The 72,089-nt window shown below is 37.9% G+C and overlaps 1 protein-coding gene across 1 annotated transcript; it reads left to right on the top strand.

Moving 5' to 3' along the window:
• Positions 62,571–64,198, top strand: LOC106508549 (olfactory receptor 2Y1). The gene has a single exon (XM_021083418.1). It carries the CDS (start codon positions 63,016–63,018, stop codon positions 63,949–63,951), a length of 936 nt encoding a protein of 311 aa, XP_020939077.1. The 5' UTR covers positions 62,571–63,015; the 3' UTR covers positions 63,952–64,198.

The raw sequence follows: 72,089 nt of genomic DNA, 5'->3' as shown, positions 1-72,089 counted from the left end.
CATTTATTTCTTTTGTTTGTCTGATTGCTGTGGCTAGGACTTTCAGTACTATGTTGAATAAGAGTGGTGAGAGTGGACATCCTTGTCTGGTTCCAGATTTTAGTGGGAAGGCTTTCAGCTTTTCTCCATTGGGTAGTATATTTGCTGTAGGTTTGTCATAAATGGCTTTGATTATGTTCAGGAATGTCCCCTCTATACCCACTTTGGTGAGGGTCTTGATCATGAATGAATGTCTGACTTTTTCAAATCTGTTGAGATGATCATGTGGTTTTTGAGCTTTTGTTAACGTGGTGTATGACGTTGATATGCATATATGTTGAACCATCCTAGTGAGCCTGGGATGAATCCCACCTGGTCATGGTGTATATTTTTAATATGTTGTTGGATTCGGATGGCTAAAATTTTGTTGAGAATTTTTGCATCTATATTCATCACAGATATTGGCCTATAGTTTTCTTTTTTGGTGGTATGTTTGTCTGGTTTTGGAATTAGGGTGATGGTGGCATCATAGAATGTCTTTGGGAGTGTCCCTTCTTCTTCAACCTGTTGAAAAAGTTTAAGGAGGATGGGTATAAGTTCCGCTTTTTATGTTTGGTAGAATTCACCTGTGAAGCCATCTGGTCCTGGACTTTTGTTTGTCTGTAGTGTTTTTATGACATATTCAATTTCCTTTCTAGTGATCAGTCTGTTCAGTTGGTCTATTTCCTTTTAATTCAGTTTTTGCAGGCTGTAAGATTCTAAAAAGTTGTCCATTTCTTCCAGGTTATCAAATTTTTTGGCATAAAATTGATCATAGTATTCTCTCATGGTTTTTTTGTATTTCTGTAGTATCCACTGTGACTTCTTCTTTTTCATTTCTTATTTTGTTTATTTGGGTTTTTCTGTCCTCTTCTTAGTGAGTCTAGCCAGAAGTTTGTCAATTTTGTTTACCTTTTCAAAGAACCAGCTCTTGGTTTCATTGATTTTTTTCTATTGTTTTTTGAAACTCTATTTTATTGATTTCCTCTTTGATCTTTATGATTTCCTTCTTTCTGCTGATTTTAGGGTTTGTTTGTTCTTCTTTTTCTAATTCATTTAGGTGGTAGGTTAAGTTGTCAATTTGCAAGTTTTTTTTCTTTTTGAGGAAGGCCTGTATTGCTTTGAATTTCCCTCTGAGTACTGCTTTTCCTGCATCCTATAGATTTTGAGAGGGTGTGTCTTCATTATCATTTGTTTCCAGGTATTTTTAAATTTCCTTCTTCATTTCCTCATTGACCCATTGGTTTTTTTTAGTAGCATGTTGTTTAGTCTCCATATAGTAGGTTTTTTCTCATTTCTTTTCCTGTGGTTTATTTCTAGTTTCATGCCATTGTGGTCAGAGAAGATACTTGAAATAATTTCTATAATTTAAATTGATTGAGATTAGTTTTTTTCCCCAGTATGTGATCAATTCTTGAGAATGTTCCATGTGCACTTGAGAAGAATGTATATTCTGATTTTTTTTGGATGGAATGTCCTGAAGATGTCAATTAAGTCTAACTTTTCTATTGTGCTATTTAGGATCTCTGTTGGCTTATTTATTTTTTGTCTATATGATCTTCCCATTGCTGTGAGTGGGGTGTTAAAGTCTCCTACTATGATTGTATTCCCATCAATTTCTCCCTTTATGTCTGTTAGTATTTGTTGGTGGTATCTGGATGCTTCTGTATTAGGGACATGTATATTGATGACTGTAATTTCCTCTTCTTGAATGGATCCTTTAACCATTAAATAGCATCCTTCTTTGTCTTTCTTAATGGCCTTATTTTAAAGCCTATTTTGTCTGATATGAGTATTGCAACTCCTGCTTTCCTGTCTTGTCCATTGGCCTGAAATATCTTTTCCCATTCCCTCACTTTCAATCTATATGTCTTTTTCCCTATGGTGAGTCTCTTGTAGACAGCAGATTGAAGGTTTTTGTTTTATGATCCAATCAGCCACTCTGTGTCTTTTGATTGGAGCTTTCACTCCATTGAGATTTAAGGTGATTATTAATAGATATGCATTTATTGCCATTTTAAACCTTGTTTTCCAGTTCATTCTATATTTCTCTTTTCTTCTTTTTTGGGTTGGATGTTTTCCATTTATTTCATACTTTAATACTTTTCTTTTTATTTTTTGTGAATGTAATGTTCAGTTTTCATTTGTGGTTTCCCTGTTTTTTAAGCACATTAAGCCCTTCCTATATCTGCTTGCTTTTGCATGATAGTCATATAGGCTCAAACACACCATTAATTCAAAAAAAGAATCTATATTTTCTCACTTTCCTTCCACACATTGTATGATTTTAATGTTTTTTTTAAACATCTTCATTTTAGATCTGTGTGCTGGTTTATTTAAGTGACTGCTTTCCTGTTGTGGTTTCTTCCATCCTAATTCTTCTTTTTCTCTTTTCTCTCTCTCTTTTTATTTTTTTTTAATTTAGAGAAGCCCTTTCAGCATTTCTTTTAGAAATGGGTTTCATATTGCTGTACTCATTTAGCTTTTGTTTGTTGGAGAAATTATTCATTTCCCCTTCTATTTTAAATGATATTCTTGCTGGATAGAGTGGTCTGTGTTGCAATTTTTTTCCTTTCAGAGCTTTAAATATATCTTTGCACTCCCTCCTGGCCTGTAGTGTTTCTGTAGAGAAATCAGCTGATAGCCTTATTGGAGTTCCCTTGTAATTAACACTTTTATTTTATCTTGCTGCCTTCAGAATCCTTTCTTTATCATTAACTTTTGCCATTTTTATTATAATATGTCTTGTTGTGGGCCTGTTTGGGTTCAACTTGTTTGGGGCCCTCTGTGTTTCCTGTATCTTGATATCAGTATCCTTTAGATTTGGAAAGTTTTCAGACATAATTTCTTCAAATATATTTTCAATCCCCTTTTATTTTTCTTCTCCTTATGGAATTCCTATTATGCATAGATTGGCCCATTTCCTGTTATCCCATAGGTCTCTGATATTGTTTTCATGGTTTTTCATTTGGTTTTCTGTCTGCTGTCCTTATTGGGTCTTTTCCATTATTTTATCTTCCACATCTCTCATTCCTCTGCATTTTAATTCTGCTGTTTATTGCCTTAAGCTTAGTTTATATCTCTGCAGATGAATTTTCTAGTTTTTCTTGGCTCCTCCTTATATTTTCTAGTTCCTTTCTAAAGAAATCTGCATTACTGTTCATATCTTCTCTTAATTCCTTCACCATATTCAATACCTCCCTTTTGAACTCAAGGTCTGTCAGACTGCAGAGGTCTGTTTCATTGTTGACTGCTTTAGGTGAATTCTCCTGTTGCTTTAACTGGGAATGGTTTCTGAGCTTCTTCATCTTGCTTGTGTTTTTCTTTTTCTGTAAGATTGGGGAAGCCAAACTGCAGTGTTGTAAGGCTACTTCTATGCAAGAATACCCCTTTGTATTTTTTGAGGGGTTACTATTTATTTTTGGTGTGGGAATTTGAATATTTGCTGTCTCTTTCTTTGAAGTGAGCAGGCTGTTATTCCCAGGATGCTCAGTGTGTTTTCAGGGAGAAGGAGGCAATGGATAGGGCCAGCAGTTAGTGCCTGGTCATTGGGCTTTCTACAGCAGCAGTACCTGCAGGAAGGTGGCACAGGCTACTCCTAGTTGCAGGGCCCTCGGAAGTGGTAATGAGCTTTGGGCAGATCTATAAGGTGACCAGAGCATTTGGCAGTAGCAACACCAGGATGGATGAGTTCCCAGGGGAATGAGAGGAGCAACAACCTGTGTTCTATTGCAGTGCCCTCCTCTGAGGTGATTGGAACCGTAGGTGGTTTCTGTTCAGGGACCCCTATTGGGAGCAAGCTATGACCATCTCTAGAGTCAGTGATAACTCTGGTGGTTTGCCCTCACCACCTGTAGACCATGCATGACCAGTCTCACTTAGCCCACATATGAGGTGTTGTAAAGTGTGCTCCTAGTTGCAGGATCCTGGGAAGTGACAGAGACCAGGCATGTGGGTGCTTCCTGGAATGTTTGGCAGCGGCAGCAGCAGGGTGGGTGTGTTTCCAGGGGTGTGAGAGCACCAACAGCTGGTGTTCTGTCACAATGCCCTCCTCTGTGGTGCCCTGTAGGTGAAAGGGATTGCAAGTGATTTTTGTTCAGGTATCACCAATGGCAGTGGGCCATGCTTACGTCTGGAATCAGGGATAACTGTGGTGGTTTGCCCCACCGTCTGCAGACCATGCAAGAAGCACCCTGTCCCACTTAGCCCACGCAGAAGGTGCTGCATCAGTTGCTCCCAGTTGTAGGGTCTTGGGAAGGGACAGTGACCAAGTGTCTGGGCATCACCCAGAGTGTTTGGCAGTGGCAGCTGCAGGGTGGGTGTGTTCTCAGGGCATTGAGAGCAACAGTGTATGGTGCTTGTTTGCAGTGCCCGCTTTTTCCTTTTTTGCCAACCCCCGAGGTGACTGGGATCACCAGTGGAGCCCACTCTCAGGACCCCCAGTGGTGAGCCATGCCTCCCTCTGGCCTCTGAGACCACAGCCATAGTCTGTCCCTGACACCTGTAGATTGTGCAAGAGGCACCACAGCGCACTTATCCCCCTTATGCCCTTAACCCACACAATAGGTTCCTGGCCACTGGTTGCCTGCATAAGAGGCATCTAATTGCCCCTAAATGAGCAAGAGGCTTCTTGCTGCCTATAGCCTCCCCAGAGTTGCCCTGCCCTCTAAGTCTGCTGGCATGCTCATGCTCCAGAGCAGGGAGTTTCCTATGGCGGCCCACCTCTCCACCTCTCCCCTCCCAACAGTGGAGCCTTGCCTCTCCTGAGAGTCCAGACCTTCTCCTGGGCTCCCTCTGCCTTGGTGTTCCCCTCCTTAGCCCATGGTGAACTGATCCTTAGCCCCTCATGCCATCCACAGTCCTCTCCCTGGGACTGACCTCCAGAGCCTGAGTCTCAGCACCCAGCCCCTGCCCGAGTGTCTCAGGCTGTGGTGTCCTGGTCGGTGGTTCAGATGGTCTGTGTGGCTCTCACTCTGCCTTGCTGTTCTCAGGCCAGCTGCTTTGTTTTTCTTGGGGACTTTGAAGTCCTGCCAACTCAGCTGATCTTTCGTTAGTTAGGTGGCTTCCCCGGAGATGGATTCCTTTTCTCCTTTGCAGATCCCTCTTGGGAATGCTATTCCCATCCTGATTCCTTTTCTCTGTCTTTTTTTCTTTTGTCCTAGCCAGTTATGTCAAGAGTTTCTTGCCCTTCTTGGAGGTTTAAGTTCTTCTGCCAGCATTCAGTTGATGTTCTGTGTGAGTAGTTGTACATGTAGTTGTTTTTTTTTTTTTTTTTTGATGTGTTTGTGGGAGAAGGTGTGTATGACCTCTTACTCCTCCACCATCTTACTCTGCCTCCCTATACAATGTTTTAATATATCGAATTTTTTTTTCCTTTTCTAGGGCTGCTCCCTTGGCATGTGGATATTCCCAGGCTAGGGGTCTAATCAGAACTGTAGCTGCTGGCCTATGCCAGAGCCACAGCAATGTGGGATCCAAGCTGTGTCTACAACCTACACCACAGCTCACAGCAGTGCCAGATCCTTAACCCACTGAGCAAGGCCAGGGATCGAACCTGCAACCTCATGATTCCTAGTCAGATTTGTTAACCACTGAGCCATGATGGGAACTCCTAATATATCAAATTTAAAAAGAAGTTGCATTCATTTATTAATTCATTCCAGAAAATTTGAGAAATTATCTCTGTCCTAAATATTGTGGGAAATAAGAAATTTAACAATAAAAATAATTTGTATCTAGTTAAACATCATAACATAATTTTGAGAACATTGCTCTGGTATGACTAGTTTTGGGGTCCTGAAAAATCTTTGTTACTGAGAGTAGAATGGTTGTTGCCAGGTAGAATGGGTGGAAATGGGTGAATGTGGTCAAAGAGTACAAACTTCTAGTTGTACTATGAGTAAGTTCTGGGAATCTAATGTATAGTATGGTGAATATAGTTAAAAATATTAAATTATGTACTTGAAAGTTGCTAAGAGAGTGACATTAAAAGTTCTTGCTACACACAAAAATGGTAACAGCGTAAGGTGATAGGTATATTAATTAACATCACTGTGGTAATCATTTCACAATATGTATGTATATAAAATTATCACACTGTACATTTTAAACTTACACAATGTTATATGCCAAATATAGCTTGATAAAGCTTGGGGAAATAAAGGTTTTCTTGACATTTAAGCCTCAGTTACACCATCAGTAAGTTGTTGATATGACTTATCATGCAGCATTATTTGTGGATTAAAGATACAATGTATGTTAAGTGTCTGGACTAAGGTAGACATTAGGCATTAATTCAATAGTGGTTATATTGTTACACAAATGCTTTTTCTCTGCCTTATCTTCTCCTGAAACAAATGCAAAAATCACAGTCTAACACAATCCAGACATCACTTAGAATAATTGCAATCTGAGAGATAGGTGCAATAGTCTCTCACCTCATTCAGAGATCTTAAAACCATTAAGGGGAGCATTAAAAATATTTAAATGTGCTGAGTCTTACTTGACCATTTATTAATTTTTATTAATGCCAAAAATATTATGTATAATATGAGAAATATTACTTTCAAAGAAAATGGGAAAAATCTTCTTAGATGAAATTCTTAGATGTCTTTGTCTTAGAAGAAAAAAATATGGCTAAACCTTATACAACATTTACTATGTGGCAAACACTATTCTAAGCACTCCACTCAGATTTACTTTCACAATAACTTTGTGTGGTAGTTACCACTATCATTACTATTCTATAGAAGGGAGCACTATGGCACAGAGGGTTTAAGTTGCAAAGCTATCCAGTGGCAGTGCCACACACAAAACCTAAGTCTAAATGAGCAAAGCAGGTGTGCAGTGATGTATATATTGTTATCCTATGTCTGCTAGAAGAGCTAGAGAGAGAATCTACATAGGTCCCTATGTGTGGTTATGCAAACATACAGAAAGCTGTGGAAAGATTCACCCTCAAACTGATCATGATTATACTGCTTATTAGAGGAGTGTTGCATATGGGAAATGTGGTCAGGGAAATGTGATGGATTTTCCTTTATAAGACAAGAGAGTTTTATTTGGTTGAATTATCATCTATTACTTTTAACATCTTTATTGAGATAAAATGCACATTTAAAGTATATAATTCAATGCCTTTTGGTACCTTCATGAGTGTGTATCCATCATATTTAGAGCACCTTCATTATTCCAAAAAGAAAATTCATGACCACTTGTAATCAATTCTTTTTTCTCACCTTCTGACTCAAACAATTACTAATATACCTTCTTTATATGTGGATTTGCCTCTTTTGAACATTTCATGTAGATGGACATTTTTTTGGCCCTGCTCACTGAACCACTTCCCACTGCTTAGTGGAAGTTACCATAATCAAACCACACCACAGCAGTGACCTGAGCCACTGCAGAGAAAATGCTGGGCCCTTAATCTGCTGTGCCACAGGGAACTCCTTTGACTCAAAATATATGATCTCTTTTGTATCTAGCATCTTTTCCTTACTGAAATTCTTTAAAGGTTCATCCACATAGTAGCATGTATCAACACTCCTTTTCTTTTTATGTATTTATGTATATGTATACAACATATAATATTGTATACATGTACTGCATATTGTCTACCCATTCATCTGTTGATGGGCAGTTGGATTGTTTCCACCTTTTTGTTATTATGAAAGATAATGTGGGAGTTTTCCATGAACATTTTGCTCTTTGTAATTATTAATGAAAATCAAATAAAAATTTTTAATGAAAGATGGTAACCATAAACTTCAAAAATCTGGAAATACGTTATCATTTGGTCACTGTATGGTTACATTTTCTACAGTTTATGTCAGTTCTGTGTAGAAGTAAAACCAAAAGAGAGGTCTGACTGCATACAGAGATAACAAGCTGGCAGCCACCTGAAAGGTATTTAGCCAAGGTAGCCGTCAGATTTTTACTGGAATTATTTCCAGCATGTAAAAATCAGTGGAATACATATGAAACCTGGATTATCATAAATTTATGAAGGTCCAAAATATCTGAAAATGAGGTGTCCAAATACCCTCATATAGTTAGTGGGAGCTGAGAAAAGCATTAAAGAAAATGTATTTTCTCTATCCCTCTACTCAATTGAAATAATCATTTCCCTTGGAGTTCCCTTTGTAGCTCAGTGATTATTGAGCCCAAGTAGTATCCATGAGGTTGCAGGTTCAATCGCTGGCCTTGCTCAGTGGGTTTAGGATCCAGCGTTGCCATGAGCTGTGGTGTAGTCACAGGCACAGCTCATATCTTGCATTGCTGTGGCTGTGGCATAGGCCAGCAGCTACAGCTCCAATTTGACCCCTAGCCTGGGAACATCCATATGTGGCAGATGTGGCCCTAAAAATTAAAAAAAAGAAATAATCCTTTCCCTTGTTCAAGATGAATCTTGAGCAAATGTCACAAAATATTTTCATCACTTGTAGAAAACAGAAGGTCCTGCTTAAGGCCACAACTTGGAATAATTTAATGAAGTTTCAGAGGCCAAAAATCATATCAGGAACCATAATTAAAATAAAATTTATTTTATTCTGACTTCTAGAAATTTCCCCACATGGTCTACTATAAATACATAGGAATGAAGATAAATATAAAATATAAATAGTGAGCATGAGGGAACTTGCTTTCACTGGTCTCTGGAGATAATTCTCCAATGAGGGTAAAGGTTTGAGGAGTTTGTTCATTTTAATTGCTACAGAGCATTTCAGGGTATAAATATACCATTGTTTAATCACTATTCTTGAAGAATGAGCTACTATATTGTTTCAAATATTTTGTTACCTCAAAAAGTGAGGCAGAAAACATATGCATACATAGCTCTTGTGCCTGCCTGTAGGAGTTTCTCTAGATAGTTTATCAGAGAATAAAATTCCTATACTATAGAGAGATGATGATCATCAACATTAAAAGATATTGCCTGAAGTCTGTGAGAGTTATGCCTCCTGAGGAACAAAAACCAAGCAGGAGGCATAACTATTCCAGATTCAGGCAATATTAAAAAGCAACACCAATCAAGACAGTGTGGTACTGGTACCAAAACAGACAGACAGACCAATGGAACAGAATAGAGAACACAGAGACAAACCCAGACGCCTATGGTCAATTAATCTTTGACAAAAGAGGCAAGAGCATAAAATGGGAAAAAGACAGTCTATTCAGCAACAATTGCTGGGAAACCTGGACAGCTGCATGCAAATCAATGAAACTAGAACACACCCTCACACCATGCACAAAAATAAACTCCAAATGGCTGAAAGACTTAAATATACGACAGGACACCATCAAACTCCTAGAAGAAAACATAGGCAAAACACTCTCTGACATCAACCTCATGAATATTTTCTCAGGGCAGTCTCCCAAAGCAATAGAAATTAGAGCAAAAATAAACCCATGGGACCTAATCAAACTGAAAAGCTTTTGCACAGCAAAGGAAACCAAAAAGAAAACAAAAAGACAACTTACAGAATGGGAGAAAATAGTTTCAAACGATGCAATGGACAAGGGCTTGATCTCTAAAATATAAAATCAACTTACACAACTCAACAGTAAAACAGCCAATAACCCAATGGAAAAATGGGCAAAAGACCTGAATAGATATTTCTCCAAGGAAAACATACAGATGGTCAACAAGCACATGAAAAAATGGTCCACATCCATGATTATTAGAGAAATGCAAATCAAAACTACCATGAGATACCACCTCACACCAGTCAAAATGGCTATCATTAATAAGTCCACAGATAAATGCTGGAGGGGTGTGGAGAAAAGGAAACCCTCCTGCACTGTTGGTGGGAATGTAAACTGGTACAACCGCTATGGAGAACAGTATGGAGATACCTTAGAAATCTATACATAGAACTACCATATGACCCAGCAACCCCACTCTTGGGCATATATCCAGACAAAACTTTTCTTGAAAAACACACATGCACCCACATGTCCACTGCAGCCCTATTCACAAGAGCCAAGACATGGAAACAACCCAAATGTCCATCGACAGATGATTAGAGTAGGAATATGTGGTATATATACATAATGGAATACTATTCATCTATCAAAAGGAACAAAATAATGCCATTTGCAGCAACATGGATGGAACTAGAGACTCTCATCCTGAGTGAAGTAAGTCAGAAAGAGAAAGACAAATACCATATGATATCACTCATATCTGGAATCTAATATATGGCACAGATGAACCTTTCCACAGAAAAGAAACTCATGGACTTGGTTGTGGTTTCCCAGGGGGAGGAGTTGTGGTTGCCCAGGGGGAGGAGAAGGGAGCTGGAGGTATTGGGAGGTTGGGGTTAACAGGTGCAAACTATTGCTCTTGGAATGGACTGACAATGAGATCCTGTTGTGTAGCACTGAGAACTATGTCTAGATATTTACTTTGCAGCATGACAATGGGAGAAAAAATTATGTGTACATGTATGTGTAACTTGGTCCCTATGCTGTATAGTGGAAGAAAAAACAGTAAAAGAAATAAAAGTAAGAATGAAAGTAAGAATGAAATATTTTCCATTTCCTAAAAATCAAAATTATTTATTACTAAATATTCATTTCACAGGTAAACTTTGGCCTGATTTCTTCATTGCTGGTCTTCTGGGGAACACTCAGATTTTTTCACATATCCAGTGACTTTTTGCAAGAGGTGTAGGGATTCACTGCTTGTGTTGACTTGGAATTGAAACAGTTTCTGTCAGAGATTGCATGAGTCACATTGGGACACCTTTTTTGGACCCAATTAAGAAGAGTAGCAAATTCTTAGACACTAATTTCCCAAAAGGTAAAACTTCATATTTGCCAGAATAAGAGCAGAATCTGCAGCTAAAGATAATACACAGTAACAATCTTCACTGCTTTGCTAAAAGGTTATATTGTTTCACTTTTGTTGCTACCTAAATTTAGCCAGATACTGCCCCATTATTAATTGCTGTGACAATTCTGGTTAGAAAATAGATACATATTTGCTCTAACTGCAAGCACTATTGCACCATTGTACTGCCATGATGACAAAGATAGGGTAGAGGCTTTCTTCTTCTCAACTCACTTTTCCCCCTGGTCCACATGGCTGTATGTTTGAGTATATGTGGGGTATACATATCCACCCATTTACGTCAAGGCATATGATGACTTATGGGTTAATAAACACTCTTTTCATGGTGGGAAAATTCTACAATGTTGGCACATTAATGGCACCTTTCCTTGCTTTCCAGTGCTGGCATGTAAATCCCTATTTTTATGCTATTGTGTTCACCTCCAAGAGAAAATGAAATAGGAAAATGTTAAATATATATGCTATAGTTTAAAATTGGAAATATATTATTTAAAATAGTGATAACAAAATCTTAGCCAACCGAATCCAACAACATACCAAAAAAATTATACACCATGACCAGGTTGGGTTCATCCCAGGTTCACAAGGATGGTTCAACATATGCAAATCAATCAGCATCATACACCACATCAACAAAAAAAAAGTCAAAAATCATATGATCATCTCAATAGATGCAGAAAAAGCATTTGACAAAGTTCAACATCCATTCATGATCAAGACCCTCGCCAAAGTGGGTATAGAGGGAACATTCCTGAATATAATCAAAGCCATTTATGATAAACCCACAGCAAATATAATCCTCAATGGGGAAAAACTGAAAGCCTTCTCACTCAAATCTGGAACAAGACAGGGATGCCCACTCTCACCACTGCTCTTCAACATAGTTTTGGAAGTCCTAGCCACAGCAATTAGACAAACAAAAGAAATAAAAGGCATCCATATAGGAAGAGAAGAGATCAAACTGTCACTGTATGCAGATGACATGATTCTATACCTAGAAAACCCTAAGGACTCAACCCCAAAACTCCTTGAACTGATTAATAAATTCAGCAAAGTGGCAGGATATAAGATTAACATTCAGAAGTCAGTTGCATTTCTGTATACCAGCAATGAAACATTAGAAAAGGAATACAAAAATACAATACCTTTTAAAGTTGTACCTCACAAAATCAAATACCTCGGAATACACCTGACCAAGGAGGTAAAGGACCTATATGCCGAGAACTATAAAACCTTAATCAAAGAAATCAAAGAAGATGTCAAGAAATGGAAAGATATTCCATGTTCCTGGATTGGGAAAATCAATATTGTGAAAATGGCCATCCTACCCAAAGCAATCTACAGATTCAATGCAATCCCTATCAAATTACCCATGACATTTTTCACAGAACTAGAACAAACAATCCAAACATTTATATGGAACCACAAAAGACCCAGAAATGCCAAAGCAATCCTGAGAAACAAAAACCAAGCAGGAGGCATAACTCTCCCAGACTTCAAGAAATACTACAAAGCCACAGTCATCAAAACAGTGTGGTACTGGTACCAAAATAGACAGACAGACCAATGGAACAGAATAGAGAATCTGGAAATAAACCCTGACACCTATAGTCAATTAATCTTTGACAAGGGAGGCAAGAACATAAAATGGGAAAAGGAAAGTCTATTCAGCAACCATTGCTGGGAAACCTGGACAGCTGCAGGCAAAGCAATGAAACTAGAACACACCCTCACACCATGCACAAAAATAAACTCAAAATGGCTGAAAGACTTCAATATACGACAGGACACCATCAAACTCCTAGAAGAAAACATAGGCAAAACATTCTCTGACATCAACATCATGAATATTTTCTCAGGTCAGTCTCCCAAAGCAATAGAAACGAGAGCAGAAATAAACCCATGGGACCTCATCAAACTGAAAAGCTCTTGCACAGCAAAGGAAACCCAAAAGAAAACAAAAAGACAACTTACAGAATGGGAGAAAATAGTTTCAAATGATGCAACTGACAAGGGCTTAATCTCTAGACTATATAAGCAACTTATACAACTCAACAGCAAAAAAACCAATCAATCAATGGAAAAATGGGCAAAAGACCTGAATAGACATTTCTCCAAAGAAGATAGACAGATGGCCAACAAACACATAAAAAAATGCTCAACATCGCTGATTATAAGAGAAATGCAAATCAAAACTACCATGAGATACCACCTCACACCAGTCAGAATGGCCATCATTCATAAATCCACAAATAACAAGTGCTGGAGGGGGTGTGGAGAAAAGGGAACCCTCCTGCACTGCTGGTGGGAATGTAAACTGGTACAGCCACTATGGAGAACAGTTTGGAGATACCTTAGAAATCTATACATAGAACTTCCATATGACCCAGCAATCCCACTCTTGGGCATCTATCCGGACAAAGCTCTACTTAAAAGAGTCACATGCACCCGCATGTTCATTGCAGCACTATTCACAATAGCCAGGACGTGGAAACAATCCAAATGTCCATCGACAGATGATTGGATTCGGAAGAAGTGGTATATATACACAATGGAATACTACTCAGCCATAAAAAAGAATGACATAATGCCATTTACAGCAACATGGATGGAACTAGAGAATCTCATCCTGAGTGAAATGAGCCAGAAAGACAAAGACAAAATACCATATGATATCACTTATAACTGGAATCTAATATCCAGCACAAATGAACATCTCCTCAGAAAAGAAAATCATGGACTTGGAGAAGAGACTTGTGGTTGCCTGATGGGAGGGGGAGGGAGTGGGAGGGATCGGGAGCTTGGGCTTATCAGACACAACCTAGAATAGATTTATAAGGAGATCCTGCTGAATAGCATTGAGAACTATGTCTAGATACTCATGTTGCAACAGAACAAAGGGTGGGGGAAAAATTGTAATTGCAATGTATACATGTAAGGATAACCTGACCCCCTTGCTCTACAGTGGGAAAAATAAAATAAAATAAAATAAAATGCTTTAAAGGAAAAAAAAATAGTGATAAGTCATGAAATTTCCCACAGAGATCCATTCTGATCCAACTCCCTCAATACAAACTTAAGGGAACTCAAAAGAGAAAGAAAAGAAAAGAAAAGAAAAGAAAAAAGAAAAGAAAGAAAGAAAGAAAATTTAAGCAGCACTGTGCCCTCAGGGGCAGGAGGCAGTAGACAGCAGAGAAATAAGATACAAGTGTGAGCAGTCTCCATATCCCTCCACACTGTGTGACCCTGGATAAACAGTGATGCTATATCAATCTCAGGTTCTCACCCATAGAGTGGAAATAGTAATAAAAGGGCCAATATGAGAGTTAAATGAGATACCAAATATACTAGAACATCTTCTAATACTTTAAAGTTGTATGAATATTCATTATTATCATTTCATTGAGCTACTAAGAGGCAGAAAGTCTGAAGATCCAAACACATTGTACATTGCTTGAAGTCTAATTGGCATCATCTCAAATAATGGTTGATGAAAGGTTGAGCATTATAAGCACCCATTATTGATTCAGCATAGTCCCAAGCACATTCATGAGAAGCCTTGTTGATTTTATGTCTGGATGGTCTATCCATTGATGTAAGGGGGATGTTAAAGTCTCCCACTATTATAATGTTATTGTCTCCTTCTATAGCTGTTAAATTTTGCCATGCATACTTGGATCTATTTGTAATGGAAGCTATCCAACCCTCATCATTACAAAAAGTTAAAGTACAAGGAAGAATGATAATGACAACTAGAAATCAATAAGAAAAAGACAAGTGATTCATCAGAAACAACAAGCAGAAAATATGATCATGTATTTCACAGAAAAGGAACTAATTTTCATAATCATATTAAATAATACCCAATTCATTAGCAATCATCAAATATAAATTAAAGTAGTACAGTAAGACTATTTCATTTCAACAATATTGGCCAAAATTTTGAAAGATAACTATTACAGGTGTAGCCAGAAAACACCCCATAAATTTCCATATATTTTGAGGTAGAGGCAGGAGTTGGTGGGCTAATACATCCACTCCGGAAACCTACCATAACAGAGAAATATGTATCTGTATTTCCATGGTGGCCATTGTAACATCTACTTTTTCATTTCTAATTTTATTGTTTTGAGCCCTCTCTCTGTTTTTGATGACCTTGGCTAAAGATTTATCAATTTTATCTTTTCAAATACCTAGATTTTAGTTTAATTGATATTTTTCTATTATTTCATTTGTCTCTATATCATTTATTTCTGCTCTGATCCTTATGACTTCTTTCCTTCCACTAACTTTGAATTTTGTTTGTTCTTTCTCCAGTTACTTTGGGTGTTTTTTACTTGAAATGTTACTGTTCCCTGAGGTGAGATTGTATTGCTATAAACTTCCCTTAAGGACTATTTTGCAGTGTCACATGGGTATTGGATCATCATAACTTCTGTATCATTTGCCTCTAGGTATTTTTAAAATTTTCTCTTTAATTTCTTCAGTGATCCATTTGTGTAGCAGCATATTGTTAAGCCTCCATCTTTTTGTGTTTTTCAAGTTTTTTTCTTGTAGTGGATTTCTAACCTAACAGCATTGTGGTCAGAAAAGGTGTTTGATATTTCAATTTTCTTAAATTTACTTCAGCTTGATTTGCAAACCAGCATATCCTGAAGAATGTTTCATATGCACTTGAGAAGAATGTGTATTCTGCTGCTTTCTGACAGAATAGTCTATAAATATCAATTAACTTCCATCTGTTCTGATGTGTCATTTAAGGCTCATGTTTCCTTGTTGATTTTGTCTTGATGTCTGCTCATTGCTATAAGTATGGTGTTAACTCCACCACTATTATTGTGTTACTGTTGATTTCTCCTTTTATGGCTGTTAACATTTGCTTATATATTGGGCTTGTTCTATGTTGGGTGCATATATATTTACAATTGTTACATCTTCTTGGATTGATCCTTTGATCATTAGGTCTTGTAATTCTTTGTCTTTTAAAATAATTCTTTGTCTTTTGTAACAGTCTTTACCTTAAAGTCCATTTTATCTGATATTAGCATCGCTACTCCAACTTTTTTTTTAAATTTCTGTTTGCATGGGATACATTTTCCATCCCATTACCTTCAGTCTGTATGTGTCTCTAGATCTGAAGTGGGTCTCTTGTAGACATAATATGTATTGGTCTTATTTTTTTTCTATCTGTTCAGCCAGTGTATGTTTTTTAGCTGGAACATTTACTCTGTTTGCATTTAAGGTAATTATCATGTGTATGTTCTTATTGCCATTTTGTTCATTGTTTTGATTTATTTTTGTAGGTCTTTGTTTTCCCTTCCATCTTTTGTTCTTTTCTCTTGTGATTTGATGAGTATATTTAGTGCTGTTTGGATTCCTTTTTCTTTTTTTGTATAACTTTTTTTTTTGGTTTGTAGTTATTATGAAGTTTTCATATAGCAGTCTCTCTCTCTCTATGTGTATATATATATATATATATACACACACACATACATAAATATATGTAGACATATGTGTATACATATACACATATATGATTATTTTAAGGTGCTGATCTTTTAATTTCAAATGCATATCAAATATCCTTCATTTGTCATATCCTCTTCTCTTGATTACTGGTTTTGATATATACGTGTGTGGGTGATTTCCTAATTTTAATGTTTTTTTTTTTCCTTTACCAGTGACTTTTCCCATTTGGTAATTTTCTTATTTCTAGTTGTGGTCCTTCTTTAACATCTAGAGAATTTACTTTAGTACATGTCGTAAAACTGGTTTGGTGGTTCTGATATATTTTAGCTTTTCTTTCTCTGCAAATCTTTGATTTCTCAGTCAAATCTGAATGACAGCCTTGCTGATAGAGTATTTATGTTGTAGGGCTTTTGTTTTCATTGCTTTCAATATATCTTGCTATTCCTTTCTGGCCTGCAGACTTTTTTTTTTTTTCATTACTCAAATGAATTTATCACATCTGTAGTTGTATAATGATCATAACAATCTGATTTCACAGGATTTCCATCCCACAGCCCAAGCACATCCCCTCACCCCCCAAACTATATCCTCTGGAGACCATAAGTTTTTCAAGGTCTGTGAGTCAGTATCTGTTCTGCAAAGAAGTTCAGTCTGTCCTTTTTTCAGATTCCACATGTCAGTGAAAGCATTTGATGTTGGTGTCTCATTGTAAGGCTGACTTCACTTAGCATGATAATTTCTAGGTCCATCCATGTTGCTAAAAATGCCGGTATTTCATTCTTTTTAATGGCTGAGTAATATTCCATTGTGTATATGTACCACATCTTCTTGATCCACTCCTCTGTCGATGGACATTTAGGTTGTTTCCATGTCTTGGCTATTGTAAATAGTGCTGCAATGAACATCGGAGTACATGCGTCTTTGTGAGTCATGGTTTTCTCTGGATAGATGCCCAGGAGTGGGATTGCTGGATCAAATGGTAATTCTATGTTTAGTTTTCTGAGGTACCTGCATACTGCTTTCCACAGTGGTTGCACCAATTTACAATCCCACCAACAGTGTACTAGTGTTCCTTTTTCTCCACCCCCTCTCCAGCACTTATTGTTTGTAGACTTCTGGATGATGGCCATTCTGGCTGGTGTAAGGTGGTACCTTATAGTGGTTTTGATTTGCATTTGATGTTGACCATATTTTCATGTGTTTCTTGGCCATCTGTATGTCTTCTTTGGAGAATTGTCTATTTAGATCTTCTGCCCATTTTTTGATAGGCTTGTTTGTTTTTTTGGTATGGAGCTACAGAAGGTATTTATAAATTTTGGAGATTAATCCCTTGTCAGTCGATTCATTTTCAAAGATTTTCTCCCATTCTGTGGGTTGTCTTTTTGTTTTGTTTAGGGTTTCCTTTTCTGTGCAGAAACTTTTAAGTTTGATTAGGTCCCATTTGTTTATTTTTGTTTTTGTTGTCAATAGTTTAAGAGGTGGATCTGAGAAGATGTTGCTGTTGTTTATGTCAGAGAGTGTTTTGGCCTGCAGACTTTCTGCTGAAAAATCAATTGATTACTTAAGGGGATACCCTTGTATATTTGTTGTTTTCCCCTGTTGATTTTAATGTTTTCTCTTTATGTTTAATTTTTGTCAGTTTGATTACCCTGTGTCTTGGAGTGTTCCTCCTTATGTTAATCCAGTATGGGACTCTGCACTTCCTGGACTTGGGTGCCTGTTTCCTTTTGCATGTTAGTGAACTTTTTACACATATTTCTTCAAATATTTTCTCTGGCCCATTCTCTCCTCTTCTTCTGGCACCCTTATAATGCAAATGCTGGTGTGTTTGAAGTTGCCCCAGAGGTCTCTTACACTGTTCTCATTTTCTTTCATTATTTTTCTATTATTCTATAATGGCAGTGATTTCCACCACTCTGTCTTCCAGATCACTTATCCATTCTTCTGCCTCATTTATTCTGCTATTGATTCACTCTAATGTATTTTTCATTTCAGTTACTGTATTCTTCAACTTTGATTATTCTTTACAGTTTCTGACTCTTCATTAAAAAAGTCTTGTAACCTCTTGCTCTGTGCATCCATTCTTTTCCCTAGTCTTTTGTTTGTTTGGTTTTGATTTTTTTGTTTGTTTGTTTGCTTTTGCTTTTTAGGGCCACACCTGCCACATATAGAAATTCCCAGGCTAGGGGCCAAATCGGAGCTGCAACTGCCAGCCTACACCACAGCCACAGCAATGCAAGATCCAAGCTGTGTCTGTGACCTACACCACAGCTCATGGAAATGCCAAATGCTTAACCCACTGAGTGAGGCCAGGGGTCAAACCTACCTCCTCATGGATACTAGTTGGTTTTGTTACTGCTGAGCCACAATGGGAACTCCCTTTTTCCTGAGCTTTTAAATCATCCTTAGCATCCTTATTCTGAACTCTTTCATGGAGTCATGGATAGGAAGATTGCTTATCTTCCACATTACTCATTACTTCATTTTTCTTCTGGGTTTTTATCTTGTTTCTTCATCTGGAATATATTCCTCTGCTGCCTCATTTTGTCTAATTTCTATTTGTATTTTTAATATATGTGGAAGGTTAGTTATGTTTCTAAATCTTGGAGAAGTGACCCTCTGTAGGGAATGTAATATGTACCTGTCAGTTTTGCTAAGGGATGAACACACAAGGCCCAGTTGGTAAAGAAAGAGATTCATTAAGGCATCAGATGGGGATGGGCAGAGCTCAAGATGGTAGCACCCCTGACTGTGAGGAGGTGCTAAACTTATAAGGATCTCTAGTGGGAGTCTGTGGCTGGAGTTCATTGTGGGAACTTGTGACAGGAACAATGAAGAAGGAGGAGGGGAAGGTCAAGGGAGGGGTAGGGGGTTGAGTCCCATGACAGGGCATGTAATCCTTGTAGGTGGTTTATCTATGCAGGCAGCTTTTCCCCCAGGCCATTGTTTTTTCCTGCCCAACTTGAACATCCACATTCTGCTTAAGGGTGTCCACAGCAGGTCTCCAAGATGAAAAGTCACATCTGGGGGGTGGGGGGTCTGACTCCTGGGAACCTATCATTCTAATAGCTACTTTCTGCTGGCTCGGGGCTATGAGTCCTGGATGGCTGGACATGGTAAGTTTATACTCTAGAGGATGGGAAGAAAAGAAAAATAAGATTTAAACAGAGGTTGGTATATAGGTTGATACTGGTACTATCAAAGGAGGTGTGTGGTTTTACCTAAGTAGGTTTTAATGTTTGATGTGGTATTAACAGATAATTAACATAATCAACAGGTCATTATACATGTTGTTTCCTTTCTGTTGTTATAAGAGGAGATCTTGAAAATTTAAGGTAGCAGTTGACAACTAATGCTGCTTTGAGAATGGTCGGTATCAACAAGTCTGACATGGCACATAAACCTTAAGTTCTTAGCAATACGAGGTCTTGTCTAAAATTACTTCCATATTACCTAGTCTTTCCTTCAATGTCTGATCCACAGATCCTTCATTTGCCTTTCTGTCTACTGGCCAATGCAGATGGCACTATTAATGATTTTAGTGTTTTTCTAGATATGAGAAAATGCAAGAATTTGGGCCCATAAAAATTCTTACCTGAAATCTAACTATCTGAAAGCCTATTCTATCAGTTTTTCCAAAGTGTAGAGTGACATATTTCTGATTTCCACTTATAACTCTTTTCAGGGAGTTTTGAGGTTCAGCAGTTCCAGCAGCTAAAGATTTAATCCTTACAGAGGCAGATGGCAAGTGCCAACATCCAGTTCACAGGGCTTCCCTGGTCACAAATTTGACCTAAGTTTTTGGGAGGCATTTCATGACAATTTAGTCCCATGGTGCTAGGAATGAACATTCCTAGGTCTGGTAAAAGATTTTGTTCATAGGTCACTCAATGTGCTATTACTGGACTGTCTTATTAACGTTAGCCTAAAGTCTCTGGACCACTTGTCTTCCTAGTCTCTTATGGTCCAGAAGAATATTCCTCCTTGTTGCATTTTCCCATATCTAGAGATAAATTACCTCATGGAACCACCTATCATTGTATCAGAGACTCAGTAACACATTTGGCAATGCAAGAAATAGAAATTTTGTAAAAACAAGAGTTCACATTACGGCTCAGCAGTAACAAACCCAACTTGTATCCATGAGGATGCGAGTTCAATCCCTGGCCTCACTCAGTGGGTTAAGCATCTGGTATTGCCATGGGCTGTGGTGTAGGACACAGACACAGCTTGGATCTTGCATTGTTGTGGCTGTAGTGTAGGCTCGCTGCTACAGCTCAGATTTTACCCTTAGCCTGTGAACCTAAATGGGTGAGGCTGCAGGTGAGGCCCTAAGAAGACAAAAAGAAAAAAAAGAATTAGTTAAGAGTTTTCACCAAGTACAGCCTAGTGTATGCCTGTTCAGCTGGCTTAATCTTTTCCTTATCTTTAAAGGAAACTGTATACTGGTTTTGTCCATTCAGCCTAATTTCATAGTGCTAAGGCTGATTATCTATAGATGTTTTAATGTTTCCAACATAAAGTAGGCTTTAAATTAATATAGCTTGGGAAATTTACATCACTTGGCTGAAGTATTTCTTGCTACCGATTGAGCTCGAGTAGCTTTAGAAGAAAACATATTTATGTCCCCAGTCAGAGTAAGTATTAATTGGCCAGGGGAGGGGATCCTATTTAGTATCAATAATAAGAGCCTAAGAGGGTAGAAACCCACAAAGGTAAATCAGAAGTAAAACAAATAACTGTATAAGTCAGGTGTAGCAATCTTGGGATAGTGGTCTCTCTCTGATATTGTCTTTTTTCCCAGGCATTGGTGTTTTTCTTTCTTATCAGAACCTTGTTTTAGGTTGACTTTGAAGTCAATAGTTCTCTGTATAGGCCAGTCCAGTGTAGAAGCCCTTCTTAAGTGAGAAATATGAATTTAAGAGTAAATTTCCTTAACTTTCAGTGAGCATACGGCACTTAGGAATTCCTAATAAGAAACCTTTTATCTAGGCTGGAGACAGCCCTTTAAATTATATTTTTTCCACAATATATAGTCCCTTGGTTATTAGGGGACATTTGCCCAGAGACAGAGTACAGTGATCAACTTAAGAAACAAGCTTAGAATATTTTCTTAATAATTCAGTTAAACTTTACAATAATGTAACATAGCAGCAAAGAACTATTTGGGAGGTGAGTTTTAGCCAGTAAACACTAACCTCAATATACAAAACTAGGATATGAATAAAAAAAAACACTCTCATTTTTATTTTTGGCTATACCAAATATAGCCAAATTATGATTGTAGAAAGTATACTCCAAATGAAAAACACATTTTCTAACCATTTCTTTTTCATTATTGGGTTTGCCAGGGAGTTGGGAAGAACCAAGCAGCCATCTTGGATTTTCCATGGCCCTGTCTGTTTAATGCAGAGCTATTGTTTACCTACACTAAATTCTCTGATTTAGGAGCAGACTGTTATCATGCTACAAGGGCATCTATGTTATCATGCTACAAGGGCAGATGTATGACAATGGGGAGTTAATTCTTTGTGCCATAATCTTTACAGATTTTGTTTTTACTTTTCATTTGACAATGTTTCCCTGTAATTTAATCTACCAAATAATCCTAGTTCAGTACTTTTTCTGAGATGCCTTAGGGCCCTCTGAAGCATCCTGAAATTAGCTGGAGGTCAGAAGAACTTTAATTAGAATTTGACACTCAGGAACTTTGCCAAAAAAAATAAGAAAAGCTTAAAAATACCTGGTCAAATAGAATCATAAATTATTGTTTAACATTACTTATTCATTCAAGCAAAGTAACAAAGGATTTCAAAAGCAAATACAAAGTAAAGGCAATCAATTCACATACTCTGTTATCCAAATCAGCATTTTAAGAAAACATTTTTTAACAGGCAGACAGAATCCAAATTCAAGTTTTGCATCTGCTTACTTTTAAAATTAGTTTACTCAATTAAATTTAATTCTAAACTTAGTAAGTCTTGACCACACACAAAATTTGTTTCTCAGTGTCCACTTCCCACAAAACTTCCATCACTTTCTATATCCATATTATTCTGTCCCCCATTTTCTATTCAAAGTAACAAGTTATGACAAAATGTCTTTTCCCTTAATAAAATGCAATTCTATTCCTCTTTTCTTCTTTACTGAAAACACACATCCCACTTTTCTAAAGCAACCACGGACTATCTTTTATAATTTTTAAATACATTGTACTTTCTTTTAGAGACCATCTCAGGGTGGCACCGAACATATTGATTAATAGTCTTAAATGACTTCAGTTTCTCTGTTTAGCAACTGAAGTCTCAATATTTCATTTGACTTCTAATACACCTATGTATAATAAGTATTATATTTAATCTTGATGACTCTAAAGACATGTCTATATTAGTTAAATCAACAAACTTTAATTTTATATGTTAATTAATTAATTTTTTTTTTGTCTTTTCTAAGGCTGAACCCATGGCATATGGAGGTTCACAGACCAGTGGTCTAATCAGAGCTGTAGCTGCTGGCCTACACCAAAGCCACAGCAATGCAGGATCCGAGCCATGTCTGTGACCTACACCACAGTTCACGGCAATGCCAGATCCTTTAACCCACTGAGCAAGGCCAGGGATCGAACCTGCGTCCTCACGGATGCTAGTCAGATTCATTTCTGCTGTGCTATGATGGGAACTCCAGATGTTAATTTAATATTGAATATTTTACAGTTCACATGAACCTAAAATTAATTTACCTTGTGTATTTTGAGAATTTATATAAGCACTTAATTTCCTTTAAGCCAATTAAGTCGAGTTCTTTTATGAATTAATTTTGGCAATGCCATACATGCACAACACACGCAAAGATACATACAAACAAGGAAAAAAAGAGATCTCATATTTCAGTCATGAATAAGGTACAACTGTGTCAAACCAGTCCATTACAAGAGAGACTGGATTCAAATTGTGTTTCTGGCAGATGGAACAAATCAAAGTCACCTGTCCAAATGGCTAAACCCCTTTTTACTAACGTTTATGAAAAAGACATAGGATTTCTATTTGTCCCTGAGAATTCAACTTCCAACTTGTACCGTTTTTCCTGAAATTTGTATTTCAAAAAAGATGGTGGTGATAAGGATTCCAAAAGACCAGGTAGAACATCTGCATCTCAAATGCACAAACAAATTCCTCCTGGGATGTCTTTGTTCCTTTAAGAAAACAATTTCCCTCAATACCTAAAAAGACTCTTCCCTGAGACCTTAAAGGCCTTGTCAAGTAAGGACAGGAATAGGTTTGTGGGCCCCATTCTAATTTTTGTAGTTTTGGTCTGTAAGGTGAAACCTGACTTATAAAATGGACTGCAAGAATGCTTTGCACTTTGTTAGTCTCAGGGTCTGGATAAGTGTATAGATTAAACATGAGAAGGGCAGAAGGACTCTGATTGTGCCTAAGACTCCATTAGCAACTTCCCACAGGGGGTGCATATTGGGGTTGACAGGGGTATGTAGACAAGTCTATTAACTTAATTTGAATGGGAGTGTGGTATTGAGTTATGAAAGGGGTGGAGGTATCCCCTATCCTGAGTGAAACTATGGAGGCTGGAAGAGGTAGCTTATCAGGTTCTGAATGAGCAAAAAGGAGGAGGAGGGAGGGGTCAGTGACAGAGATAGGAGTGAGAAGGTAAGGGAGACTCTGAATTTAGATAAGATGTCTCTGCTGAGAATTGAGATTGGGCACCTGGGTAGTATCAGGAATAAGTGGCTGAAGGGTATTCCTGATAAGATACAGTTTAGAGGGGGTGTTGTTAAGGGTTTGGAATTAGGCTGTCAACCCCCACCATAGAGACTTGAGAGGTGTGTTTGGCCTGCAAATTCAGGCAATCCCAAGTAAGTGGTCCCCTTGTCCATGAGAAAAGAGTTCGGCTTACCTGCAACGAGCAGTATTACCCAGGGCTCCAATGGAGTGATAGGCTTTGAGGTTAGAGGGCCCAGGCACCCTCAGTCTTCTGTGGCCAGGCCAAGGAGTGTCAGCAGGTTGAGGTCCAATGATTTTAGTCTCTCTTCAGGGAGGGATATATCCCTCCCCTGTGGGGGCTGGTTACAGTTTCTCTTACAGTGGCCTTTCTTGCCTCACTGTGGACAAGACCTGGAGGAAAGTAAGGGTCAGAGCAGGCCTTTGCTCAGAGACCTTCCTTGCTGTACCAGTAACATGGGCCTGCTGAGGCCTTAGAGCCATTGTCCTTGTGAGGGATTCTATATCTTTGGGAGCTGTGAATGACTGTTGCCAGTTTTTGATATTTAGCCTGATTTCTTTTTAATTTTCGGCTTTTGCCTCTTCATCCTGATTATTAAAGACATTGAGGACAAGGCTTAAGAGATCCCATTGTGGGGTTTGAGGGCCATCCTCCAATTTTTGAACTTTATGTCTGCTGCAGATTGAGAGATGAAGTCAGTGTTTAAGAAAAGACTTCCTTCTACTGAGGAATGGTCTAAATTTGTATGTTTTTGGAGAGCTTCTGTTAAGCAAGAAAGAAATAGAGCAGGGTTTTCATCTGGGCTTTGGCTAATTTCTTTTAGTTTTTCATAGTAAACAGCTCTGTATGCCACCTTCTGGAGTCTTTCTATGAGACAAGTTACCATGTGACCCTGGTGTCTGTGGCAGGGAGAATCTACCTGATAGTCCTTGTTTGGATCCTGTCTGAGGACTGCTGCTGCCCAGACTGGCTGGTAATTTTCAGTGTGGAGGTCATCAGTGTGGGCCTGAATGGCTAACCAGACCCTCTCCAGGGGATAGGGTGGAGGATAAGATGATATATATGTCATCCAGGTAAATTCATAGGACTGAGTGAGATATCCAAACTCCTTAATGTAGGTGGAAGTGTCAGAAGAGAAGGAGCTAAATCTTTTGTCAATTTGAGAGAGGTCAGACATAGAAAAGGGGACATGGATCTGGACAATCCCTTTAGTTCCTGCAACTTCCCCTAAAGGGACTAAAGGAGATGTTTGGGATTGTCATTGGGGGGAAGGAGGTAAGATCCAGGATGGCCTAGAAGGAGGGAAGAAAGGGGAATCTGGATCTGGACTAGGACTGGGAGAAACAGAGGAAGCCAAGGGTGGAGGAGAGGATGATTATAAGGTTCTGGGAGAGCTGGTAGCATGGAGAGGGTTATCTGGGGGAGGAGGACGATCTGCTGGATAAAAGGAGGAGACATCAGAAACAGAGGGAGGTGTTCGTGAATCTTTTGAATGAAGGAGAAGAATTTTAAAGGTGGAGCAAGAAGAGCAGAGGGAGGGTCAGGAGCAGAGGTTAAAGAAACCCTCAATATAGGGAATTTTGGACAAATTGCCATTATGGCGACAAAAGTTATCAATGTCATGCAAGATTTTAAAATTGAAAGTGCCAATTTGAGCCATTGAGACCTGTTGTCCACTGTATATTGTGTCCAGGCAGTGTTACAAAAGAATTTAGATGCTTGGACCTAATGTCTCCTCTTAGTCCAAGAGTATCTAAATTTTGTAAGAGGCAGCCAAGAGACATGTTCCTGGAGGAGTGGAGGAAGTGTTCCCCATTATGAGAAGGAAAGAGAGGACTAAGAGGGTTTGGAGGGTAAGTAAGGGACCACCTTTGGGAGTGCCACTACTAAGGCTTGGCATCTCCAAAATCTGGGTAGTGGACCAGAGAGAGGTTGTGCTCTGATGTGGGCATTCCCAAATCAGAGGAACTGGGGCCCAGTGGCCATGTGTCAGAGGACCCAGAAATATTGCAGTTACTCACCAGAGAATTAGGAGGCCAGTATTGGATGCAGAGTGGGTAATGGAAAGGTGAAGTTCCAGGTTCAGCATTCCTCCATGGCTGGGTTCCAGAGGGTTAGCGGGGAGGTGCCTAGATCAGGGACCCAAACCTGGGGAGGATCTGGAGGTTGTCCTAGGATGTACTGCTGCCTGCAGCTCTCTAGGTTGCAAACCCAGGAGTTTTGGACACCACTGACCAGCTTCCTATTTCCTCACCATTCCCTCCCAGGATTTGACACCAAATATTATGTTTGATGGGGGAGGAATGCACAAGGCCAAGTTGGTAAAGCAAGAGAGATTCATTAAAGCATCAGAGGGGGATGGGCTGAGTTCAAGATGATGCCAGCCCTGACTGTGAGGAAGTTCTAGGCTTACAAAGGATCTGTGGTGGGAGTCTGTGGCTGGAGATCATAGGGGGAACTTGTGGCAGGAACAATGAATAAGGAGAAGGGGAATGTCAAGGGAACGGTAGGCAGTGAGTCCCATGACAGAGGGCAGTTAATCCTTGTAGGTAGTTAATCTATGCAGGCAGTTTTTTTCTGTAAGCCATTGCTTCTTGCTGCCCAACTTGAGCATCCACATTCCAGGAAAGGGTGTCCACAGTAGGTCTCCAAGATGAAAAGCCACATTTGAGGGGTGGGAGGTCTATCTCTGTCCTCCTGGGAACCTATCAGTGTCCCAACAGTATACTTCCCTGTTATCACCCAAGGCCAGGGATCAGCTGGTCCCAGGGTAGGGTCTGAGTTGCATCTGCTGATTCAGTTCTGCAGACTTTAGTACTGTACATTTCTCAGACAGGAAAAGACAAATACTCTATACTCTCATTTGTATGTAGAATCTTAAAAAAACACATTGAAAATGAGATCAGATTTGCATTTACTAGAGGCAGGGGAAGGGACATAGGTGAGTTGAATGAACATGGTCTAAAGCTACAAGTCTCCAGTAATAAGAAAATTTCTGGGCATGTGATGTACAACATGATGACTATAGTTAACTCTGCTGTATAGTATATTTTAAAGTTGCTGAGTAAATCCAAAAAGTTCTCATTATAAGAAAAATAACTTTTTCTCTTTTCCTTTATCAATGCAAGATGATGGATGCTAACATATTGTAATTATTTTGCAATATATGTAAATTAATTCATGCTGAACACTGAAGTTTGTGCAGGGGTGTATGTCAGTTATATCTCAATGAAAATGAAAGAAAAAGAGAGATAACTGCCTGTCAACTAGAACAAGTTATCATGTGAAAATATAAATAAGAAAAACCACTGGGTTCGATTATAATAAAGGAAGTATCATAGCTCATATCTTTCACACTAACTCAGAAATAGCTAGAAAAAAACATTAAGATCTTCAAAAACCAAAGGAGTGTTTGACATGTGGGAGGGCTCAATGCATACTCAAATAGACTTCCTCTATTATTTGCTATTTTTCTGACACAAGAGGTAGTTAATGAGGCACATCTGGACAATGATATATGAAAATAAGGTTTATAAAAGAGTATATCTATCTTGCACATACAAAATGATGGAGATTGAGTGAAGATGTCTGTAACTGGTGCTCAATATTACCTAGAGTGTTTTCCTGCTGCTCAGCTTCATGGTGTCATATCGGGTCTCTGAGAGATATGTATGTGCACATACATGTATGTGCACGTGCTTATCTCTCACCTGAACACACACACACACACTACTAACTCTATGATAATATTAGTCTTCTCTTTGATCTTGGTTCTGAGATGGGTATATCTGACACTTCCTCTCTGTGGTTAAAGAAATTTCTCAACATAAATTATCTCTTAAGTAAGCACCCAACCCACTGAGGAAATTCTTTTTTTTTTTCTTTTTTAAGGCCACACCCATAGCACATGAAGTTCCCAGGCTAGGGTTTAAATTGGAGCTACAGCTGCCTGGCCTACACAACAGCCAGAGCAACATGGGATCTAGGCCACAACGGAGACCTACACCAAAGATCATGGAAACAAACTCTAACACACTGAGAAAGGCCAGGGATTGCATTCACATCCTCATGGACACTAGTCATAATTGTTTCCGCTGTACCACAACAGGAACACCCAGGAAATTCCTATTAATGTCAACTACAGTGATATCAGTAAAACAAATGAGATTTTAAAACATAGCATGTTACAAAGTCCAGAAATGTTTTTAAAATCTGCAGTATCAACTTTTCCTAGTGTTGATTGAAAAATATCTAAGTTCTTGTATTTTCTCCTTTATTTATTAAATCATTTTTCTCTTGAAAGCCAATCATGATATCTCTTCTCTCTATCTTATCTTTCAACAGAAAAGCCCCTATTATAAGTATTTCATGCACAATTATTTCCATCTCAGAACCCCTTAGCAGATTTAGCAGGCTAAAGACAAATAGAAAAATTTCAAATGCAGCCCTCTGTCTCAAAGGAGATAGTGCCAAGGTATTAATATTCTGCTTGACACAGGGAAGTCACATCTGAATCCTATCTCACATGGTAATTGAGAGAGACTTTGAGGGAGACATGGCTACAGAGACCTATGTTCTGTGATGATAAATTAGCCACTGTCATGAATGAAAAAAATCCAAGGAGGCCCAACGGTGTAGGTTCTCATGGAGATGGCATTTACCTCCAGCATGACCAGACTTGCAAACACAATGACTGTATGTGACCATATCAATTCCTAGACATGTTACCACAGAATATTGAGTGGACTTCCCTCTGCTATGCAGCAGGTCCCCATTGACTATCTGTTCCATATATTATTGTGTGCATATGCCATCCCAAGCTCCCAATACTTCCCTCCCCCACCCACTTTCTCTTTAGTATCATAGTCCTGTTTTCAAAGTCTCTGAGTTGTTTTGTGTTTTGTAAATAAGATATATTTTATCATTATTTTAGATGCCACTTAAAAGTGATATATGATATTTTTTTTTCTCTGTATGAATAATTTCACTTAGTATGATAATCTCCATGTTCATCCATGTTACTGCAAATATCATTTAATTCTTTTTTATGACTTATCATTTTATATATGATTTTTATGAATGATCATTGTATGTATGCCTGATCATCATTTATATGTACCACCTATTCTTTATCCATTCCTCCATCTATGGACATTTAGGTTGCTTCTAAATCTTGGCTATTGTGAATAGTGCTGCAATAAACATTGAGGTGCATATATCTTTTCAAATTATATTTTTATCTGGATACATGCCCAGGAGTATGATTACTGGGTCATATTTTAATTCTATTATTAGTTTCAGAGGGAACCTCCATGTTGTTTTCCATAGTGGTTGTACCAATTTACATTCCCATTAGTAATATAGGACAGTTACATTCCCAACAACAGTGGCAATTTTGGTGGTAATTTATATTCCCACCAAGAGTGTAGGAAGGTTCACTTTTCTCCACACCCTTTCAAGCATTTAGTTTGCAGACTTTTTTTCTTTTGCTTTTTTAGGGCTGCACCTGTGACATATGGAAGTTCCCATGATAGGAGTAGAATCAGAGCTGTAGCTGCCAGCCTATGCCATGTCACAGCAACACAGGAGCTGAGCCACATCTGTGACTTACACTAGCTCACAGCAATGCTGGATCCTTAACCCAATGAGCAGGGCCAAGGATCAAACCCACATCCTCAAGGATACTAGTCAGCTTCACTTCTGCTAAACCACAATGGGAACTCCCTAGTTTATAGGTTTTTTGATGATGGCCATTCTGACTGTTGTGAAGCGATAGCTCACTTAGTTTAGATTTTCTTTTCTCTAATAATTAGTGATGATGAGCTTATTTTCATATTTTTTTGGCCATCTCTCTGTATTCTTTGGAGAAATGTTTATTTAAATCTTATACCTACCTTTTCATTGGATTTTTTGGATGTTGGGCTATATGTGTTTTTTGTGTATTTTGGAGATGGATACCTTGTTAGCCACTACATTTGGAAAGAATTTCTCCCATTCTGTGAGTTACATTTGTTTTTATGATTTCTTATTTTTTTTTTTTTACTGTTTAGGGTTGCATGTGTGGCATATGGAATTTTTCAGGCTAGGGGTCAAATCAGGGCTGCAGCTGCTTCCCTACCCCACAGCCACAACAATGGGGGATCCAAGCTGTGTCTGTGACCTACACCACAGCTCAAGGCAAAGGCAGATACTTAACCCACTGAGCAAAGCCAGGGATCAAACCCACATCCTCATGGATACTAGTTGGATTCATAACCCACTGAGCCACAATGGTTTCTTTTATAGTGTAAGAGCTTTTAAATTTAATTAGGTCCCATTTATTTTGTCTTTTATTTCATTAGTCTAAGAAGTGGGTCAAAGAGATACTGCTGTGGTTTATGTCAAAGAGTCCTCTGCCTATGTTTTCTTCTAAGAATTTTGTAGTATCTGATCTTCGATTAGGACTTTAATTCATTTTGAGTCTATTATTTTTTAAGGTGGTAGAGAATGTTCTAATTTCATTCTTTTACATGCAGCTGTCCAGTTTTCCCAGAACCACATATTGAAGAGACTGTCTTTTTTTCCATTGCATTTCTTGCCTCTATTGTGAAATATTGATTGACCATAAGTGTGTGGGTTTATACTGTTCTATTGAGGTATATGTATGATTGTGGCCAGTACCATATTGTTATTGGTGTTATTGCTATTGTTGGTGTTTTGATTGCAGGTAGTTTATTTGGAAGCTTTATTTTGGAAACATCATTAAAGTGGTTAGAGAGTGAGACACAGAAGTGAAGAATGTAGATAAATGTAACTGTGGTGTAAATTTGCTATATCCCTCTAAGGGACTCTATAAATTCTGTGATTTGGAAATGTCCCAATTGAGTGAAGAGAAGAAGGAATATTTTTTTTCATTTTCAGACAGTACATTAACTCCTTGGAATGCCTAACCTTTCCCATACAGGATATTGTATATATGAGGAAGCTATAGACAAGCTGTCAAGTAAAATTTAGGTGCTGTCTTATATGAGGATTAAGTTCTTTAAATATAACTTGGCATTTATAATTTCCAAAGAGATTGTTCTCCAGTTTCATATTATTTTGTTGACTGTAGCTTTGTAATATAGTCTGAAGTCAGGGAGCATGATTCTTCTAGCTCCATTTTTCCTGCTCAAGATTGCTTTGGCTATTTGGGATATTTTGTATCTCCATACAAATTAAAAAAAACTTTTGTGGAGTTCCCTTCATGGCGCAGTGGTTAACGAATCCAACTAGGAACCATGAGGTTGCGGGTTCGGTCCCTGCCCTTGCTCAGTGGGTTAACGATCCGGCGTTGCCGTGAGCTGTGGTGTAGGTTGCAGACGCGGCTCGGATCCCGCATTGCTGTGGCTCTGGCATAGGCCGGTGACTACAGCTCCGATTCGACCCCTAGCCTGGGAACCTCCATATGCCGTGGGAGGGGCCCAAAGAAATAGCAAAAAGACCAAAAAAAAAAATAAATAAATAAAAAAAATAAAAAAACTTTTGTTCTAGTTTGGTGAAAGATGTCATTGCTAATTTCCTAACAATTGCATTGAATCTGTAGATTGTCTTGGGTAGAAGAGCCATTTTGACAATATTGATTTTTCCAATCCAAGAATATATTATATCTTTCCATCTATATATGTCAACTTTGATTTATTTCATTGGTAACTTGTAATTTTCAGAGTAAAGGCCTCTTGCCTCTTTAGGTGGGTTTATTCCTAGATATTTTATTCTTTTTGAGGTGATGGCAAATGGGATTGTTTAATGTCTCTTTATGATGTTTTATTGTTAATGTATAGGAATTCAAGTGTTTTCTGTGTATTAATTTTGTATCTGGAAATTTTACCCAATTCATCGATGATATCTAACAGTGTTATGGTAGCATGCTTAGGATTTTTTTAGGTATAGCATCATATCATATGCAAACAGTGACAGTTTTACTTCTTTTCCAATTTGGATTCCTTTTATTTTCTTCTCTTATTGCTCTCACTCGGACTTCCAAAGCCATGTTGAGGAAAAATGGTGAGAGGGGATATCCTTGTCCTCTTCCTGATCCTAGTAAAAGTACTTTCAAATTTTCACTGTTGAGAATGATGTTTGTTGTGGGTTTATCATATATGGCTTTTATTATTTTGAGGTAGGTTCTTCCTTTGCCAATTTCTTGAAAATTTTTTATTAAAAGTAGGTGTTGAATTTTGTCAAAATCTTTTTTCAGTATATCTTGAGATGACCATATTTTTTTTATTCTTCAGTTTGTTGATATGGTTTATAACATTGATTGATTTGTTTATACTGAAAAATACTTTCATCCCTGGTGTAAATCCCACTTGATCATAGTGTATGATCCTTTTAATATATTGTTGGCTTCAGTTTGTTAATATTTTGTTGAGTATTTTTGTGCCTATGTTCATCAATATTTTGGGTCTGTAGTATTCTTTTTTGGTGGTATCTTTACCTGGTTTTGTTATTAGAGTGAGGGTGGTATCATAGAATGAGTTTGGGAGTGTTCCTTCTAATGTAATTTTTTGAAATAGTTTCAGAAATAGAGGTGTTTTCTCTAAATTTGTCTATGAGAAGAGTGAGACTATGATGGTGGAATAATAGGATGTCAGGCTCACCTACTTTCGCAAATACATTGTAAATCCTTCTATATGTGGAACTGTTTGCACATCAAGTTTGCTGAATGCTGGAGTTCCCGTCGTGGCTCAGTGGTTAATGAATCCGACTAGGAAACATGAGGTTGTGGGTTCGATCCCTGGCCTTGCTCAGTGGGTTGGGGATCTGGCATTGCCATGAGCTGTGGTGTAGGTTGCATGCACGGCTCATATCCTGTGTTGCTGTGGCTCTGACATAGGCCAGCAGCTACAGCTCCAATTCGACCCCTTGCCTGGGAACCTCCTTATGCCGTGGGAGTGGCACTAAAAAAGGCAAAAAGACAAAAAAAATTGCTGAATGCAGACAAAAGACCCAAGGATTTTGACAGAGTAAGAAAAACTTCATGAAACTTGGTAAGACAAAAGAAAGAAGAAAATGGGAGAGAAAAGGAGAAAGGAAACAGGACTGGATCTGCACCCCTAAGAGGGAGCTGTAAATAGGAAAACTTCCTGCACCCTGGGAAGTCCCCCTATCAGCAAGGAGATAAGCTGGGACAGAGGAGGAACTTCAGAGTACTTGAGGAAAACACAGAAATCAGTGTGAAGCAGTTAAAATGGAAACAGTCCTCTATAAATAGTCAGTGTCACTTCCCTGCACTTCCCAAGCACAGGCTGGTGCAGGCAAGAGTTGGGAACTGAAATTCCAGCTTTGGAGATCAGACTCATAGAGGGAGCTGGGGCTGGATATATGGGGAACAGAGACATTCTGGAGGTTCTGGAGTCTAGAGTGACCACATTTTAGGCTGTAAACTGAGGAAACCCTGTCATTCCTGGAAGGTAGGCACCATCGTTACGGGGTTCAGGAGAGAAGGGGTGGGATCCACCACAAGAGCTTTCTCCCCTGTGAGTAATTTCAGGCTCCAAAACAACAACTGCTCCAGCTCTAAGATCCAACCTGGAGCAGCTGCTGCTTTCCAATAGTTGGGGATCAGCCCTCTGCCCTCAGGTCTACAGAAAATGTGGAATAGGTGCAGGGAACATGAGAATAGCACAGGCCCTGCAACCACTGCCAGTTGCCAGGCAGGGGAATGCTGAAGTGCACAGGCAAAGTAACTGCTGAAACATGCAGAAAGCTCAGGAGTCAGAGACAGCCCCATGGGCAAGTGGAGAGCCATGATCAGCATAGTGGGCAAACAAATGAATTTGGAAATAGAGCCAGGAGTTGAAAAAGGGCTGGTGGGCAGGCGGTGAGCCATGAAAGGCCCAGTGGGCAGGCAAAGTTTTTTCAGAAACAGTGCAAACAATCCCAGGAGTTGTGAATGGGTGGAGAACAGCAAAAGGCCTGGTAGGTGAGCAAAGTGGATTCAGAAAGAGCACAAACTGCCAGGTCATTGCAAACAGCCCAGTGGGTCAGTTGAGTGATCCTGGGAATAGCACAAGTTCTGTGATCCCTGCCAATAGCCAGGCAGGGGATTGTGGAAGGAGTGTACATTGCAAGGTTGGCCAAAGGAGCCGAGAGGGGCCCACTAACACTTGTTTGCTTTATAGTAGCAACAGGGAGCACTCTTCCATCTGCCCAGTAGGGGGAGAGACCACAGGAAGAGTGCAGAGGGAGACTTTTAGTGAGGAGCTGCACTTTGAGGCTACAGAGAATGATCCCTAGAGTGGTAAAACAAAGGGAGTGAGTACAGAGGGAGAGGTGCCTCCCCATGCAGATATAGAGAGCAGATACAAGAGAATCCCTAGCAAAGGGAGGGACTGCAGGTGCAGCTGCTGATTTTGTCAGCTACAGAAAATGTTTCTGAGAGCTACCTGATAGCACAAGGTGTCACAGGAGCCAGTGCTGCCCAACTGCCACAAAGGTAAACCCATGAACTGTGAACCACTACCACCTCTCTCATGGACCCAGCTCCAGGGGAGATAGTGTAATAGTGCTCTTCCCATCGTGTGCTCTGGGTACAGGTGAGCCATTACCACCCCTGAGAACTCCAGGAGGGGCACCAGACCTAAATATAAGGGTAGATACTATAAATCTCCTAGAGGAAAGCAAACAGAAACCTCTTTGACATAAATCACAGCAAGCTCTTATTTGATCCACCTCCAGGAATAAGGTCAATAAAAACAAAAATAAACCAATGGGACTTAATTAAACTTAAAAGCTTTTGCACAGCAAAGGAAACCATTAAAAAAAAGAAAAGAAAACCAAAAGAATGGGAGAAAATCTTTGTAAATGATGCAACAGGTCAGGGCCCAATCTCCAAAATATACAAATAGCACATGCAGGTTAACAAGAAGAAAACAAAAAGCCAATCAAAAAATTGGCAGAAGATCCTAGTGGACATTTCTCCAAAGAATACATATAGTTAGACAGTAGGCACATGAAAAAATTCTCAACATCACTAATTATGAGAGAAATGCAAATCTAAATGACAATGAGGTATGACCTCACACCTCTTAGAATGGCCATCATTAACAACTCAACAAATAACAAATGCTGGAGAGGGTTTGGAGAAAGGGTACCCTCCTACACAACTGATAGGAGTGTAAATTGGTACAACGACTATGGAAGACAGTATGGAGGTACCTTGGAAAACTAAATATAGAACTACCATATGATCCAGCAATCCCACTCCTAGGCATATATCTGGACAAAACATTCATTCAAAAATATACATGCAGCCCCTATGTTCATCACAGCAGTATTTACAATAGCCAAGCCATAGAAACAACTTAAATGTCCATGATGAATGGATTAAGAAGATATTGTACATATATATATAATGGAATGATACTCATCCATAAAAAGACAAAAGAATGTTGTTTGCAGCAACCTGGATGCAACTAGAGATTGTCATACTAAGTGAAGTCAGAAGCAGAAAGACAAATACCACATATCACATATATGTGGAATCTAAAACATGGAAAGAATGATCCTATCTACAAAACAGAAACAAACCTGGGACATGTGTGTAGACTTGTGTTTGCCAGAGGGAAGGGGGAGGGAGTGGGATGGATGGGAGGGTTGGAGTTGGTAGATGCAAACTGTTACTTTTGGAATAGATAAGCAGTGGAGTCCTGCTATACAGCACAGGGAACTCTGTCCAATCTCTTGGTATAGAACATAATGGAAGATAGTATGAAAAAAAGAATGTTCTTATATGTATGACTGGGTCACTTTGTTGTACAACATAAATTGAAGGAACATTATAAACAAACTACACTTTAATAAAAAGTTTTGAAAATATAGAAAATACAAATAAATTTTCCTGTGAAGTAATCTGGTGCTGGACTTTTTTGGAGAATTTTTTAAATCACAGCTTCAATTGCAGTACTGTGATAGATGGTCTGTTATTTTCTATCTCTTCCGTGGTCAGTCGTGGAAGATTGTGCTTTTCTAAAAATGTGTCCATTTTTTCTGTATTGTCCATTTTATTAGTACTTAGTTGATTATAGCAGTTGCTTATGATACATTTTATCTCCATAATGTCAATTGTAACTTCTTTTTCATTTCTAATTTTATTGTTTTGAGCTCTCTCTTTTTTTCTTGATGAATCTGGCTAAAGGTTTATCAATTTTGTTGATCTTTTCAAACTAAAGTTTTGTTGACACTTTCTATTGTTTTCTTTGTCTCTATCTCATTTATTTCTGTGCTGATCTTTATGATATTTTACCTTCCACTAATTTTGGGTTTTGTTTGTTCTTCTTTCCCTAGTTGCTTTAGGTGTAAGATTAGGTCATTTGCTTGATTTTTCATGTTTCTTGAGGTAATCTTGTATCACTATAAACTTCCACCTTAAAACTTCTTTTGCTACATCCCATAGGTTTTTGGTCATCATATTCTGCTTTACATTTTTTGTTAGCTATTTTTTTAAAATTTCCTATTTGACTTCAGTGATCCATTTGTTGTTTAGTAGAATATCCTGTAGCCTCACTTGTTGTGAGTTTTTTTTCACTTCGTTTTCTTGCAGTTGATTTCTAGTCATCACGTTGTGGTTGGAAAGAATCCTGGATAAAATTTAAATTTCTTTAAACTTACCGTGGCTTTATTTTTGGCCCAGTATGTGATCTAATCTGGAGAATGTTCCATGTGCTCTTGAGAGGAACATGTTTTCTGCTGCTTTTGGATGGAATGTTCTATAAATATCAAATAAGTCCATCTGTTTCAAGTGTATTTCAGGCCTGTGTTTCCTTGTTGATTATCTGTCTGGATGATCTGTCCATTTCTGTAATTGAGGTCTTAAAATCTAAAACTTTTATTGTATTTTTGTCAATTTCTCCATTTTTGGATGTTAGCAGTTTCCTTATATATTGAGATGTCCCTATGTTGGGTGTATATATATTTACAATTGTTATATCTTCTTGTTTTGATCCCTTGATCATTATGAAGTGTCCTTTGTCTCTTGCAGTTGTTTTTATTTTAAAGTCTAGCCTGATATGAGCATTGCTCCTCTAGCTTTACATGGAATACCTTTTTCCAACCCTCACTTTCAGTCTGCAGGTGTCCCTAGTTCTGAGGAGGGTCTCTTGTAGACAACACATAAATATATGAAATTGTTTTGTATCCATTCAGCCAGTCTATGCCTTTTGTTAAGAGAATTTAAGCCATTTACCTTTAAAGTAGTTGTCAATATGTATATTCTCATTGTCATCTTGTTTACTGTTTTGGATTTCTTTTTGTAGGTCTTTTTCCTTCTCTGCCTCTTTTGTTCATTTTCTTGTGGTCTGATGACTAGATTTAGTGTTGTCTTTGGATTTCTTTTTCTTATTTGTGTGTATCTATTTTAGATTTTTGGTTTGCAGTTCTCATGAGTTTTTCATATGAGTCTATTTATATACAAAATTGTTTTAAGTTTCTGACCTCTTATTTAAAATACCTCTCAAATATCCTGCATTCATACTCCTATTGTCACTATTGCTGGATTTGATATCATATTTTTAGTGGATGATTTTCTACATTTACATTTTTAAATGATTTTTATTTTCTCCATTATAGTTGGTTTACAGTATTCTGTCAATTTTCTACTGTAGAGAAAAGTAACCCAGTCTCTCTCTCTCTCACACACACACACACACACATACACACACATTCTCACATTATCCTCCATCATGTTCCATCACAAGTGACTAGATAGAGTTCCCTGCACCATAAATCAGGATTTCATTGCTTATCCATTACAAATGCAACAGCTTGAAATCTATTAGCCCCAGACTACCAGTCAAGGATCCCACTCCTTCCCCCTCCCCCTTGGCAACCACAAGTCTATTCTTCAAGTCCATGAGTTTCTTTTCTGTGGAAAGGTGGATTTATGCCATATATTAGATTCCAGATATAAGTGATATCATATGGCATTTGTCTTTCACTTTCTGACTTACTTCACTTAGTATGAGGGTCTCTAGTTGCATCCATGTTGCTGCAAATGGCATTTATTTCATGGCTGAGTAGTATTCCTTTGTGTATATATACTACATCTTCTTAATCTATTCATCTGTCTTTGGACATTTATTTTGTTTCCATGTCTTGGCTATTGTGAATAGTGCTGCAATGAACATATGGATGCATGTGCCCTTTTCAAGGAAAGTTTTGTCCTGATATATGCCCAAGAGTGGGATTGCTGGGTCATAGGGTAGTTCTATATTTAGTTTTATGAGGTATATCCATACTGTTTTCCAAAGTGGTTGTACAAGTTTACATTCTCACCAAAAGTTTAGGAAGGTTCCCCTTTCTCAAAACCCTCTCCAGCATTTATTTGTTAACTTGTTAATGATGGCCATTTTAGCAGGTGATGTTGTGCCTCATAGTAATTTTGATTTATGTTTCTCTAATAATTAGTGATATTGGGAATTCTTTCATGGGCCTGTTGGTCATCTGTATATCTTTTTTGCAGAAATGTATATTCAGATCTTTTGCCCATATTTCAATTGGGATGTGGGTTTTTTTTTTTTTTTGCGGTTCAGTTATATAATTTATCTATATATTTTACAGATTAAGCCCTTTTCAATTACATCATTTGAAATTATTTTCTCCCTTTCCATAAGTTGTCTTTTTTTATGTATTCCTTTGCCATGCAAAAGATTGTCAGTTTGATTAGATCCCATTAATTTATTTTTGCTTTTATTTCTGTTGCACTGGGAGCCTGACCTAAGAAAACATTAGTATGGTTGATGTCAGAGAATGTTTTGCCTATGTTCTCTTCTAGGACTTTGATGTTGTTGGATTTTGTTGGCTAAAATTTTGTTGAGAATTTTTGCAGCTATACTCATCAAAGATATTGGCTTATAATTTTGTTTTTTGGTAGTATCTTTGTCTGCTTTTGGTATTAGGGTGATGATGGCATCATAGAAAGTCTTTCTTCTTCAGCCTTTTGGAAAAGTTTAAGGAGATGGGTATAGGTTCTTCTTTGTATGTTTGCTAGAATTCTCCTGTGAAGCCACCTGGCCCTGGACTTTTGTTTGTCGGGAGTGTTCTTATTACATATTCAATTTCATTTCTAGTGATTGGTCTGCTCAATTGATCTATTTCTTTTTGATTCTGTTTTGGCAGACTGTTAAGTCTCTAGAAAGTTGTCCCTTTCTTCTAGGCTGTCAAATTTGTTGGCATATAATTGTTCATAGTATTCCCTTATGCTTTTTATATTTCCGCTTTTTTTTTTTTAACATTTCCATTGAGATTTCTCCCTTTTCGGAGTTCCTGTCGTGGCGCAGTGGTTAACGAATCCGACTAGGAACCATGAGGTTGCGGGTTTTGTCCCTGGCCTTGCTCAGTGGGTTAAGGATGCGGCGTTGCCGTGAGCTGTGGTGTAGGTTGCAGACGCGGCTCGGATCCCGCGTTGCTGTGGCTCTGGCGTAGGCCGGTGGCTACAGCTTCGATTGGACCCCTAGCCTGGGAACCTCCATATGCCGCGGGAGCGGCCCAAGAAATAGCAACAACAACAACAACAACAACAACAACAACAAAAGAGATTTCTCCTTTTTCATTTCTTATTTTGTTTATTTGGGTTTTTTCCTGTCCTCTTCTTGGTGAGTCTGGACAGAGTTTTGTCAATTTTGTTTATCTTTTCGAGGAACCTGCTCTTGGTTTTATTGATTTTTTTCTATTCTTCTTTGAATCTCTATTTGATATTTGATTTTCTCTCTGATATTTAAGATTACCTTCCTTCTGCTGACTTAGGGTTTGTTTGTTCTTCTTTTTCTAATTCATTTAGGTGGTAGGTTAAGCTGTAGATTTGAGATTTTTCTTCTTTTTTGAGGAAGGTCTGTTTGGCTATGAACTTCCCTCTAAGAACAGCTTTTGTGGCATCCCATAGATTTTGAATGGTTGTGTTTTCATTATCATTTGTCTTGAGGTATTTTTAATTTCCCTTTTGATTTACTCATTGTCCCACTCTTTTTTTTTAGTAGCATGTTGTTTAGTCTCCGTGTAGTCAGTTCTCAACTCTTTTTCTTGTGATTGATTTCTAGTTTCATGCCATTGTGGTCAGAGAAGATACTTGAAATCATTTCTATACTCTTAAATTTGAGTTTAGCTTTGTGCCCCAGTATGTGGTCAGTCCTTGAGAATGTTCCATGTGCACTTCAAAAGAATGCGTATTCTTTTTTTTTTTGTCTCTTTGAAAGCCATACCCATGGCGTATGGAGGTTCCCAGGCTAGGGGTCTAATTGGAGCTGTTGCTGCCAGCCTATGCCAGAGCCACAGCAATGCCAGATCTGAGCCTTGTCTGTGACCTACACCACAGTTCATGGCGGTGCTGGATCCTTAATCCACTGCTCAATGCCAGGGATTGAACCTGCATCCTTATAGATACTAGTCAGATTCATTTCTGCTGAGCCATGACAGGAACTCCCTGTTGGAAATTTTTTTTTTTTTTTTGCTTTTTAGGGCCGCTCCTGAGGCATGTGAAGGTTCCCAGGCTAGGGGCCAAATCAGAGCTGTAGCTGCCAACCCACACCACAGCCACAGCAATGCAGGATCCAAGCTGTATCTGCCACCTATACCATAGCTCACAGCAATGCCGGATCTTAACCTACTGAGCAAGGCCAGGATTGAACCTGTGTCCTCATGGATGCTAGTCAGATTCGTTAACTGCTGAGCCACGATGGGAACTCCCCTTGTTGGAAATTTTTAAATCAAGTTTCAATTTCAGTACATTTGATTGGTCTGATCATATTTTCTATTTCTTCTTGGTTTAGTCTTGGAAGATTGTGCCTACGAATTTGTCCATTTCTTCTAGGTTGTCCATTTCATTGGCATATAGCTGCTTGTAGTCGTCTCTTATGATCCTTTTTATTTCTTTGATGTTCATTGTAACATCTCCTTTTTCATTTCTAATTTTATTGATTTTAGTCTTCTCTCTTATTTTCTTGGTGAGTCTGGCTAAATGTTTGCCTTTTTTTTTGATAGTTTCACAGAACCAGCTTTTAGTTTCAATAAACTTTTTTGTTGTTTTTTGTTTGTTTCTTTTTCATTTATTTCTTTTCGGATATTTATGATTATGGCTTCTGCTTACTTTGAGTATTGTTTCTCTGCTCTTATTTCTCTAATTGCTTTAGGTGTAAGGTTAAGTCATTTATTTAAAATTTTCCTTGTTTCCTGAGGTAGTATTTTATTGCTGTAAAATTCCATCTTAGAACTGCTTTTGCTTCATTCCATATATTTTTGGATTGTTGTGTCTTTTTGTCATTTGCTTCTTGGAAATTTTTAATTTCATCTTTGATTATTTTTTCAGGGATCCATTGGTTGTTTAGTAGCATGTTGTTCAGTCTCCGTGTGTTTTCTTTTTTGCATTTTTTTCTTGTTATTGATTTCTAATCTTATAACTTTTTGGTCAAAAAAGATGCTTGGTATATTTTCAATTATCTTAAATTTACAAAGGCTTGATTTCTGGTCAGAATATGATCTAAGCACAAATAAAAACCAAACATTACATTCACAAAAAATGAAAAGAAAAGTACTCAAGCAGAAAATAATTGGAGACCATTCAAGCAAAAAAAAAAAAAAAAAAAAAGAAAGGAAGAATGGAGAATCATTTACTGAAAATGAGGTTTGAAATGGCAATAAATAATCATCTATCATTTATCACCTTAAATGTCAATGGATTGAATGCTCCAATCAAAAGATACAAGTGGCTGATTGGATAAAAAAGCAAAAACTTTCAATCCGCTGCCTAATAGAAACTCACCTTAGGTCAAAGGACACATATAGATTGAAAGTGAGGGGTTGGGAAAAATATTTCATGCTAATGTTCATGACAGGAAAGCAGGAGTTGCAATACTCATATCAGACAAAATAGACTTTAAAACAAAGGCCATAAAGAAAGACAATGAAGGACACTATTTAGTGATTAAAGCATCCATTAAAGAAGAGGATGATACAATTGTCAATATATATGCTCCAAATATAGGAGCACCCAGATACATACAACAAATATTAACAGACACGAAGGGAGAAATTGATGGGAATACAATCATAGTAGGAGACTTTAACACCCCACTCACATCAATGGACAGATCCTCTAGACAGAAAGCCAATAAAGCAACAGAGATCCTAAAGGAAACAATAGAAAAGTTAGACTTAATTGACATCTTCAGGACATTGCATCCAAAAAAATCAGAATACACTTTCTTCTCAAGTGCATATGGAACATTCTCAAGAATTGATCACATATTGGGGCACAAAGATAACCTCAACAAATTTAAGAATATAGAAATTATTTCAAGTATCTTCTCCGACCACCATGGCACAAAACTAGAAATCAACCACAGGAAAAGAAATTAGAAAAAACCTACTACGTGGAAACTAAACAACATGCTACTAAAAAACCAATTGGTCAATGAGGAAATCAAGAAAGAAATGAAAAAATACCTCAAGACAAATGATAATGAAGGCACAACCACTCAAAATCTATGGGATGCTGCAAAAGCAGTGCTCAGGGGGATATTCATAGCAATACAGGCCTTACTCAAAAAAGAAGAAAGATCTCAATTGACAACTTAACCCACCACCTAAATGAATTAAAAAAAGAAGAACAAAAAAGACCTAAAGTCAGCAGAAGGAAGGAAATTTTAAAGATCAAAGAGGAAATCAATAAACTAGAGTTTCAAAAAACAATAGAGAAAATCAATAAAACCAAGAGGTTGTTCTTTGAAAAGGTAAGCAAAATTGACAAACCTCTGGCTAGACTCACTAAGAAGAGGCGAGAAAGAACCCAAATAAACAAAATAAGAAATGAAAAAGAAATCACATCAGATACTGCAGAAATAGAAAAAAATCATAAGAGAATACTATGAACAACTATATGCAAAATATTTGACAATTTGGAAGAAATGGACAACTTTCTAGAATCTTACAGCCTTCCAAAACTGAATCAAGAAGAAATAGACCAACTGAACAGACCAATCACTAGAAATGAAATTGAATATGTCATAAAAACACTCCCTATGAATAAAAGCCCAGGACCAGATAGCTTCCCAGGAGAACTCTACCAAACATACAAAGAGGATCTTGTGCCCATCCTCCTTAACCTTTTTCAAAAGGTTGAAGAAGGAACACTCCCAAAGACATTCTATGATGCCACCATCACCCTAATTCCAAAACCCGACAAAAACACCATCAAAAAAGAAAACTATTGGCCAGTATCTTTGATGAATATAGAGGCAAAAATTCTCAACAAAATCTTAGCCAACCGAATCAAACAACATATAGAAAAGATCATACACCATGACCACGTAAGGGTTCATCCCAGGTTCACAAGGATGGTTCAACACATGCAAATCAATCAACATCATAGACCACATTAACAAAAGAAAAGTCAAAAACCTCATGATCATCTCACTATATGCAGAAAAATCATTTGACAAAGTCCAACATCCATTTATGGTAAAAAATGGGTATAGAGGGAACATTCCTTAACATAATAAAAGCCATTTATGACCAAACCACAGCAAATATAATACTCAATGGAGAAAAGCTGAAAGCCTTCTCACTCAATTCTGGAACAAGACAGGGATGTCTACTCTCATAACTGCTATTCAACATAGTTTTGGAAGTCCTAGTCACAGAAATCAGACAAACAAAAGAAATATGAAAGCATTCAAACAGGAAGAGAAGAGGTAAAACTGTCACTGTATGCAGATGACATGATACTATACATAGACAATCCTAAGGACTCAACCCCCAAACTACTCAAACTTATCAACAAATTCAGCAAAGTAGCAGGATATAAGATTAACATTCAGAAATCAGTTGCGTTTCTGTATACTATCAAGGAAATATTAGACAAGGAATACAAAAATACAAAATATTAGACAAGGAATACAAAAATAAAAAAACCTTTTAAAATTGCATCCAGAAAAAATCAAATACCTCGGAATACACCTGACCAAGGAGGTAAAGGACTTATATGCTGAGAACTATAAAACATTAATTAAGGAAATTAGAGAAGACATAAAGAAATTGAAAAGTAAATATATTTCATGTTCCTGGGTTGGAAAAATTAATATCATAAAAATGGCCATACTACCCAAAGCAATCTACAGATTCAATGCAATCCCTATCAAATTACCCATGACATTTTTCACAGAACTAGAACAAACAATCCAAAATTCCAAAATTTATATGGAACAGCAAAAGACCCAGAATTGCCAAAGCGATCCTGAGAAACAAATCCAAGCAGGAGGCATAACTCTTCCAGACCTCAAGCAGTATTACAAAGTCTCACCAATCAAGACAGTGTGGTACTGGTATCAAAACAGACAGACAGACTAATGGAACAGAATAGAGAACACAGAGATAAACCCTGACACCTATGGTCAATTAAACTTTGGCAAAGGAAGCAAGAACATAAAATGGGAATAGAAAATCTATTCAGCAAGCATTGCTGGGAAACCTGGACAGTTGCCTATAAATCAACGAAACTAGAACACACCCTCATACCATGCACGAAAATAAACTCAAAATGGCTGAAAGACTTAAATATCAGACAAGACACCATCAAACTCCTGGAAGAGAACATAGGCAAAACATTCTCTGACATCAACTTCATGAATATTTTCTCAGGTCAGTCTCCTAAGGCAACAGAAATAAGAGCAAAAATAAACCAATGGGACCTCATCAAACTGATAAGGTTTTGCACAGTAAAGCAAAACAAAATGAAAACAAAAAGAAAACTGACAGAATGGGAGAAAATAATTTCAAATGATGCAACGGACAAGGGCTTAATCTCTAGAATATACAAGCAATTTATACAACTCAACAGCAAAAAACCAACCACCCAATTTAGAAATGGGCAAAAGACCCAAATAGACCATTCTCCAAGGTAGATATACAGATGGCCAACAAGCACATGAAAAAATGGTCCACATCACTGATTATAAGAGAAATGCAATTCAAAACTACCATGAGATACCACCTCACACCAGTGAGAACAGCCATCAGTAATAAGTCCACAAATAAATGCTGGAGGGGTGTGGAGAAAAGGGAACCCTCCTGCCCTGTTGGTGGGAATGTAAGCTGGTACAACCACTATGGAGAACAGTACGGAGGTACCTTAGAAATCTGTACATAGAAATACCATATGACCCAGCAATCCCACTCTTGGGCATATATCCACACAAAATTTTCCTTGAAAAAGACACATGCACCTGCATGTTCATTGCAGCACTATTCACAATAGTCAAGACATGAAAACAACCCAAATGTCCATTGACAGATGATTGGATTAGGAAGGGGTGGCATTTATACACAGTGGAATACTACTCAGCCATAAAAAATAATGACATAATGTCATTTGCAGCAACATGGATGGAATTAGAGACTCTCATCCTGAGTGAAATAAGTCAGGAGGAGAAGGACAAATACAATGTAATATCACTTATAACTGGAATCTAATATACAGCACAAATGAAACTTTCCACAGAAAAGAAAATCATAGACTTGGAGAATAGACTTGTGGCTGCCCAGAGGGAGATGGAAGGAGTAGGAGAAATCAGGAGCTTGGGGTTAATGGATGCAAACTATTGCTCTTGGAATGGATTTACAATGAGATCCTGCTATGCAGGATCTTAATCACAAGACAACAATGGGAGGAAAAATTATGTATACATGTATGTGTAACTTGGTCCCCATGCTGTACAGTGGAAAAAAAATAAAAATAAAATTAAAGAAATAAAATAATAAAAAATAGTCAGAACATTAAAAAAAGAATATGATCTATCCTAGAGAATATTTTGTGTGTGCTTGAGAAGAATGTGTATTCTGCTGTTTTAGATGGAAAATTCTACAAATATCTATTAAGTTCATCTGGTATAATGCATCATTTAAGACCAGTGTTTCCTTGTTGATTTTCTCTCTGGATGATCTGTCCATTCCTGTAAGTGGGACGTTAAATTGCCCCACTATTATTGGGTTATTGTAGATCTCTTTTTAAGACTGTGAGAAGTTGCCTCATTTATTGAGATGCTCATCTTTTGGGTGCATATATATTTACAATTATTATATCTTCTTCTTGGATTAACCCTTTGATTATTATGTAATGTCCCGCTTTGTCTTTTGTAACATCCTTTAATTTAAGGCCAATTTTTTTGTGGTATGAGTATTGCTACTCCAGATTTCTTTTGATTTTCATTTGCATGGATTATTTTTTCCATCCTCTTCCTTTCAGTTTGTATGTCTCCCTAGGACTGAAGTGAGTCTCTTGTAGACAGCATATGTATGAGTCTTGTTTTTGTGTCCATTCAGCCAGTCTGTCTTTTGGTTGGGGCATTTAGTCCATTTACATTTAAGGCAATTATTGATATGTATGTTCTTATTGAACATAAAATTCACTCATTTAAAGTGTATAATTCAATGACTTTTGTACATTCATAAGTCTATGTAGCCATCATTTTAGAACATTTTCATTACTCCAAAAAGAAAATTGATGCCCATTTGTAACCACTCCATGTTTTCACCTTCTGCCCTAAATAATCACTAATATGCTTTCTGTATACATAGGTTTGCCTTTTCTGACATTCATATAGATGGACTCTTAAAATATACGATCTTTTTTGTGTCTAGCTCCTTTCCCTTAGTATAGTATGTTCTGCCCATTTTTTTGTTGTTTTTTTTGGGGGGTGAGTACTGAGCTGCATGAGTTTTTTGTATATTTTGGAAATTATCCCCTTGTCAGTCACTTCATTTGCAAATATTTTCTCCCATTCTGTGGGTTGTCTTTTCATTTTGTTTATGATTTTCTTGCTGTGCAAAAGCTTTTAAGTATAATTATGTCCCATTTGTTGATTTTTAAAAAATTTTCATTACTCTAAGAGGTGGATCTGAAAAGAGATTGCTGCAGTTTATGTTAAAATGTATTCTGCCTATATCTTCCTCTAGGAGTTTAATAATATCTGGTCTTATATTTAGGTCTTGAATTCATTTGGGGTCTATTTTTGTTTATAGTGTCAAAAAGAGTGTTCTAATTTCATTATATTGCATATTGCTGTTTAGTTTTCCCAGTACCAATTATTGAAAAGTCTGTCTTGGAATTCCCATGTGGCTCAGTGGTAATGAACACAACTAGTATCCATGAGGATGTGGGTTCAATCCCTGGCCTTCCTTGGTGGGTTAAGGATATGACAATGCCATGAGCCACAGTGCAGTTGGCAGATGCAGCTCAGATATGGTGTTGTGGCTGTGGTGTAGGCCAGCATCTGTGGCTCTGATTTGACCCATAGCCTGGGAACTTACATATGCCACCAATGTGGCCTTGAAAAGAAAAAAAGAAAAGATAGACTGTCTTTTTGTTTTTTTCTATGGTATATTCTTCACTCCTTTGACATTTTTAGATTAGTCGAACATAGGTCTGTGGGTTTATGTCTGGGGTTTCTATCCTATTCCACTACTCTGTATTTCTATTTTTGTGCCAGTAACATACTATTTTGATGACTATACCTTTGTTTTGTACTTTGAAGACAGGGAATCTTGGTGCTCAAGTTCTATTTTTCTTTTTCTGGATTGTTTTAAATATTTGTGTTTTTTTGGTGTGTGTTTCCATACATATTAAAAATTTTTTTATTCCAGCTCTGTGAAAAATGCCATTGGTAGTTTGATGGGAATTTCATTGAATCTGTAAATTGCCTTGGGTAGTATAAACAACACTGATTCTTCCTATCAAAGAATGGGGTATATCTTGCCATCTATTTGTGTCATCTTCAATTTCTTTATTCTTATAGTTTTCAGAATACAGGTATTTTGCCTTCTTAGATAGTTGTATTCCTAGATATTTTATTCATTTTGATGTGATGGTGAATGGGATTCTTTAATTCCTCTTTCTAATCTTTCATTGTTTAATGTATAGAAATGAGAGTTTTTTGTTTGTTTTCGTTTTTGTTTGTTTGGGGGGCTGCACCTGTGGCATACAGAATTTACCAGGCTAGGGGTCAAATTGGAACCGCAGATGCTGGCCTATGACACAACCACAGCAGCATAAGATCTGAGCTGCATCTTCGTCCTACACTGCCACTTACAGCAATGCTGGATCCTTAACTCGCATCCTCATGGATACTAGTCAGGTTCTTAACCTGCTGGGCCACAGTGGTAACTACAGAAATGAGGAAGATTTATGCACATTAATGTTGTACCCTGAAACTTTACCAAATTCATTGATGTGTTACAGTATTTTTCTGATAGCATTTTTAGGATTTTCTCTTTACAGTATCATGTCATCTGTAAACAGTGTTGGTTTTATCTTTTTTTTTCCAATTTGAATTCATTTTATTTGTTTTTCTTCTTGGACTGACATTGCTAGGACTATCAAAACTATGTTGAATCACAGTGGTGAAAGTGGACATCCTTTGTGTTGTTCCTGATCTTAGCAGATACACTTTCAGTTTTTCTCCATTGAGAATGACATTAGCTGTGGGTTTATCCCTTATGGCCTTTATTATCTTGAGGTAGGTTCACTCTCTGCCCACTTTCTGGACGGTTTTTATCATAAATGGATGTTGAATTTTGTCAAAAGTTTTTTTCTGCATCTATTGATCGATTATATGGTTTTTATTCTTCAGTTTGTTACTGTGGTGTATCACATTGGTTGATTTGCAGATATTGAAAAATCCTCAAAAACTATGCAAACTATTGCCTTTGGAATGGATAAGCAATGAAATCCTGATGTATAGCACTGGGAACTATATTTAGTCACTTATGAAGCATGATAATGTGAGAAAAAGAATGTATATATGTATATGCAACTGGGTCCCATACTCTACAGTAGAAAATTGACATAGCACTGTAAACCAGCTATAATGGAAAAAAATAAAAATCATTAAAATAAAAAAAAGAAAAAAAGAAAAATCCTTGCATCCCTGGGATAAATCCCACTTGATCTTGGTGTATGATCCTTTCAAAATGTTGTTGTATTCAGTTTACTAATATTTTGTTGATAATTTTTTGCATCTATGTTTATCAGTGATATTGGCCTATAATTTTCTTTTTGTGTGGTAACTTCAATTAATTTGTTATCTGGGTGATGGTGGTCTCATAGAATGAGTTTTGGAGTGTTCCTTCCTTGAAAGCTTGCGGGATAATTTCAGAAGCATCGGTGTTAACTCTTCTCTAAATATTTGATAGATTTCACTTGCGAAGCCATCCTGTCCTGGAGTTTTGTTTGTTGGTAGTTTTAAAAATCACCCTTTAAATTTCAGCGTTTGTGATTGTTTACTTTACCTTTTGTATTTCTTGTTGGTTCAGTCTTGGAAGATTGTATCTTTCTAAGAATTTCTAAGAATTTGTCATTTCTTCTAGGTTGTACATTTTATTGGCATATAGTTGCTTGTAGTGGTCTCATGATCCTTTGTATTTCTGTGTTTTTTGTTGTAACTTTTTTTTTTAATTTCTAATTTTGTTGATCTGTGCCTTCTCTATTTTTTCTTGATGAGTCTGGATAGAGGTTTATCTGTTTTGTTGATATTTTCAAAGAACAATCTTTTACTTTAATTGATATTTTCTATTGTTTTCTTTGTTTCGGTTTCATTTATTTCTGCTCTAATTACCACGAATTCTTTCCTCTTACTTTGAGTTTTGTTCGTTCTTCATTATCTAATTTCTTTTGGAGTAAGTTTAGATTTCTTTGATATTTTTCTTGTTTCCTAAGGTAAGATTATTTTGCTATAAACTTCCCTCTTAGAACTGCATTTGCTGCATCCCATTGGTTTTGGATTATTGTGTTATTTTCATTTGTCTCTAGGTTTTATCTCCTCTTTGATTTCTTCAGTGATCCATTTGTTGCTTAGTAGCATATTGTTTAGTCTCCAGGTGTTTGTGATTTTTTGCAGTTTTTTCCCTTGTAGTTGATTTCTATTCTTCACACATTGTGGTAAAAAAGGATACTTGACATGATTTCAATTTTCTTAAATTTACTGAGGCTCGATCTGTGGCCCAGAAAGTGATTTATAATGGTGAATATTCCATATGTGCTTGAGAAGAATGTGTATTGTGCTGCTTTCAGAAGCAATATCCTATAAACATCTATTAAGCCCATCTTGTCTTAAAACGCATCATTGAAGGCCTGTGTTTTCTTTTGATTTTCTGTCTGGATGATTTGCCCATTGATGTAATTCACCTTCCATTAATTTTTTATTGTCATTTGCTCCTTTTATGTCTCCTAGCAGTTTTCTTATATATTGAGGTGCTCCCCCCCACACACACACTTCTTATATCTTTTTCTTGGTTTGATCCTTTGATTATGCAATTACCTTCTTTCTTTCTTTTAACCATCTTTGTTTATAAGTCTATTTAGTCTGATATGAGATTTTTACTCCAGCTTACTTCCGATTTCCATTTGCATTGTATTTGCTTTTTCATCCTCTCACTTTCAGTCTGTATGTGTCCCTAGAGCTGAAGTGGTCTCTTATAGACAGCATATATGTGGGTTTGTATTTGTATCCATTCATCCTGTCTATGTCTTATGGTTGGAGCATTTAGTCAATTTAAATTTAAAGTGATTATTGATATATATGTTTTTATTTAATTTTTATTTGATTTGTTTGTTTTGGTCTTTTTTCTTCACTTTTCTGTTCTCGTCTCTTATGGTTTGGTGACTATATTTAGTGTTGTGTTTTGATTGCTTTTTCTTTTTTCTTTTTTTGGGCCACAACTGCAGCATTTGAATTCTCCCAGCCTAGTAGTCAAATTGGAACTGCAACTGCTGGCCTACACCACAGCCATAGAAACACCATATGCATAGCTGCATCTGTGACCTATGCTGCAGCTTTCATCAATTCCAGATTCTTAACCCACCGAGCAAGGCTAGGGGTCAAACCCACATCCTCACAGACATTATGTCATATTCTTGACCTGCTGAACCATGCAGGAGCTCTGTATTTTTTTCCTATTTGTGTTTGTAACTATTACAGATTTTTGTTTGCAGTTACCATGAGGTTTTGATTCAGGAGTCTCTCTCTCTATATATACAAGATTATTTTTAGTTGCTGGTCTCTTAATTGTGAATGCATTTCCAGTATCCTGCATTTGTACTCTCTTCTCATGTTTGCTGGTTTTGATATATTTTTGTGTGATTTCTTATATTCACTGTATATTTGTCTTTGCTAGTGAGCCTTCTCATTTGTAATTGTTTTCTAGTTTTAGAGTTTTATTTTCTGCCTAGAGTAGTTCCATTAATATTTATGGTAAAGCCGGTTTGGTGGTGCCGAATAGTTTTAACTTAGCATTTCTATAAAGCTTTTGATTTCTCCTTCAAATCTAAATGAGAGCCTAGCTGGGTAGAGTATTCTTGGTTGTATGTTCTTTCCTTTCATCACTTTTAAGTATATCGTGCCACTCCCTTCTGGCCTGCAGAGTCTCTGTTGAAAAATCAGCTGATGACCTTATTGAAGTTCCCTTGTATAGTATTTGTTACTTTTCCCTAGTTGCTTTCAGTATTTTCTATTTGTCTTTAATTTTGGTTAGTTTGATTAGTAATTCAGGGTGTTCCTCCTTGGGTTTATTTTATATGGTGTTCGTTGTGCTTCCTGGTTTGTGTGAGTGATTCCTTTTCCATGGAATCCCATGTTAACTTTCCCATGTTAGGGAAGTCTTAGGCTATTATCTCTTCAAATCTTTTCTCTGGCCCATTCTCTCTTCTCCTTCTGGCACCCCTATAATTCAATGTCAGTTCCTTTAAAGTTGTCCAAGAATTCTCTTAGACTGTCCTAATTTCTTGTCATTCATTATTTATTGTTCCATGTAAGTAATTTACATGTCTGTCTTCCACCTTGCTTAGTCATTTTTATACCTCCTGTGTTTTGCTATTCATTCCTTATAGTCAAGATTTTATTTTGGTTATTATGTTGTTCATTTTGACTTGTTTATTCTTTAAATCTTCCATTTATTTTTAAAAAGTTTCTTACAATTTATTTATTTTTGCCTCCTTTTTTCCACTTAAATCTTGGATTATCCTATTATTCCTCTAAAGCTTTTTAATGTATGTTCTTATCTCCAATTCACTTAGCTCTTTTTCTGTGTTTTTTTTCCTCATTTCTTCATCTGGCTCATATTTCTGTGTCATTTAATTTTGTCTCTGTTTTGCAGGCTAGAGGGTTGTAGCCTCTCTTGTTTCTGATGCCTGCCCCCTTGTGGGTGAAGTTTGATACAAGGACTTATGACAGGATTCCTGATAGGAAGGACTGATGCCTGCCCACTGGTGGGTAGAGTTCAGCCTTGTCCTTCTGGCATGTGGGGCTTTGTCTCTGGGTGTCAATAGTTGCAGCTGTGTGTATGGGGGGCTTTAGGCATCCTATTTGCCAGTAGGTGGGCTGTATTCACACCCTGTGTGTTTTCTTGGGGATTCTTAGCCATGATAGTTGAAGACAGATTTTTCCAAAATGACAGCCTCCAGTGGAGCTCACACCAATGATTATTCCTTGGGACCTCCACTTTCAATGTCTTCCCCCCACAGTGAGCCACATCTGACCCTTGCTTTCCCAAAAATTCCTCCAAGAGCTGCAGGAATGTCTGACCCAAATTCTTATGGATGCCCTGCTTTCCCTGGAACCTGGTGCACATAAAACCCTACGTGCACCATCCAAGAGTGGAGTCTCTGTGTTTCCCCAGTCCTGTGGATCTCCTGTGCTCAAGCCCTACTGCCCTACAATGCAAAATTATCTGGGGGCCCCTCCTCCCAATGTTAGACCCCAGACTGGGGAAACCGATGTGGGGTTAGGAACACTCATTCCTCTTGGAGAGCCTCTGAAATATAGTTATTTTATGGTTTGTTTGTTGCCCACCTTGTGGCTATGGGATTTTTTATACCATGAGCCCCTCCTACAATCTCAATGTGGTTTCTTCTCTGTATTTAGGTATAGGATATCTTTTTTGGAAGCTTACAGTCTATTTTGTTGATGGCCATTCAGCAGTTAGTTGTAATTTTGGTGCTTCTGTGAGGAGATGAGCTTAAGTCCTTCCACTCCATTGTCTTGTATGAGATCCTCAAGAAATCCTTTTTAAGATTATTTTTTACAGTTTTATTGAGATACAGTTACCATACAACAGTATAAGTTTAAGGTGTATAATATGATGATTGATATATACTAGGAAATAATTGCAGCAATAAGAGTAGTTAACACATCTATCACTTTACATAGTTATGATTTTTGCATGTGTGGTGAGAATGTTTAATATCTTCTCTCAGCAACTTTCAAGTATATAATATTGTATTGTTAATGATGTCAACATGCTGTATATTAGATCCCAAGAATTTATCACTTTACCACTGGAAACTTTTACTCTTTGACCACCTCACTCATGTATGCCCCCCTCAAAGCCCTAGGTACCACCATTCTGTGGTCTATAAGGAAGGTTTTCAAGATCCCCAAGCTGGTCATACATGGCAGAGCAGCTTTCTATACATTATGCTATGATGCCTTAAGTGAATACAGAAAATTTTCATTGTGGAATTTCTTATTTCCCACAGTATCTAGATTATGGTTAATTGCTCAATAAAATTTTTGGAATGAATTAATAAATAATGAATTTTATTTTTAAATTTGGTGTATTAAAACAGAGTTTAAGAAGATTAATACTATTACATTAAATATGTATGAGAGAGAAATATAAAACATTAAACTTGTCATTAATTAAGTTTATATTTAATTGGTTAGATAATATGCATAAAAGAGAATATATACGCATTCTTTTAGCAGTCCAAGAAAGGAAGAAATCTGGGGAGTGTGGTAAACATAGATGCAAATGAGACTGGAAATTTCTCTGATTGGTGATGTGTGGGCAAGATTTGGGTCAAAGTAGGGGAAGCATGAGGAATCCCAGGCTGGAGAGTAGTATGAGCTAAAGGAAAAGATATAACCTGAGGACACTGAGTAGATTTGTTTGGTTGGGGAAGAGCAAGGTTGACAGAGAAATTGAGGGCTGCAAGGCAGATTCTGAAGCACCAGTTGGTTGCTCATAATTACTGCATGGGGACCCAGAGGTCTCCAAAGTCTCATCTGATAACAGTTCTCCCGTCATTGTTCTAAGAAGGCTTTGGCAATGCACTCAGCTTTGGGGTCAGGAGATGGTTTGATAACATAACAGCTCCTTCCTGATGCTGAGATGGTTAGGGTGAGAAAATGGAGTACAGGGGGAGGGTGCACTCTTAGGTTATGTGCCATGCTTAGGGAGGGAACTGTATGTAGTCATGTGTTCTCCATAGGTGTTCTTATCTGAGCCCTCCATCCTACAGATGAAATTGGGGTCAAAAAAGGAACGTATCTTCCACAGACATTTCTAGATGACACCAGTCTCAAGTGCATCTCACACCACCTTGGAATCCACAAATAATTTAGGGAAACAAATGCAATAATTATCTTTTCTGGAGCTCTGAGTGAGTACTGACTAATTGAGCCACACTGTCTTTACAGTTAAAACTCAGAAGACTCTAGAAATATTCCACTAGGCAATTAGAATTGAGTTCCATTTTATTTGATCCTGTGTTGGAGGATATAAAAATATTAAACACATGCAAAACTTATTTTGTCACTGATAGTCAGACAATGTACTTAAATTAATGTACTGGCATGAATGATGGAGTAATGCATGCTGTTGAAAAAAATTTTCAAACATGCTTTCTGTTCTCAAGAATTTTATTATTTATGTAAATAATGAACACACAGGTGCATATACACATAAGCACATCGCCTAGAGAGTTGAACATAAATTTTTATTTTTGAAATGTAGACAATCAGTTCAGTATTGTGTACTGTACTTTCATTTAATGTGAAATAGTAGAGCAGTCACTTGTGATCATCTAGGACAGATTGGATGAAAACACAGGTTTTAGGAAATAGCTAAATCAGGATAAGATCATTTTCTTCTTTTGGTGGAATGGTAAATTGTGAAATATGGAAGGAAGTGGAGATTTTTAAGCCATCACTTTCACTTGAGGAACAGGGGTTCCAGAAATGCTTTGCCTATCATGATTTTTTCCTCAGTGTTTGGAGGACTGTCAGTTGGAAAAAGGTTTTTATTTGTTCTGTACTCCCTCAGTGAGACTCTCCCCACCTTTCTCAGTTGTACACTTTGGGACTTTCCTCATGAAGGCTCTCTTTTGCTCAATCCAAGTACCAGTTTGATCAGAACAGGGTTTGCCTTATGGTCAAACCCTCCTGGGTTATGAGATGCAGGACTAGAAATAATGTATGGTGTCTAACAAAGGCCTAATTTTAGGTCCAAGTGAGGAGTAACTTGTAACTTCTATTGAAAAATGAATAGGGTTCCAAGTGAGTTTGTGAGTAAGAAGAGTTTTTTCCCATGATTACCAACAAGATATGGGCATGAAGCATACACCAGCCACTGAGACCAAGAAAGAGTGCAGAAGTAAAGCTCTAAGAGGGATGAGAATGTGTAATTACAACTCTTTGTTCCTGAGTGGTAAATGTGTAGCTAGTGTGTGACAAGCTGTGCTGAATACAGGTGGTCACCAGCATTAGCCTGGTGAGAGATTGATTGTGACACTTGAGAGGACCTAAGTGTTGTGGTTTTGGGAAATCAGCTCATTCTCAGCAGAGCTTTAGGGGTTAGGAAGCAAGAAGCATTCCCTGAGGAATGAAGCTAATAAAGTCAGGCAGGTATCAAGGCCACATTTAGACAGAGGAAGGGTGATGTAATGAAGCAGGGATTTAAAAAACTGATTTAGAGGCTATGTAAATATTGGTCTTTCTCTTGACACATCAGATTCCAGATAAAAGGTACCAGATCCTAGGGTTCCCTGGTGGCCTAGTGGCCAAAGATTCAGCATTGTCACTGCTGTAACTTGTTGTTACTGCTGAGGCTTTGTGTTCAATCACTGTCCTGGGGACCTCTGAAAAAAAAGAAATAGGAAAAGGCACCAGATTGCAATAAAGCAGAAATACTCCCACATACATCTTGCTAAATAAGGCCAAAACTGCAGTAAGATTTCAGGCTTCTCTGAAGACCTATTTTAGAGCTGGTTCAAGTGATCGCCTGAAAGGCATAAGGGACTTAATTATTGAGGACTTATGTACCCATCATTTGTCTAGATAGTAAAACTGTAATTAGGAACAAACTAGACCCAGCTCTGCTCTCTGTAAATTCTAGTGTGGCGGGATAGAGGAATAATTAAATCAGAATGTGAAGTTGAATGTGTACTTTCTTATATAGAAAGTACTATGCACAAAGGTCATATAGCAATGGCTTAGCTAGGACAGGAGGAGTTGAAGAATACCTTTTAGAGGAACATTTCTCAACATTGGCATGGTTGACATTTTGGGGCAAGATAATTCTTGTATGTATATGTGTGTACATGTGTTGTGTTGATGTCCTGTGAATTTTAGGAAGTTTACCAGCATCTCTAGTCTCAACACACTGGATGCCAGTTGTACTAGCTAAAAATGTCCCCTGAGGATTAAAATTACCCCAGTTGAGAAGTGCTGTCTTAGAGGAAGGAACATATAAGCTGTGATCTGAATTTGACATGAAGGTGTAGAGGCTGATGACTAGTTTTCTGTTTTGGAAAATTGTGTAGCTTGGCAGTCCCCTTCCTTGAGATAGAGCACACAGGAGAAGAACTAGTTTTGTAGGGAGACTATGTTGAGTTCAATATTAAACATGCTAAGTTCCAAGTGCTTAGGGGACATCCAAGTGCAGATGACCAGCAAGAAGAAGGATTAAAGCAGTCTGAAGTTCAGAAGAAAGATTAGGGGTGGAAAGGTACACTTAAGTGTTCTCAACATGTGATTCAAGTCCTGGAGTGGATGGTGTTTTCCAGGAAAGGCCTGCAGAGTGGTAAAAGAGGATCTGGGATGGAGCCCTGAGGAGGAATTCCAATATGTAACAAATGCACAGAAAAATAAGATTACACCAAAGAGACCAGGGGATGGGCAGAGAAGATGAAAAACATCCAGGAAAGGAAGGGTAGAATTTTCATATAGAAGGAGGCAGTAGCCAACACATTAAAATTCAGAGACAGGGAATTCCCATTGCGGTGCAGCGGAAACGAATCTGACTAGGAACCATGACATTGCAGGTTCGATCCCTGGCCTAGCTTAGTGGGTTAAGGATATGGCGTTGCCATGAGCTGTGGTGTAGGTTGCAGATGCAGCTTGGATCTGGCATTTCTGTGGCTGTAGAGTAGGCTGGCAGCTATAGCTCTGATTAGATACCTAGCCTGGGAACCTCCATATGACATGGGTGCAGCCCTAAAAAGACAAAAAAAAAATTCAGAGACAAATATAAGAGCTGAAAATTTCTCTGGATTTTCCCACAGAGAGTTGTGAGGATAAATCCCCTATTGCAGTGGGTTGAAGAGTGAGTGTGAAGGAGGAGAGTTGAAATATTGAACACAGGCAATTCTTTTGTCAAAGTAATGTATGGAGGAGGAGGACAGAGGGCCATAACTAGAAGGGAACATGCGGTGAAAGGGGACTTTTAAAATAGGAGAGAATTGCTCAGATATCATTTCTGTAGGGAAAGAAAAAGTAGGGAGGGGGATGTTAAGAATACATTAGAATTCTGTGAATTTTTATTAGCATTGTGTTGGGCACTTGAATAACTCTTTACAGCATATTTTATTAACCTGAGTTTAGTCATGGAGAGTACAGAATTTCATTCTTCCAGAATTTAGTGTATGGGGCAGAATAACTACAAGTTAAGGATATTAGTACAAAAAGAGTTGATGTGGTGGATTAATAATCCAAAGCACATAAAGAAGGAAGTAATGAGCTGATAGACATGGGGTAAATGAAGGAGTAAAGGACTATGTGTGAGGAAATGAAGTGGGGACTTCATTTTAAAAGAATGTATGTATATATATGATTGGGTCACTTTGCTGTACAGCAGAAATTGACAGAACATTGTAAATCAACTATAATATAAAAAGTTAAAATCTAAAAAAATGTTCTGAGTTTGAGATCCTGTGGGAGTCATTCATTAAATGGTTCAAGGGAGAACATGGAAATGACATTTAAGTTTCCTTCAAAGCTAAAAATGCTACAGTCTAGACTAGATTTTTATCTAGTCAGAGCTGACATTTGGTAAAATTCAGCAATCGAGTGGACATTGACTTGCATTGCTTTTGGTCAGTATACCCTTAGTAGTGTCTTCTATTTTGTAAGTAAATTGTGGTTAAGTTTAATCTCCTCCATTCTCATATCCAACTGAGGTTTATAAGCTAAGATCTAGTTATTATCTTATCTCTTGGTTTAGGGCTCTTTTTTTCTTCATGAGATTTCTTTGGATTATTGTTATCTCATACATTATATTAATTATATTTTATACTTTTGTTCAATTGCAAACATATTAAGTTTATCTCTATGGTGTCATAGAAATTTCTGATAAACCTATGGAGCAGAAATTGTTACAAATATTTTCCACTAAATACTGGAATAACACGAATGATTAAAAATCTTTGCCACATTGCAGATATGTTAATTCTTTCATGTTGCAAAGGGAACATATTTCTGGAACATTTGTATGTGTCAAGATGGTACCAGCTTTGGGAATGTATTCATTGATTTATTCAACAATATTGTTGAAAGCCTTTTATTCATCAGGAACTGAACTGAAAGATGGAGGTAAAATGTGAACAAAAGCAAACACAGTTTCATGGAACTTAAAGATTAGCAGTTGAGAACTGTTAAAAATGTGTATACATATTGTTTTCAACTTGTAAATGCACCATATCAATAAAAATCAAAATATCAATCAAAATCTTGTGAAATAATGTTATTTCCTCTATTTTAAATATAAAATATTTAAATATTTAATTAAATATTTAAAATATTTAATTCTCTCTTAGAGGCTCAAAGGAGTTAAAATTTCAGAACAGGTGGCATAGCTCATCAATTTTAGAGTTGATTCCATAGGAAATTGACTATGGACTTGTATGTTCACTGTACTCTACTGTGGTGATCATTTGAGAAATAACTTAATCAGAAAGAGCTATGTAGAGTATTCTAAGAAATTTGGATATTTCCATGAGATTTGATGGGAGAAGCATTAAAGATTTCTGAATAAGACATGATTTTATTTGGATGTTAAGAAAGCTATTCTTACAATGTAAAGAGTAGATTCATAGTCTCTAAAGTAGAAACAATATTGGAATGTAATAGAAATATCAAGTCATCAATCAAGTCATTGAAAGTAAAGAAGAAAAGGAGAAAGATTTAAAATTTACTCAGTCTATAGAATCAATAGGACATGTTGAACAATCAATTTTAGGATGAGAGAGAAGGAGAGGGAGAGGAAGTGAGAAAGAAAGAGAGAGAGATTTCAGATAACCCCCAAAATTTTGTGTTTGGGAGAGGATATCACTTGATGACCAAGGAAATGCAGCAGAAGAATTCCCCAAAAGGGGAAAGATATGAGATTTGAACATATTGTACTTGAGTTGCCTATGGATCATTTGGGTAGAGATGTCCAGCAAGAAGAGACATACATGATTTTGAAATTCTGAAGAGCAGTGTTGGCCCAAATTGATATTTGGAGGTCATCAGTGGTAGATGAAGCCTTAAGGGGAATCTTCAGAGAGAGTGGGTAGGGTAATGAGAGAGCCAGGTAGGTTCAAGGGAAAGATAATATTTAAGTTATGATTGAAGTAAGAGGAAAAATCAAATGAGAATAAACTTAAGTACACAGAGAGGTCAAATGAAAAGAGTTGTGTCTTATGGGAGTCAGTGGAGGAGGAATTTCCAAAGGGGAATATGATTAACAGTGAATAGGAAGATGGAAGAAGTCCATACCTTGTTCAACCTCATTGTCATTTTTCGACCAATTAAAATATTTATATTAACTATCAAGTGTAAAAATATTAGGTTAAATAAATTATATAAAATTTAAAAAGTACAGAAAAGCAGATTTGTTGTATTGGTCAAACTACATGCGATTTAACATTCATTACTACTAAATCACATTTTCTCTGTATTTTACACAAGAAAATCAAGATTGCATCTAAATACCATGCTGGAATCATTGATACAGCAGTGATTTATTGATGATGATCTTTAAAGTTTAGTAAAATTAAAACATAACAGTGAGATAATTTGGCAAAAACTCTTCACTTTGAGGATATGCTAGGCTACTGTTGATCACCTGTTTCTTTTTTGCCTTCTGGCATAATTTTAAAAATCCTGTGTAGATTTCGACCAGAAAAAAATAAGCTCTAAATGGGAAAACTTTTTATTTTATTTTATTTTCCCACTGTACAGCAAGGGGATCAAGTTATCCTTACATGTATACATTACATTTTTTCCCCCTACACTTTGTTCTGTTGCAACATGAGTATCTAGACATAGTTCTCAATGCTACTCAGCAGAATCTCCTTGTAAATCTATTCTAAGTTGTGTCTGATAAGCCAAAGCTCCCGATCCCTCCCACTCCCTCCCACTCCCTCCCTCTCCCATCAGGCAGCCACAAGTTTATTTTCAAAGTCCATGATTTTCTTTTCTGAGGAGATGTTCATTTGTGCTGGATATTAGATTCCAGTTATAAGTGATATCATATGGTATTTGTCTTTGTCTTTCTGGCTCATTTCACTCAGTATGAGATTCTCTAGTTCCATCCATGTTGCTGCAAATGGCATTATGTCATTCTTTTTTATGGCTGAGGAGTATTCCATTGTGTATATATACCACCTCTTCCGAATCCAATCATCTGTTGATGCACATTTGGGTTGTTTCCATGTCCTGGCTATTGTGAATAGTGCTGCAATGAACATGCGGGTGCACGTGTCTCTTTTAAGTAGAGTTTTGTCTGGATATATGCCCAAGAGTGGGATTTCTGGGTCATATGGAAGTTCTATGTATAGATTACTAAGGTATCTCCAAACTGTTCTCCATAGTGGCTGTACCAGTTTACATTCCCACCAGCAGTGCAGGAGGGTTCCCTTTTCTCCACACCCCATCCAGCACTTGTTATTTGTGGATTTATTAATGATGGCCATTCTGACTGGTGTGAGGTGGTATCTCATGGTAGTTTTGATTTGCATTTCTCTTATAATCAGGGATGTTGAGCACTTTTTTCATGTGCTTGTTGGCCATCTGTATATCGTCCTTGGAGAACAGTCTATTCAGGTCTTTTGCCCATTTTTCCATTGATTGATTGGTTTTTTTTGCTGTTGAGTTGTATAAGTTGCTTATATATTCTAGAGATTAAGCCCTTGTCGGTTGCATCATTTGAAACTATTTTCTCCCATTCTGTAAGTTGTCTTTTTGTTTTCTTTTGGGTTTCCTTTGCTGTGCAAAAGCTTTTCAGTTTGATGAGGTCCCATGGGTTTATTTCTGCTCTAATTTCTATTGCTTTGGGAGACTGACCTGAGAAAATATTCATGAGGTTGATGTCAGAGAGTGTTTTGCCTATGTTTTCTTCTAGGAGTTTGATGGTGTCCTGTCGTATATTTAAGTCTTTCAGCCATTTGGAGTTTATTTTTGTGCATGGTGTGAGGGTGTGTTCTAGTTTCATTGCTTTGCATGCAGCTGTCCAGGTTTCCCAGCAATGCTTGCTGAATAGACTTTCTTTTTCTAAATGGGAAAACTTTTTTATACATACCTTTCCTTCATAATTGTCTATGTGTTTCTTAGGGGAAATTAATATTCATGAGATTGAAGGGAGAGTCATGTATTTCATTTAACAAAGTATTTGTAATACTGACTACATGCCAGGAAAAAATAATATTCATTTAGCACTCTTGTATCTCATAAAGGAAGAGACTATTATCTATTTTTATATTCAGTATTTTTCTCAATTACTAAGAATCTGACAACTCAGAGAGGAACAAGATAAGTAAAAATAATTTAAATGAGTGTGAAAAGTACTGTAAAAAATGCACAGAGAATTGAGCTAGAAGGGAGGGAACAATCCTTCCCAGGGAGCAGAGTGATGGATTTATTAGTTAAAGAAGGGGACAGGTATTCTGGGTTTCATAACCCATCATAAAGAACATAGCTTTTTGCTAATTTTTTCCCCAAAAGGATGGATCTACAGTTTTTTTCAGTTATTTTCAACAGATTGCAGCAGAGTTCCAAGACTGGTGCACTGAGCATATTTCTGGAGCAAGAGAAAGCAAGTGAGTACTCTGAGATCAAACTTGTAATTTAAGCCTGGTTAGCCCTGTATCCTAGTTGACAGAAGCAAGCTACCTAGTAGACCAAGAAAATGAGCAAACAAGCAACAAAAACCCTCACCCCCCACAAAAAAACCCAACATAGAATACTCATGCTACATTTTTTTGGTTCTTTCTAGGGCGACACTCTCAGCATATGGAAATTTGCTAGCTAGGGGTTGAATCAGAGCTATAGCTGCCAGCCTATGCCAGAATATAAATGCAGGGATCAAAGCCATATCTGCAACCTACATCACCCCTCACAGCAATGCCAGATCCTTAACCCACTGAGTGAGGCCATAGATTAAACCCACATCTTCATGGATACTAGTGGGGTCTGTTACCACTGAGCCATGATGGGAACTCCTACATGCTACATTTTTATATCTTAGATTTTTAAAAGAAGTTTTCACATCACTGCATTTTGTTCTAACCTCAGTGCTGTGAGGGTGGTGATAGATTGTCTCTACTTTCAGACAAAGAAACATCCAGTTCAAAGCATTAAGTGGCCTAGCTGAAGTCATGGAACAGCATGTAACAGGACTGGAGTTCAAACAAAGGCCACATCATTTCTAATCTGTGACCTTCACTCTAAAGAACAGAAGACTGGTCTGAATTGAGCTGAATAGCAAAACAGACAGTAAAATGCATTACTTAGGAATATTTATGGAGAATTGTGAAATAATTTTTAAAACCTTGTTCTTCATAAGAGTTGTTAAGTTGTCCTCTGCTCCTCTGCTATTTCAGCAGGCAAAAAGTTATGGGAAATTTCAATACTAGTTTTGGAGAAGGCTTAATTTTAGTGGGCTTCTCAGATTGGCCTCAACTGGAACCCATCCTTTTTGTCTTTATTTCAATTTTTTATTCTCTAACCCTCTTTGGCAATGCCACCATAATAACACTCTCCCTCTTGCAACCTCAGTTGCACACACCTATATACTACTTCCTCAGCCACCTCTCTTTCCTGGATCTCTGTTATACTACCAGCACTATGCCCCAGCTTCTGATCAACCTTTATGGACCTGACCAGACCATTACCTATGGGGGGTATGTGGCTCAGCTGTTCATCTCTCTTGCTCTGGGCTCCACTCTGAGTGTGCTCCTAGTGGTGATGGCCTTTGACTGCTATACTGCTGTCTGTCATCCAATCCACTACACAACCATTATGCAATCCCACCTCTGCCATATACTGGTTATTGCCTCCTGGGTAGGAGGCTTCATGAATTCTCTGATTCATACAGGCCTCATGATGGCCATGCCTCTGTGTGGCCTCCATCTCCTGAACCACTTCTTCTGTGAGATGCCTGTACTCCTGAAGCTGGCTTGTGAGAACAGAGAAGGGACAGAGGCCAAGATGTATGTGGCTCGAGCCATAATCTTGATTGTTCCTACAGCACTAATTCTAGGGTCCTATCTATACGTTGTTCAGGTGGTGCTAAATGTTAAGTCAACGGCTGGGAGAAGAAAGGCTTTTGGGACTTGTGGGTCCCATCTCTTGGTGGTTTCCCTTTTTTATAGCTCAGCCATGTATACATATCTCCAGCCTATGCATAGTTATTCTGAGACTGATGGAAAGTTTGCTGCCCTTTTTTATACCATAATTACCCCCATGCTTAACACTCTGATTTATACCCTAAGGAATAAGGATGTGAAAGTGGCTTTGATGAAGGTGTTATGGACAAGATACTCAGGGTAGAAGAGGAAAGAAGGGCCAATAATCTGTCAGACATCTCAGATCATGGAGTCCATCCTGATCCCTGGAGGGTGGTTGGTCAGTAGAAATAGTCTTCTGTAGGCCAGGGTTTATTGCCTTCCTTGTTTGGCAGTTAGAAGTGAATATCTATTAGAAGACTTTCCACTTCAGTGTCAATTACTATTGTGCAAAAGGAAGTAAGTGTTGATTTGTATCAGAGCTTTTGAAAGGAATGACTTTGGGAAAAATAGTTGTGGCCCTTGTGGAGAGTGGGGCTGGCTTCTTGGCAAGTTTGACTGTGAGAGAAGACTTGATTGGAATGACAGCAACTTTTCCAAAGTCAATGATTCCCAACATGGTGCAATGCAGATGGCACTGTGGTCAAAAGATAGAAGACATGGGTTCACTCCTGCTCTTTTAATTAACTGTGACCCTGGACATGTCCTCTCATATCTCAGGGCAATTTTAAGATTTCTTTTGATGTTTACCATTCTATGAAACTTGGAGAGAATAAAAATATCATGAAAACAGTTACTTCATGGAGTATGTATAGTCTCAGATATGGATGTCACTGACATATATGAAGAAAAATGCAAAACCATTAATACAGCATTGAGTAATTAGAAACATCAACCTATTAATTGCACCAAGAGTCTTGTCATGATGATGTGAGTCATGGAAAAGATCTTTTCTATGTGAGAGAAGAATAGAGAGGACATTAGTATAAAAACAATGAGGGAGTGATATAGAAAATGAAAACGAATAGAAGGTAGTGACAAAAGGAAAAAAGAGATTACTGTGATATGCAGTGGTGGGCATGTCAAGATACTCTAGAGAAAGAGGAGTAGGTACTGAGCACTTGAATTTCCAGCATTGTCCTTCCAGTCTATATACACAAATGTTGCTTTCACATCAAAGGGTATATATCCTTGTTGATAATCTTTTAGAATTTCAATGATTTTCACCTTGAGTCAATCATATTTAATTCATTAACAGTAACTAATGTTAACTATAGCTATTTTTTAATGTTTAAAAAACATTTTTGTATAAACTGTCATTATTCCTTACAACAGCATTGTGAGAGATTTTTTAATCTTCCCTATTTATTTATGATGAAAGGGAGGTTCCAAGGGCTTTAGTAACTTTTCGAAGTTTACATGGCAAATATGGAGTAAGCCTGAAATCCAGCTTTTTGTCATCCTAAATCCAACCCATGCTACCATACCCTACCAATTTTCCTTTTTGAGAATGAATTTTTAATATGGAAAGATCGAGGTTTCAAAGAAATGTGATAGGCGTGAATTAAATGAGAGCTTAGTGCACTTCACAATTTTACTTTAGCTGATTCCAGCTAGGCTTCTGGATTCTTTTGAGTTACATATTCTTTCATTAGAGAAAAATATTTTCCATACATAGACCTAATATATCCCGTAATCATAGTTTTTATTTATTTAACCCCTATAGTTCAAGCACCATGCACTATGCCATACATAAAATGTATCAATACAATGTCATACTTTATTCTTACAACATGAAATATGATATTATTTCCCCTCACTAGTTTTACAGGTCAAGAATGCAAAATTTAGATTATATTTTGTGTGACATCACAGTTTATTTGCGTATTAAACAGAGAGCCAGGATTTGAATCTGGTCTATCTTATTTGAAATCCTACCCACCTAGTCACTATTTAAGAATCCATATTTTTTATATTTAGTAGCCCAAGGAACTAACCAACATTCTACATGGAACAATAATTTTTCTCCTAAATAATAGACATAAATAAGAATCTTGGTTTATCAAGGTTCAAACTATTCCAGCATATGAATTAACCTAATTGAAAAAAAAGGATTATTTGAACTAGCGGGACAGAATTTAATAAAATTATTTTGTGGTTATTGTCTTATTCTTTCAATTGGCATGCAGAAAAATAGACACTCACCTTTATTAAGGAGTACATATCCCATAGACAAGTAATTTTAAGAGGCCACTGGAGGAAAGTGATGAAGATGGCAGAAGAGTAGGAAGTGGAGCTCGCCTTCTTCTACAAAAGCAGTAATAGTACATCTACAAGTGGAATATTTCACATGGAACATCTAATGAATGCTGGTAGAAGACTTCATATTTCCAAAAGGGCAAGAAAACACCCACAATGCTGGGTAGGATAAAGGGGAAAAGAACAAAAATGTAAAGAAAAATGGTAGAGAGAGAGAGAGAAAAGAAGGGAGAGAGAAGGTAATTTTGGATGGGGTCTGCAACCCAGGAAGGGAGCTGTGAGGGGGAAAACTTTCCCTCATCATAGGAAGCCCTCTCACCAATGGGGAAATCAGCCTGGATGGAGGGGGGGATTTGGAGCCTAGGAGGAGAGAGCAGCAGCTAGTTTATTGAAGGAAAAACCAGGGAAGAAACTTCAAAGAGGGTCATCCCTGAAGTCCTGTGCTCCCCAGCCTGAAATGCTCATCTTTTGATGATAGTAGGGGCTGAGAGCTGAAGCTGAGGCTTCAGAGGTCAGACACATGGATAGGACCAGGTTTGGCTATAAGGAGACAGCCTTGAAGAGACTTGACTGTGACAACAGAGCATGTACTCAAAAGAAACTTGTTCTTGCTGGAGAAGCAAGGTGCCATTGTTGGGGGGCATTGAAGAGTGGGGCAAGATTTCATAAGAGCTTCTTCTCCTGTGAGTGCTCTTAGGCAACTAGACACCACCTAAAAGGGCATGACAGGCAAAAGCCTCTCCCACTGTTGTGGGCTCTAGAGGCAGGCAGCCACAGGAGACCTATTGGAGGTACCAAACCCTGTCACCACTCTTTTGCAAGTGCATGGGACCATACACTCCTGCAAAACCAGTGAATGAGTGCATCACCTTACTAGCACTGTCCCGGAACTGCAGTGAGCCCTAGAAACCCCTGTGAAAACTGTGAGCAGGCTGTGGGCCTTACCACCATTGTTATGGGAGTGAACAAACCCCAGTTACCCCTGTAGGACCTACAAGAAGGCCATGAGCACAGCTTTCCCATCCCAGGAAGGTGACAGCCCCAGGTAACATTGCAAAACATAAAAGCAGATGCTGAGTCCTTTCCCAACTCTCCCAGGAGTAAGTGAGGCCCAACACCCGTCTTAAACTTATGAGTGGTGGCATTTTCACCAGCTGTCCTGGGAGTACATCAGCTGTAGATGCACCTGAAAAAACATGTGATAAGTACCAGGCCCTTCCCAACTGTCTCAGGAATGCTGTGAGCCCTAGACATATCTGTCAAACCTGCAAATGGGCACTGAAAACTGCCCCTCCTGTCCTGGGAGTACATGAGTTACATCCACCATTTGGAACCCATGAATTGTCACTGAGCCCTGCCCCCACTTTCCTTGGGGCACACCAGCACAAAGGCTGACAAACCTGCACACCTCATATCATACCGAGGAAAGTGTCAGCAAGCATCCAAACTAAAAGCAACCTCTCAACTCAGGAAAAGCTGGTGGAGTAGAAAGAGATGAGCTCATTTTTTCCCCCTCAGGAAAACTCCAAAATCACAAAAACTGCTAAATGGCCATCAACAAAAAATACTGGAACCTAACAAAAGAGACAGTTTTTTTATTCAAGCACAAAGAAGAGGCTACAATGAGATAGTAAGAGGGTCATTTTTTTGTGATATAATGAAATCCCATACCCACAAGATGGGTGACTCACCAAGTGGAAAATAATTACATTGCAGAGGTTTTCCCACAGTAGTGAGAGTTCCAAGCCCCACGTCAGGCTACACAGTTTGAAGAGATGGCATAAGGAAGAGAATGCTCCAGGCCATTTGGCTTCAAAGGCCAGTCGGACTTAAGTAAAAGAGCTCAACTGAACTAAGGAAGGGACCACACTAGTGAAGGATACACACAAGTTTTCATGTGCACTGGGACACAGCACAAAGCAGTAACTCCACAAGAGCCTAGGCTAGATATACCCACTGGTTTTGGCATGTTTCCTGAAGAGGCAGAGGTCAACCAAGTCTCACTAAATGGGCAAGGACACTGGTGAAGGAGGCCCCAGTAAATATTGATTAGCATGAGCTCTACCAGAAGTTATGATTTTGGCACCAGACCTAACCAACAGCCTGTAGGCTCCCATGTTGGAACATCTCAGGACGAACAACCAGCAGGATAGGAACATGGCATGATTCAGCAACAGATGAACTGCCTAAAGCTGTACTGAGTTTGCAGTCACCTCTAAACACACCAATGGACATGGCCCTCTCTACCAGAGGGAAAAGACCCAGCTCTATTCACTATTGAGCAGGCACCAGTCAATACTACCAGGAAGCCTGCACAAGCCCCTGGACCAACCTCAACCACCTGGGACAGACAGCAGAATCTAGAAGAACTACAACCCCACAGCCTGTAGAAAAGAGACCACAAAAACAGCAAGTTAGAAAAAATGAGATGGCAGAGAAATATGTTAGAAATGGAGCAACAAGATAAACCCCCAGAAGAACAAGTAAATGAAATGGTGATAGAGAATCTACCTGAAAAAGAATTCAGAATAATTATAGCAAAGATGATCCAAAATCTTTGAAAAAGAATGGAGGCATAGGAATTCCATGATGGCTTAACAGGTTAAATAGCTGTTGTTTTCAGTGCTGGGGCTCAGGTCACTGCCATGGCACAGGTTTGATCACTGGCTCAAGAACTTCCACAGGACAAGGGCATGTTCCCCCCAAAAAAGAATGGAGGCATAGACTGAGAAATTACAAGAAATGTTTAACAAAGATCTAGAAGATCTAAAAAACAAAGAAGCAGAGATGAACAACATTGAACAATAACTTAAATGAAAAATACACTAGAAAGAATCAATAGCAGTGAACTGAAGCAGAAGAATGAATAAGTGAGTTGGAAGACAGAGTGGTGTAGATCACTGCCATGGAATAACATAAAGAAAAAAGAATGAAAAGAAATGAGAACAGTCTCAGAGATCTCTGGTACAATATTAAATGGTACAATATTGACCCATTTAATATTCATATTATAGGGGTCTCAGAAGGAGAAGAGAAAGAGAAGAGCTTTGAGAAAATATTCCAAGGGATTATACCTGAAAACCTCCCTAAATTGAGAAAGGAGATGCTCATTCAAGTCCAGGAAGCACATCAAGTCACATATAGGATAAACCCACACATGATGAGACACATATCAATCATAATGACAAAAATTAAAGGAAAATACTAAAACAACAAGGGTAAAACAACAAATAACATAAAAGGGAATCCCCACAGGTTACTAGATGAATTTTTTTCCAGTAGAAACTCTGCAGGCCAGAAGGGAATGACATAACATATTTCAAAAGATGAAAGGGAAAAACCTACAACCAAGAATACTCTACCCAGCAAGGCTCTCATTCAGATTCAAAACAGAAATTTAAATACACACACACACACACACACACACACACACACACACACACACACACACACACACAAGGGAAAGCTCAGAGAATTCAAAACCACAAAACCAGTTTTACAATAAATGTTAAGGAACTTATTTAGGCAGAAAAGAAAAGCCCAAAACTAGAAACAAGAAAATTGCAAATGACAAAGCTCATCAGTAAAGGCAAATATAAAGTAAATGTAGGGGGAGGAAAGGATCAAGATGGCAGAGGAGTAAGTCATCATGCTCACCTTTTCCCACAAATATAACAACAAAAAAAATCTACATGTAGTATGATTGCACAGAACAGCTACTGAATGCTGGCAGAAGAAATTAAGCCTCCAAAAAGGGAAAGAAACCCTCCATATAACTGGGTAGAAAAAAAGAAAATGAGACAGAGAGAGAAAAGGAATCAGGACGGGACTAGCATTCCTGTGAGGGAGCTGCAAAAGAGAAAAGGAACCCACACCCTGAGAAGCCACCTAAATGATGAGGAGATCAGCAGAGATGGAGGGACCTTAAAGCTGCTGAGAAAAGCACAGCAGCTGGATTGAGGAGGGCAAAGCAGAGTAAGAGCTGCACAGATCATTTGCACCACTGCCCTGGACACCACAGCCTGAGATGCTAGGGTGGGGGCTAGAGACAGATACAGGCTCTGGAGGTCAGTTCTGGGGAGAGGACTAAGGCTGTCTGAGTGGAGACAGTCTGAGGGGCTAGGGAGCAGTGTGCCATGGCCTGGGGAACAGAACACCACAACTGAAGGAACCCAGGAGGAGGTCTGGGCCCATGGAGAAGCAAGGTGCCATTGTTGGGGAGGAGGGAAGGAGGGGCAGACCACCATAGGAAACTCTTTCTCTTCACATGTGTGAACTATCAGAGTGTGGGGGACCTCTGGAGCAGGCTGTGGGTGGTGAGGTCAATTTCTCAGGCTAAGGGAGACTAGGCACCTCTTGTGTGGGCTACAGGAGGTGGCCTGGAACATCTTGAATGTGGTAAGAGAGGCTGGGGGGCTAAGCATGATGTAGTGCCTCCTGTGTGATCTACAGGTGGTGGCGACAAATCACAGCAGTCAGCTTAAAAAGTAGAGGAAGGCATGGCCTGCCACCACTAGGGGTCTATGAAAAGGCTCCACCTGCACCCCAGTCACCTCAGAGATCAGGAAAAAAAAAAAAGGCAATTCAACTAAGCACAACCCGTGGTTGCATAGAAATAGCCCTCCAAGACTACAGTTTGGTTTCCATAAACTCACAGAAAAAGAAAAATATAAGCAAAATGAAGGAACTCAGGAACTATTCCCAGTTAAAAGAACAGGAGAATTCACCTGAAGGAGTAAATAATGAAACAGTCCTCTGCAGTATAATAGACACTGAGTTCAAAAGGGAGATAGTGAAAACACTGAAGAAATTAAGGGTGAATATGAAGAAATTAAGAGCAGATATAAACAGTAATGAAGATGACTTTAGAAAGGATCTAGAAAATATAAGGAAGAACCAAGAAAAATTAGAAACTTCATTTGCAGAGATGCAAATTGAGCTAAAAGCAATAAAGAGCAGAATGATTAATGTGGAGGAATGAATTAGTGACTTGGAAGATAGAATAATGGAAATCACCCTGTCAGGACGGCAGACAGAAAACCAAATGAAAACACATGAAAGCAATATAAGAGATCTATGGCATTATGTAAAGTGGGAAATCTATGCATACTAGAAATTCCAGAAGGAGAAGAAAAAGAAAGGGGATTGAAAATATATTTGAAGAAATTATGGCTTAAAAATTTCCAAATCTAAAGAGAGCAGACATCAAAATACAGGAAGGACAGAGGGCCCCAAATAAGTTGAACCCAAACAGGCCCACACCAAGACATATTATAATGAAAATGGCAAAAGTTAAAGATAAAAAGAGGATTCTAAAGACAGCTAGAGAGAAACAAAGACTTAATTATAAGGGAATGCCCATAAGGCTATCAGCTGATATCTCTACAGAAACAATACAGGCCAGAAGAGAGTAGCAAGACTCAAAGTTCTAAAAGGGAAAATTTTCAGCCTAGAATACTCTACCCAGCAAGAATATCATTTAAAAAAGAAGGAGAAATAAAGAATTTATCCAACAAACAAAAGCTAAAAGAGTACAGCAATACTAAACCCACTCTAAAAGAACTACTGAAAGGGCTATTTAAATAAAAAAGAAGTAAGAAGAAATAGGATGGAGGAAATCACAATGGGAAAGCAATCACTTAAATAAGCCAGTATACAGATCTAAAAGAAAAAAAACCTATTGGAAAAAGATGATAAAAACAAGGGACAGAAAAAGGACAAAGATGAAAATGTTAAAAAAAGAACTTCAAAATCACAGAATGTGGGGAAAGAAGGTAAGAAAATCTAAACTCTTTTTTATAATGTGTTTGAGCCTATATGACTATCAGGCTGAATACATGAAGGGGTTAAAATACTTGAAAAGCAGGGCAACCACAAATCAAAACCAAATATTACATTCACAAAAACTAAAAAGAAGCAGACACAAGCATAAAATAAAAGGAAATCATCCAACCAAGAAAAGTAAAGGAACAAAGAAAAAACATAGAATCACCTGGAAAACAAGGTTAAAAAGGAAATAAATGCATATTTATCAATAATTACCTTAAATGTCAATGGACTGAAACTTCCAATCAGAAGACATAGAGTGGCAAATTGGATACAGAAAACATGAGCCTGCAATACCCTGTCCATAAGAGACTCACT

The sequence above is a fragment of the Sus scrofa genome, chromosome 2 (genome assembly GCF_000003025.6).
Source record: "Sus scrofa isolate TJ Tabasco breed Duroc chromosome 2, Sscrofa11.1, whole genome shotgun sequence".
Lineage (NCBI taxonomy): Eukaryota > Metazoa > Chordata > Mammalia > Artiodactyla > Suidae > Sus > Sus scrofa.
This window is presented reverse-complemented; position numbering and strand designations above follow the sequence as displayed.

Coding starts and splice junctions, on each gene's coding strand:
- LOC106508549 (XM_021083418.1), top strand. CDS start 63,016: ATGGGAAATTTCAATACTAGTTTTGGAGAAGGCTTAATTTTAGTGGGC.